The 71287-nt window shown below is 33.8% G+C and overlaps 7 protein-coding genes across 8 annotated transcripts; 4 read left to right on the forward strand and 3 right to left on the reverse strand.

Annotated features, from left to right (window-relative positions):
• Window positions 1-5377: 5377 nt before the first annotated feature.
• LOC120090111 (mitotic checkpoint protein BUB3.2) lies at window positions 5378-9182 on the forward strand. Its single transcript, XM_039047623.2, has 9 exons — window positions 5378-5773; window positions 5853-5983; window positions 6080-6162; window positions 7002-7268; window positions 7632-7707; window positions 7913-7993; window positions 8346-8424; window positions 8516-8616; window positions 8708-9182. The coding sequence occupies exons 1-9, from the start codon at window positions 5654-5656 to the stop codon at window positions 8793-8795; spliced, it is 1026 nt and encodes a 341-aa protein (XP_038903551.1). The 5' UTR covers window positions 5378-5653; the 3' UTR covers window positions 8796-9182.
• A 10953-nt stretch (window positions 9183-20135) lies between these two features.
• Window positions 20136-26240, forward strand: NPY2 (Phototropic-responsive NPH3 family protein). Of its 2 annotated transcripts, XM_039050434.2 has the most exons (5): window positions 20280-21498; window positions 22816-23023; window positions 23429-23498; window positions 23953-25131; window positions 25284-26240. In XM_039050434.2, the coding sequence occupies exons 4-5, from the start codon at window positions 24091-24093 to the stop codon at window positions 25851-25853; spliced, it is 1611 nt and encodes a 536-aa protein (XP_038906362.2). In that variant the 5' UTR covers window positions 20280-21498; window positions 22816-23023; window positions 23429-23498; window positions 23953-24090; the 3' UTR covers window positions 25854-26240. The 2 variants fall into 2 exon arrangements, with proteins under 2 accessions (XP_038906360.2, XP_038906362.2); XM_039050432.2 differs by lacking the exon at window positions 22816-23023 and having other exon boundaries at window positions 20136-21498.
• Window positions 26241-27317: 1077 nt separating this feature from the next.
• Window positions 27318-28966, reverse strand: LOC120091376 (small ribosomal subunit protein uS14z/uS14y/uS14x). The gene is made up of 3 exons (XM_039049378.2): window positions 28856-28966; window positions 27598-27697; window positions 27318-27503 (listed from the first exon to the last, which is right to left on the reverse strand). Exons 1-3 carry the CDS (start codon window positions 28915-28917, stop codon window positions 27495-27497), a joined length of 171 nt encoding a protein of 56 aa, XP_038905306.1. The 5' UTR covers window positions 28918-28966; the 3' UTR covers window positions 27318-27494.
• Window positions 28967-40631: 11665 nt separating this feature from the next.
• LOC120091161 (histone deacetylase-like protein) lies at window positions 40632-43422 on the forward strand. Its single transcript, XM_039049051.2, has 4 exons — window positions 40632-40767; window positions 40896-41041; window positions 42792-42917; window positions 43026-43422. The coding sequence occupies exons 1-4, from the start codon at window positions 40729-40731 to the stop codon at window positions 43147-43149; spliced, it is 435 nt and encodes a 144-aa protein (XP_038904979.2). The 5' UTR covers window positions 40632-40728; the 3' UTR covers window positions 43150-43422.
• Window positions 43423-43688: 266 nt separating this feature from the next.
• Window positions 43689-47347, reverse strand: ERV1 (Erv1/Alr family protein). The gene is made up of 6 exons (XM_039049048.2): window positions 47039-47347; window positions 46331-46402; window positions 45003-45050; window positions 44753-44817; window positions 44237-44314; window positions 43689-43954 (listed from the first exon to the last, which is right to left on the reverse strand). Exons 1-6 carry the CDS (start codon window positions 47243-47245, stop codon window positions 43831-43833), a joined length of 594 nt encoding a protein of 197 aa, XP_038904976.2. The 5' UTR covers window positions 47246-47347; the 3' UTR covers window positions 43689-43830.
• A 1197-nt stretch (window positions 47348-48544) lies between these two features.
• On the forward strand, window positions 48545-50529 carry LOC120089765 (transcriptional regulator of RNA polII, SAGA, subunit). Its single transcript, XM_039047154.2, has 2 exons — window positions 48545-48752; window positions 49111-50529. Exon 2 carries the CDS (start codon window positions 49192-49194, stop codon window positions 50260-50262), a length of 1071 nt encoding a protein of 356 aa, XP_038903082.2. The 5' UTR covers window positions 48545-48752; window positions 49111-49191; the 3' UTR covers window positions 50263-50529.
• A 759-nt stretch (window positions 50530-51288) lies between these two features.
• Window positions 51289-53020, reverse strand: LOC120090095 (uncharacterized). Its single transcript, XM_039047586.2, has 4 exons — window positions 52574-53020; window positions 51875-52103; window positions 51666-51790; window positions 51289-51567 (listed from the first exon to the last, which is right to left on the reverse strand). Exons 1-4 carry the CDS (start codon window positions 52907-52909, stop codon window positions 51487-51489), a joined length of 771 nt encoding a protein of 256 aa, XP_038903514.2. The 5' UTR covers window positions 52910-53020; the 3' UTR covers window positions 51289-51486.
• Window positions 53021-71287: the final 18267 nt, after the last annotated feature.

Genomic DNA, 71287 nt, shown 5'->3' on the forward strand with positions numbered 1-71287 from the left:
GAATATGATTTAAATGCATGTTTAATTAAGTATGTGATATTTAATTAAGTTTATAATTATTTAATGAGATCAATTAATTATTTCATTTATTATCTAATTATATAATTGATTAATTAGATTAATTATTTATATTTAATTCAAATTAAGTTTTTTAATTTAATTTTAATTAAATTAAATAATATTAAAAACTTAACTCTCATATAGTTGTAAGGGAGCAGTTGTTGAAGTGAGGGGGAGTTATCCCCTCACGTTATACTCTCTCAAATGGGTGTAGTTCTATGATTAAAAAATGTAACATAAAACACAAAACAAAAAGTATCTCTTAGTGAAAAAAAAATTCTCTCTGCCTTCCCTTCCCTATCCTGAAACTCAAGAGGATCCTACAATTCTTCATTCCTTGACAGAGAATAGCTAGGAAGTTCTTTTGATGGTGTCCACTGTTTGTGATCGATGGTGCTCATGGGAAGTTTTGCAGTACGTTGAGTTCGAAAGGGAGTTGTTCGTGATTTGGAGAGGAAATGCCGAGAAGATAGTATTCTTAAAAAGTTCCCTATTGATCTCTTCTCTATCTTAATAGCAGGTTTATTTAGAATTGTTTATTCTATATTTTGTCTCTGTGCTTCTCTGTATTTTGTGTTTTTCGACAGTGAAATTTATTTGCACGGCGTTCACACACTTCCGCGGGGAATTCAATTCCTTCAGGAACAACCCATCTACTTATCCTAAATGAGGAAATGAGTGACTTGTTATGCTATGTTCCCAGTTCCCCACTTGGTATCATCCTCAAGATGGTAGACTTATCAAGTGGGAAACTAGGGTCACTCTCACCCATACAAATCAAAAGATGACCGTCATGAGTAAGAATTCATAACTCAATCAGAATTCAGAGTGAGTTCCATGGTAATCATTTGAAATATTAATCTCTTTAGTTAATAGTGTTATGACGAGAGACTATATATTTCACGTCTGGTTTTATACAATCTCATTGCATAGGATACCCTCACTCATATGTTTGTACATAAATGATTTGAATCAACGAACAATTACAAAGTGGGTCGTATCCATAGTGTTACCAAGATAAGATACCCAACTTTATCTATATACTATAGACCTTTTAGGTTATTACTTGAACATAATTCCCTTGTGTGTCAACTACATATTGTTCAAGTTACATGAAAATAACCTCAGATCTTAGTTTATTGGATTTGAGTTATGCAAATTAAATAAATAATGATTATTTATTAAAGATAAATAATATTTTATTTATATAAAAAAAATTGTTTATAAATTTACAGACTACGAGTTTAGGAGATAAATCCTAACAATCTTCCACTTGTCCTAAAACTAGTGGGATGTACAAAACATGAAAGTAAAATACAATAAACTAGGGCATACACTATACCCTATACATCTCCCACTTGTCCTAGACAAGGTGATGCATGTCCCATAGACCCAAACACTCTAGATAACCCTCGAACACTTTAGTCGTAAGAACCTTTGTAAACAGATCAACAATCTTGTGCTCTAAAGCTATCTTTGTGACAATCATGTCTCCTTGTTGCACAATTTCTCTTATCAGGTGATACTTTCTTTTTATATGCTTTTCATGCTTATGGCTACGAGGTTCATTTGATTTACCACAACACCAGGTGATGTGCAAGGATATATTTGGAACAACTTTCAAATCAGTCAAGAACTTCCTCAACCATACAGCCTCTTTAGCAGCTTTACAAGCAATTACATACTCTGTCTCCATGGTGGAGTCAACAATGCCTATTTGTTTAATGCTTCGCCAAACTACTTCTCCAATAAAAGTGAACACTGATCTTGATGTGAATTGTTTAGAATCTTTATCAATATGGAAATCAGAGTCAGTGTATCCTGTAAAGATCAAATCCTTAGCACAATACACAAGCATATTATCCCTCGTTTTCCTAAGATACTTGAGGATTGTTTTAACTGTTGTCTAGTGATCAAATCTTGAATTAGATTGATACCCATTGACAATTTCAACTGTATAGAAAATGTTAGCCCTTGTACATAGCATGGTATATATGAGACTACCCATAGCTGATGTATAGGGAATACGTCTCATTTCCTCAACCTCTTGAAAAGTCTTAAGACACTGTTCCTTAAACAACGCAATTCAATGCTTGAAAGGTAAATTGCCATTTTTATAATTTTTCATCGAGTACTTGACAAGCATTTTGTCAATATAAGATGATTGAGACAAGACTAGCATTCTGTTCTTGCGATTTTGAACAATTCAAATTCAAAAAACATATTGCGCTTCTCTCAAATCTTTCATTTGGAATTGTGCAGGTAGCCAATTCTGAATTTCAGTAAGCAATCCTACATCATTTTCAATGAGCATAATGTCATCTACGTGTAATACAAGAAAAGCAACAGTTTCTTTGATTGATTTTCTTGTAAACACAAGACTTATCAATGCTTTGATTAAAGCCATAAGATTTGATTGCGGTGTCAATCCTTATATTCCAAGATCTTAATGCCTACTTAAATCCATAGATGGATCATTTCAGCTTGCAAACCTGCTCCTAATCTTGTTTTATGAATACCTTTAGTTGATTCATGTAGATGCTTTCATCAAGATTATCATTCAGAAAGGTAGGCTTGACGTTCATTTCCCATATTTCATAGTCATAATATGTGGCAATGGACAAGTGAATTTAGATAAACTTTAACATGGCAACAAGAGAGAAGGTTTCTTTATAGTCAACCCTCTCAACTTGAGTGTAACCCTTTGTCATCAATCTAGCCTTAAAGATCTGTATCTTTCCATCTACACATTTTTTCCTCTTGTAGATCCCAATTGCAACCTATAGGTTTTACCCCATCTAGTTAGTGTACTCAGATGAATTCCCAAAATGGTAGGCATATTGAGTCGGTGAATATCTTCTGGGTTTTTTACATCTTTTGGTCCGCCTAACCAACCCATCTGCCACTCTCACATAGGCAAGAGTTCACAACTCACTCAGGATTAAGGTCAAGTTATCCATGGTCATCCTAGTGAAATGTAAGTCTCTTTAAGTAACGATATTAGAAAGAGAGACTAATCATTTCGTGGTCTGGTCTTATACAAACTCTTTATATAGGATACCTTCACTCACATATCTCTACATGAACGATCAAGATTATATCATTTGTAAAACTTTACAACAATTATAAGAATTACAAAATGGGTCGTATCCGCCACCAGGATAAGGTACCCAGCCTTATCCATCTACTACAGACCATTCAATTATTACTTAAACACGATCCACTTGTATGTCACCATATACATGTTTAAGCGACACTTAATAATCTAAGATCTTAGTTTATTGGTTTTGGGTTAATGCAAACTAAATATTAAATAAAATAACATTTTATTTTATTAAATAAATCATTCGTTGTACAAATAATTTACAAACTACGGAACGGGCACAATCCCAACAATGTTCTCATAAGCAGAGACCATGCTCTCGTGTTTCTTGGTCAATACTTCAGACAAGCTTTCCAAGATGTAGAGTTTGCCTTATCATTGGCCTTAATCCATCTGTCATAGGCATTATGAAAAATGTGTGTTGCATTTAGTCCAGATTGTTGAGGACATTCCTCAACAAGGAAAAAACATAAATCATCAATAATTAGCACAGTATTGATTATGTTTTTCCAAGTAACATAGTTTTTACCGGTTAATTTATCAATAGAGAGTATCGTCATGACAACGTTAGACATATTTAATTGCTGAAATAAAAAAAAATAAACTAATTAGAAAAATGCATAACTCTTTGAAAAAAATCAGTCAAATTTAGCAATTGAAATAATAAAACCCCTTACATTCATTAATAATTGCAATGGGCTTCAGTGATTTAGAACTAAAACCATCGAAAGGTAGTCAGTTATTCTTTCACTGAATTGAGACGTTATCAACCAAACAATACACCAGAATAACTCTTATTCCTATAGTGTTTAGTTATCATTATTTTGGTCAAGAAAACATTAACTTACTTAATGATTCCTATAAGTATAACCCTTTATTTTAGATCCCAGAGTTTCGTCCTAATAAGCCTGCCAAAGGGAAGGATAATATTAGTGCAAAACTAAGGTCATCCTATTCATTTCTGGAGTTTGCCTTCATATTAATTCCATACAAACACCTTCCGAATGGAGGGTGCACCCAGGGCATTATGAGGTCGAGTATGAAATCTCATGATGCAAACTAATAAAAGAGACTGTAGGGTATGTTGACACATATCCTTCTCACATTTACTATAAATACTTTCTCCATTCATCTTGATATTGACCCATACAAACATCTTCCGAAGGGAGGATGCACCCAGAACACCACAAGACCAAGTATGAATCTCATAGTGTGAATTTTACAGAGAACATGAAAATAAATGTATATTAAATATACTTTTGATCCCATTAAGTATTTTACAAATTAGGGTTCATTACTTAGTTAAACTTAGGCCAAGTTGTTTATCTAAGTGATGATTATTTGTCCCAATAAAATATTTATATTCGATATTTTAACAAAAATAATTAATATTCATTAAATATTTTAAAAATATATTTATTTGTTACATGCTTATAAAATGTTGACTAATTTACTTTCCAGGTCAGTTCCCAGATAGTGGTGTTCAAAATTTAAAGGGCTTCAAAAGTTCAAAAGTATAGAAAGAAGAATCTTAGTAGTCTATGAAACGCACCTAAAATGTGCACTATTTTCCTCTTATTGTGTTTACTAGTGTTTTACAGAGAATTATCATGAAAATAGAATTTGAAGTCAAAAGAACCAAAAATCGAGTTAAAACCCTCAAGAAAAAGTAAAAAACCTAAAAACAGGACAACATAATGGCGGTGCCCTGGGCGCTTCAAACCCGAAAGCTCAATATTTTGGCATTCAGCATAGCCCAAGTGCTCTATTAAAGCGTCATTACACTAGGAGGGTGCCACTGCACTCAGTCGGAGCACAGCGCTATGCTACGACAGAAGGACGTGCGTGAGTGGAGAAATCAAAAGAGCGTTGCAACGCCAGACTTTCCAAGATTGAAAATTTCTTAATTTTGGTAAGTTCTTGGTAGCCAAGTTTCAATCCTTTATATATTTGGAAGCTCTTTAGTAGTCTAGACATAAACTTTAGCACGAAATTTAGACCTAAAAGAGTGATTTTAGCCCTAGATAGTTAGAGAGTATGAAGTGTTATTTTGGAGGCCGTGCGAGATCCCGAAGTGCTGACTGAGAGAATGTTTGCAACAATCTAATTAAAATTCGCAATGATCTAATTCAAAACAAGATAGCAGAAAAATAGTGTTGGATAAAAATGTGCAACAATCGAATTAAATTAAAAGAAAATGTCAAATAAAATGATATCCTCGTTGAGCATGAATGAGATGGCAAATTCATAGTTCCTTAATAAATGAAAGAAAGTCGCATTTTGAAATTTAAATCTAAAACCCTTTTGGGATCACTTCTCTTCTCTCGGCTCTCCCTCGTCTTTTTCCCACAGAGAGACATCAAATTCAAAAATTCATATTTTGAAATCTTCTTCCCTCTTCCTCTCTCTCTCTCGAACTTTATTCAGAGACCCACACAGGAAAAACCCTAATTCTTCATCTCGTTTGGCACTTCCAGATCAATTTCCGCCATGACCGCCGTTCCTCCTCCGGTTGCTGGCCGGGAGCTTTCAAATCCTCCCTCCGACGGCATTTCCAATCTCCGCTTCTCCAACCACAGTGATCACTTACTTGTTTCCTCTTGGGACAAGGTAAAACTTACTCTCTACTCTTTCTCTGTTACCTCTTCTTTTCATTTCCAACCTCATCTTTACTGTTCTTCCTTCCCAGACTGTGCGCTTGTACGACGCCAGCGCCAACGTCCTCCGTGGTGAGTTCGTACACGGTGGTCCTGTCCTCGACTGTTGTTTCCACGACGATTCTTCTGGATTCAGTGTCAGTGTCGACAACACCGTCAGGAGGTGAGGGCTTTTTCTGTAGTTTACAAAATCTTGCGGATTTCACTTTGCTGATTTTTTTTTTTTCAAACAAGCTTCATTCTGTTTTCGTTCTTTCAGGCTTGTTTTCAACCATAATAAAGAGGACATATTAGGAAGGCATGATGCACCTGTGCGGTGCGTTGAGTATTCTTACGCCGCAGGTACATCTTTGTTGAGGGTTTGGTTTTTAGTTGAGTGTTCTCGGTTTCTACTTTCTGAAGGAAGATACGAATTCTGCTTAATTAGTCAATTGGGAAGTTTACATGAGAGTCGTGTTGGTTGATTTGGTAGGGTTCCAAAATAGTAAGTGAGGGTCAATTTTTATAACTTGTCACGAATAAGAACTAAGCAGCATTAGAAGCACCGATTTAGTTGAAGAATCCTTTCTTGTACGTAAGCCCACAGAAGATTTCATAAAAGCAACAGTTTATGTTAGTTGAGTTGATGAATCATTTTCTATCTTATTCAAATGGGAGTGAATGGAAAGGTCGACTTGTTGTATCAATGGAAAATCTAGTGATATTTTTACCTTACTACACTGGTTCTAATTCACCTTTTAGATGGATGAAATTCATGGAGGAAACCATAGAGCATAGTTTCTTTTCTTCTTCCTTCGTGAAATGTGGTTTTTGTTAAAATATCGTGCATACTAGCATCTCAAAAAATGTGTGTTCAGTTGAAAATGCAAGAGGAAAGGGATTTCTGATGTCAATTATTGTTTCTGGATGATAGAGTTGCCTACTCTTAGAGTCTACAATTTGAATTTAATTGCCTGTGCAAAATATGAATTGAACTATTGTTTATGGGTTCTTTTTTCCTCTCTATTTGAACTTAGTGAATTAAAAAAGAGAAATGGCGAACAATTCTCTCACATTTGCTGGGCTGTGGTGCCAAACTTCTTTTCAAGGAAATATGCCCTACACTGCATTTTAGATATCAACTATGTATTATTGTTATCTTAATGCTGGAAATTTGACAACGTAGGTCAATGGTTTTCCAGGGCAATTAATTACTGGCAGTTGGGATAAAACACTGAAGTGTTGGGATCCTAGAGGAGCAAGTGGGCAGGAACATACTCTCGTTGGAACATATCCTCAGCCTGAACGTGTTTACTCACTTTCTCTTGTGGGGAACCGTTTGGTTGTAGCAACTGCTGGAAGGCATGTTAATGTATATGACTTGAGAAATATGTCTCAACCCGAGCAAAGGAGGGAATCCTCGTTGAAATATCAGACTCGATGTGTGCGTTGTTATCCAAATGGCACAGGTATTTACCTAACCTTTGAAATTAAATTGTTGATTAATGAACCATCTTTCTTCTTGATAAATGACCATGTCATTCTCTGTGTTGTTCATATGTATGGAATTTTGGTTGAACCCTGCCATTATATTCTCTGTTCCCTTACTGCCTAGTGCCTACTGAAACAGGTTTTCTAGTTGCATTTGTTTAAATTTTGAGGGTAGCACCTAGGATCTATTTTTAAGTATGGAAATGCTACATTCATAAGGCCTCGTTCTACTATGATTTCTATAAACTAAATTAAATTAAAACCAAACTCTAAGTAATCAGTATCATGGCTCTGGTTCTGCAATTATGTATGGATTTATAAAATCTCTTTTCTGAATGCAGGCTATGCTCTTAGTTCAGTTGAAGGACGAGTTGCTATGGAATTTTTTGATCCCTCAGAGGCTAGTCAAGCCAAAAAGTAGGTGTTGTTAGTTAACAATAACAAGAATAGTTTAAAATTGATGTGCTCTCTGTAATATGTTGAATTTCTTATGTCTTCTATATGCTTGAGCGGAATGAATATTCAGAGATGCAGAGCTTTTGATATATTTTTTTCAGCTATTTTTTCTTTATTGATAGTCTTTGAGCTGTAATTCTCTGTATGTGATTTTGTCTTTTTACAGGTATGCATTCAAATGTCACAGAAAATCAGAGGCTGGAAGGGACATAGTCTATCCGGTCAATGCTATTGCATTCCATCCCATGTGAGTTTATGGTCTATTTTGAGTGATTGATTTGGCTTGAGTGAGAGCATAGGACACTACATTGCACTTTCCCAAAATTTTGGGGGGGAGGAGGATCTATTTTATGAGAGGACCTTTTAAACTTAATCGATCGGTTTTAAACAATGAGTAGGTTACCATCGTGTCCTAGTTAAAAGTTTAGACAATGGAAATCTTTATGGAAGTAGAGAACAAAATCTAATTGCACACACTGTCACATCACCCATAGGTGTTGAGGTCTTCACTCCCATAATAAGTTTTAACGTGAAAAGCCTTTACCTTGCTACGATATTGATCAATGATCTGTTTGGCTTCTGTTATTTCCATGCTGCAGCTATGGTACTTTTGCGACTGGAGGTTGTGATGGGTACGTGAATGTTTGGGACGGGAACAACAAGAAGAGGCTTTATCAGGCAAGATTTTTCCACCATGAGCTAAAATTTTTGTTTCTGTCCACAACCAGTACGTTTCTTAAAATTCTCTTTTGATTACTCCATCTTTCAGTATTCAAAATATCCGACAAGTATTGCAGCACTCTCATTTAGTAGAGATGGGCGGCTGTTAGCTGTAGCTTCAAGTTACACATTTGAAGAGGGAGATAAACCGTATGTTCCCTGTCTCTCTTTGACACTGTCACACACTGATGCATTGACAACTTTCTCATCGCTCTTTGCATTTTTTTTTTAAATTTTGTAGCCACGAGCCAGATGCCATATATGTGCGCAGTGTAAATGAAATAGAAGTTAAGCCAAAGCCTAAAGTATACCCCAATCCTCCTACATGATTAACATCACAGTAATCTCCCCACCCTGTGATCCATGGTTTGTCGTTCCGTAGCCCTCCACTGGTTTTCATGCTAAGAGTTACTTGATGGTGGTTTGGAGCCAAGGTCCGGAGTGATGTGCAGATTGCGCCCTTAGCATCATACAAAAGAGTCCACGAGACAGGCTTTTTAAATTTTATATTTTTCTTTCTTTCAAAACTTCTGTTTTGTGTTCTTGGCGAGATGAGAGAGACAGCTTTGGATTTTGGGATGTACCCATCAGTAGTATGTTTAATGTGTACAGATGCTGTGCTTCTATAAACTTTCCTCAATTGTTGTTAAGGATATGGATAACACTTATATTTTTCGTATATTTTTGCCCTTTCCATAACAAGTTCTGTTGATTTACCCTGACGTGTTAGTTAAACTTCGGTCCACAGAGAACATAAAAATAAAAGCAAATTTTCATGGTGGGTTAAATGATGGTTCGATCTTATTCCTTGAAAATGAATTAGATAATATTTCAAACCTTTGGTTCTTAATCCATCATATTAATTTTTTTGGTTTTTCTATTTTGGTAGTTCGATGCTAAAGTTTGTCTTAGTTTTTATCTTTTATATAATCGTTTAGGATAGGTAGGGCAATAAATTTTGGTGTAATTGGAATTGGCTTGCATTGATGGATCAATGGAAATAGATTTCAATTGTTATGGTTATTTGATTGCAATTGATTGCGTTTACTTATGCATTCTACAAAGGTAATCTAATACTTATTTAGGATGTTTATTTATGAGTTGTAATTGAATGGATAAAGCAAGATTACGAAAATACCTTTCATTTTAAATTAAATTTTCAAATAACTAATGGAACTCTCATTTGCTCAAACATTTTGAAGACATTTGGAACTCGACTGTCTTTTTCTACTTCTTGCTCCATCATCCAACTGAAACATTAGGGATTACTAACTAGGTGTTCGATCATTAGTAAGTACATTATTTTTTGTTATTATGCATTCATTAGCAATTCATTGCACACACTGAACATGTCCTATGTTCATAATTTTTCAACTAGGGTTTATAAAAGTCGCGATCTATTTTCCGATTTGCATGACCCGTGTACACGGAGTTTGAGAAACTCAAAATTTATTTGACCATGGACACTGTAGTTGCATTGAAACGACTGCATTGCATATTATCTTTGTTCTACTGAAGTGTTCTGAAGTTATCATTTGTTGTATAGATATGGTCAAATCTTTGCAGTTCATTGTTTGTTCTGATTTCGTTTTGTTATAAGTTACCATTTTCGTTTCCTTTTTCGTTATGGTTAGGGTTACCATTTGCAATTGCAATACGTGTATGATTAGTAAACACATGAATGAAGTTGTGACCTTGATCTCGAACGGAAGCAGTAAATATGTACCGCTAACGATAACAGTAACTCAACAATATGACTTAAAATTAATTTGTATACGTTTCTTACTTAAAAATTATTACAGAATTGACATGGTACAAATTCTGTACAAGATTCCTGAGGCCGAGTGGTATCCTGCTTAGTACATCAGTAGGTCTCATATCAAGCATGCCAACTAAAAGGAGTAGGTGACTACCTGCAGCGGAAGGATCATGTCCCAATTTTAATTTTACAGAACATTGATTACATAGAGTCCAGAAACTACGAATAAACAATCCTAATTAAGCATGCTTTTCTAACAAAAAATAAAAAGGAAGAAAGGGATTTATTGATCTTACCTTTGGAGACCAAAAATCTTCACAAATCCTCTCCGATCACGAACAAATCGAACTCTCCCTGGAACTCACAAACACACGATCACAGGAACGACAATGGACACCACTAAGAGCTTTTCCTCGTTATTCTCAAGGATGAGGATCGCCGAGAGGTGTGGGCTTTAGTGATCAATTTTAGAAGAAATGGAGAAGGGAGAAATTTTTTTGAGAGAGAACACTATTTCTGTAGATAGCCTTCCTGGAGACGAATGTATAGTAAAAAGTCGATAAAAAAATCTCAGTCCCTCAATGTTAACGTGAAAAAAAAAAAGTTGAGAAATTAAATGGGAGTAGGTTGTTATTTAAAAATAATAATAATAATAACTCCCTCCCGTTTATTATTTTTAAAAAAATCAAAATTCATAATTTTGATATTCAAATAATAACCACCTTAATTATTAACATCCAACCATATGTTATATCATATATAACATATAACCTATAGTTTATATTATATCACATATAATATAACTTATGGTTTGTCAATCTCTCAATTAAACTATAGTAAAAATATGAATCATGTTCATATTAATTTTAACCTATAGTTTTTATATGAATCACATTTATATAAATAATATTTGAATCATATTCAAATATTTATTTCTCTCAAACAAAACTTTATATTATAATGTATCACATACATTACTTTAATTATATCTCATATAATTAGTTCTGTTTAATTAATTTGAATTATTCAAATTAATCCAAAATTACTTTGATCCTCACTAATCTTTATTGAGCTAACGAGGGGGCCTTATAGACCTATAGATTGAAGCTCCAATGCTACTTGATTAATTAATTAAACCCTTTACTTAAATTAATCAACTTCCATTAACTTCTGGTCATTCCACTAAAGACCAGCAGTTGCACTCTTCGAACTATAGATATATTTCTGTATCCACTAGATATGACCAATCAATAGTGCGTTGACCTTTCACCAATTGCTCGTAAGTACAGTTGGACCAAAATTACCATTTTGCCCCTATAGTTATATCTAACTCCTTAAGTACCATTGAACAATATGTTATAGTCCAACTGCAATCAAACCTCTCTCAGGTCAGGAGAGGGTGCGGCACCACATTGTTCAAGCCCCGAAATCAGCTCTTAAGGCAGTAATTTCTCTACTTACCCTAACACTAGGGAAGGAAAGAGTGAATTTTTTCTTGTGTAGCTGTGTTCCTAACTCCCCAATCAAATGAATCCCTAAAATTTTAGACATATTGAGTCGACGAAATTGGCCACTCTCACCCATGCAAATCAAATGACTGCTTTCATAGGCAGGAGTTCACAACTCACTCAGGATTCAGGTTAAGTCACCTATGGTTATTCTAGTGAAATGTAACCCTCTTCTAGCAATGATGTAGAGAGACTATTTATTTCGTGATCCAGTCTTTAAAAATTCTTTGTATAGAATAACTTCGTTCACATGTCTCCACGTGAATGATCGAGATCAAATCACTTGTCGCACTTTACAACAAAAGTAACAACTACAAAGCTGGTCGTATTCGTAATGTCACTAGGATAAGGTATCCAACCTTATCCAGCTACTATAGATCATTTAGGTTATCACTTAAACATGATTCACCTATATGTCTCCACATACATGTTTAAGTTATAGCTTACCTTGGATCTTAGTTTATTGATTTTTGGTTAATGTAACTAAATATCGACTAAAATACCTCTTATTTTATCAGATAAATAAATTGTTTGTACAAACACAATTACAAACTACAAGATCACGAGATTTAAGGTATCAACCCCAACACCAACATTGTTATCAAGAGAAAGTTGGAAGTTGGGTCTTGCACAATTGGATATATTTAGAAGAACAATTTTTTGTCGCTTTTTTTATCGGAATATAATATTCGGTAGTGGTGTAATTTATGAGGCCTTACTAAGGGAGATTATGGATGACAAAGAAGACTGTATGTCATTCATATCATTCAAAGAACAATTGCATAACAAAATCCAAGAGGTTAAGATAGCTTCTTCACTGATTGACCAACGTATGGACCATTTGTAGAACGAACTCCAATAAGTGAAGAAGTTCTTGTCGATCTTAGTAACGAGACAAGGACTATCTTTCAATTCATTGAATCAATCTCACTGGTTAGTACATTCAATGGTAGTTACATTAACTTTATTGTACATTGCATAATACTTGTACAGTTGTAGCGTTCGCATAGGTTGATGAATTTTTCCGCGAGAGCCAGCCTCCTCAATAGAATTCTCAATATCTTAAGGCAACATCCTGTGCTCCCTTTCTTGTTAATATTCAGTCGCTTATCGATGTACAAGAGTGACTTTCAAGCCCTTTACAATCTGATCATTCAAAAACTATTGATCCTCAAAACTATGTGGCATCCATACTTATTGCCCCTCAACGTCCACCCCCTCACGAAATAGATTCCCCACATTGTGTACAAACTCTTGCACACTCCAAAGTCCAAACACATGTTGACCCTCAAAACACATCCAATTCTTTTAACAAGAATATTGAAATCCCACCCAAAGTTGAATCATAATCTGAATTCCATATATCCCCCACCCCCGAGGTTAGATCGACACATGACATAGAGCCCTCACTATCAATGCCACCACTATCACCATCAAAAGTCCTATTTATTGTGGACATTTAGCTCTGTTCTGATTTAGAAAAGCACCCCGGTAGCCCAACAAACACCTAGAAGATGGATCCACCCCGTTAACCTCAATACACACCTAGAAGAATGATCCTACCCCATTAGCGTCAACCCACCATTGACAATAACATTACAAGCAGAACCCTCAACTCAAGCAGGAGATGATGTTGTGTCACTCGTTCAGGTTGCACCAAAACCTATACTTGCGCTCCCACGATAGACTGCATGGGTGATAACCAACATGTTAACTGCACATGCTACAAGTATTTCTCGAAGCATGATAACCAACATTTTGATAACAATATACACTCTTCTCCTTTCAATAGTAAGCCAAGACATATTTACAAACACATACGATTAATAAATCTACATATAAATTGATGCATACATTAAAAAAAAATTACATTCTCACAACGAAAATAGGAAGTATAAACATATTGAGAAATGAAAAAAAAATCGCCAAAAGAACTCATATGTGTATAAAACAAAACAAAATGCAGTTGAGCACATAACACATAACACATAAGATTAACAAACAATCCAAAAATCGAAAAAAAATCATGATAGACATGTAAATAAAATGTGAATTTACGTACTGGTTTACGTGAAGAATGATCTGATTTCGAATAACTCAGACTGCATGAGACAAACAATCAAGTGTGAACCCTAATCGGTGCAAGAAAATTAATTAAACATTTGTTTAATAAATATCGTTTCCATTTGGGTTTGCATTTTACTGTTTGAGCTTGAGTTATTGATACTGAATGGCATCCCGTTATGGCACCATGATGCGCACATACAAACTCCTTGCAATGGTATATAGATATTGTTTCCGTTGCTGTTTGCGTTATCGATTCCGATATAGCTCATTCATAAACTGATCTTTTCATTGATTGACATCTTTTAATCATTTCCCGCTAACGCACATTGAGAACCATAATGCCATCGATCCACAAATTAAATAGACGCGTAATTAGGTGAGTAATCACCGAATAGTAACTACTGCATTACATGGCTGCATATGAACGTCACATGTACTTACTTATTTGGATTCAGTCCAGTTTTAACCCAAACACAATTGAAAATGGTAAATATATAGCTTTATGTGATCAGCGAATCACCAGCTATCCATCCATCTTCCTCACTCATACCATGCACCTCTTGAACTATTATTATATATGTACAACTACCATTCTATTAAAAAAAAAAAAAAAAAAAAAAATCAAACCTATCTTCAAAGAAAAAAATGTGGTATGATACAGATAATAGTTTTGACTCATATGAGTATCCATCGACTCCTTAATAGACAAGTTCAAAACCAGAGAGGCTACCAAATTTTGCAACCATATAGGAGTCCTCCATGGATGACTCTCCGTATACAGCTGCACACGAGGGGACTGGAACTTCGGACATGGAGTCCCCCCTATCTATCATTCACTTTTTCTCCAAAAGATGGGAAGCTGCATTCACAGCCAAGTGTGAACAAGTCTTCCCCTCAAGAGGCATCCCAGTGGACAAAAAGAAGAAGACCAAGTCTCGGACAACATTAGTGATCCTCTCCAATGATTCGAAGTAGGGTGTAATTGTCTTCTTCTTTTTTGTTTGTTTTGGAGAACAACCACCCCCGGTGGGAAAAAAATTTTTGAAGAAAAAAAATTGTAAACCTATTTATTTTGAAATGTTAATATATTTTTGTTTGGGCTCCATCAATCTCACTAAGTTCATCAACAAATGAATATGTCAAGTAGTAGTAGTGAACAAATGCATAGAAAATAAGAAGACATTCATCACAAGCATAATAAAATATAACTTTATTGATATAGTTTTCGATTATATAAAACAATAAATCGAAACCCCTAAAGATTTGATCAACGATATCAATCATCTAGAACAATAATCGTTACCGATAAACCTGACCAGTGCAACAATAACTGCTGATGCGTGAGGGAAAAATTTGGAAACTTGGACAAAATTATTAGAAAAAAGGGTGTGGGTCTCATGCAATATTCAAACACAATTCAATTGATCACCCCCTCGTCTTCATTCAAATTACATTACTTTATTACAGTTTTCTAACTATGACCCACTTGTCAGGAAGAATGCACAACGCCGGTACATACTATCAAATGTAATAAAATGGGTCCCACTTTCCAAATTACATTTCATATATTGTGATTCACCTTTCGTAAATATGCCCTTAACGTAGATCTGGCTTGACATGTCATTTATTTGTTCCATAATTGATGGATTTTTGTGTAGACATATGGTTGAAAGTTTATGTCCAAAAGAAAACATTGCTTTTGTTTATTTTTGAATTATTAAGAACTTTAGAAGTTTAAAGTTTAAAGATTAAAATATTATATGCATCAAAGTTGTATAACCAAAATAATATTTGAACTTTTTTTCAAGACATTTGTATGGAATATATTTGATTCTTATTTCAATTCCATAATGAAAATTTTGTATACAATGTTGTAATTAACTTACCTTCTTTTAGTATTGCTTCAAGGTTGAAATTCTATCCCACTGAATTGAAAGAGAATATTACAAAGAAAGTTTAGGGTACCCATGAATGATTCAGCTTTGTAGTGTTTAGTCTTGCTATCATTATTTGCTTTTTTTCTTATAGATAGAGAGAGAGAAAGTGGAAGGTGTGAGTTGGGTGAAGATCCAAGCAGGAATGGGGCCAAGAAGCTTTTCAAGCATGCAAAGATATCATACCATTTGCAATAATTGGGCAACATATCCAAAAGGTCAGCTTAGATTTTTTTTGCATGGTGTCTCATATCTCCTCATTTCTATGGTTTAAGCATTCTGACACATACAAAGTGACATCTTTTAGTTGCCGATTAGGATGTTTGGTGACCTATAATGGGATGAGAATATAATGTATTGTAATCCAAAATCAATGTTTGAATTGAACGTTTTAGGTCCAATTTATAATACAAAACTCATTTTGTGTCGACAGTTTTCAATCTAACCCTCTTTCTCATCGTTTTCATGTTTCACAATCTCATTTCCGTTCTGTCTTAAATTACTCACGTTTTCCAACATTCTTCTGATTTCCAGTAATCCTGATTACATTCCAATCCTCCAAACACTCCTCAACCCCACTTTGTTATTACAAGTTTCCCTTTCCCTACCTTAAAAAGCAAACAAACAAAACAATATAATCACTTTCCTTTTCTCCTTTATCTTGTCCCAAATTTGCCTTATCCCACTCCCCAAAGATACTTCATTCAAACAAACATACATCTGTTGCCAACAAGTTCCCTCCTTTCCTTTCCTTTCCTTTCCTTCCTTTGCCCTTTCACTTTCCCAAGAAACAAACAAACTCATGAGACAATCTGATTCAATTTCATAATGATCAAAGGTTTTTTCTTGCATCATAGAATCCTTGAAATCTTCCCCATCCACTTTGAAGATGAAACTTATCACCATCATTCTTGGTGCAAATGAATTTAAGTTGAGCTCAAGCTATCCATAATTTGATTGATTATAGATTTAGATCACTAATTATTTGGAATCTCAAAAACTTGCTGTTTTGATTTAATCAGTGATGGGATTTAAGTTATTTTTTCCCCCTTGTATAGTACATAATACAATAAGTAAATGAATCCAGAGTACAGCCATTGAATGGTATATGCCTTTAATATTATTGATTAGCTCATGTGATTGTTCTGGATTATGTAGTGAACATACCACACGCCCAATGGCTGTCATGATTCATTAAAGTTGTGGGTTCAGAAATTTGTGTTTAATATGTAAGCAAAATGCATTATTAGAAGTACTATAAATGTCAATTTTGTTGCAGCCTTATGAACTAGTAGCCATGTGCTTTTTGTTATGAAATCGAAGTTGTAAATATATATTTATAATGTATGAAAAGAGTACTGATTTTGATGAAAATTAAAGAAGAATATTTTGGGTTTAAGGCTCCCAATTGATCTGAGATTATTGTTACCTTGTCTCCCATGAATTTGCCTCATTTTCACTGATTTTGCAGTGCCAGACAATGAGCAATTAGTACTATTAGTAGATGTGATTCCCCTTGAAATATGGGATTCAATTAATTTCAGCACTACATGGAGGAGTTACATACCCAACTTTTTTCATAAATTCTGATCTTTTGTGATATCAATTATTCATGTTAATATATAGCAATCAAAATGGACATGCCATTCTTTTGATATGCATTTACAAGTTTAGAATTAAGTAAACAAGGGTAACAACCTATTGAATCATGTTTTGGAAGAACATAAATTTAGGCTATATGTTTACCGATTCGTAATGAAAATTGGTATAATTGTAATGGAATTCTATTGATAAATCAATTGTAAATGGCTACAATCACAAACGTAATTGGATTGCTTTTGACCACATTTAGTTATAATTATGAATTTGTCACATTTACTGTTACCATTTACTGTCAAACAGTAACGGTAATAGTAAACATGATAGTAAATATAACAAATTCATAATTTTCATTTTGTAACAGGTAATAATACGTTATCAACATATTATTTAAATACAATTGTATTAAACACCTTATGCTCGTCAATCAATTTGTGTTTTTATTACAAATTTGGAAGTGGACTCCAAATGTGAATACGGGTACGAAACATAAGTAAACAACACCAAACGTAATCAAATAGAGTCCATTTTTCATATTATCATTGATTTATTACATTTTTCCTAGGATAAACGTGACCGAAGTCCATGAATGATGGTTTATTATTTTGATATAAGATTTGTTGTAGTAGCTTGGAAGGAAGTCTCCCAGATATCTAAGTCAGAGATCTATGTTTTATGACAGTTGAACTATACGGTCACATGTAGCTTATTAGGATATATGAGATTATAATATTGAGATATTCTCAAGAATATCCCAAGGGTTGATATAATACACATGATATGTCCTTTTTTGTTTTGGTAACCCTAATTAAGCCGTTGACTCTCTTAAAAGCAAAGAAGTTGAAACAAAATCTCATCTTTCTTTTTTTTTTTTTCAGTTTGAAGAGCAAGAGAGAGAAAGAGGCTGAACAGTAGAGGAATCTTTTAATTTAGAGTTCAATATATATATAATATATATAATATATATATTATATAGATAACAATGTTAATGTTGGCACAGTCAGCACCATGTGCTTAACCTTTAAAGTCTTTTGGGCTCCTCAATCACTTACCTATATTACTAACTGACGTCTTTCCTTTCAATTCCCTTTCTTTTTTTAATTTTATATTTGAATAAAATACTCTCTTTCTCAGAGATGATTAACAAGTAAAAGTTATTAAAAAAGATTAGACACTTGTTTTAGTTTTTTTCTTTTTCTTTTACAAGATACAAGTTTTTTTCGTTCTGTGACAATATGTGAAGTGGGAAAATTGAATATATGACTTTAAAATTGATAGTCTATGTACTATTTCAATTAAACTATGCTTAGTTTGACTTTAAAAATATGATTTTAGAGAATGAATTCAACAAACTCACTGATACAATAGTAACTATATGAACGGAGGTAGAAGTAGCTATCATTAAATGAATGTTACATCATGTGTGAGTGGAAATAGTTGATTTAGATCGAGACATATATCCAATTATTAGACGTGATTGAGTAAAAATTATATATTTGAAGAGTTTAAGTCTTGTTTGATAATCATTTGGTTGTTGGTTTTTAGTTTTAGAAAATTGTCTATAAATATTTCTTCCACCTTTAAATTTAAAACTAGAAAAGAAAAGTAATTTTTAGAAGCATAAGTTTGTTTTTAGAATTTGTTAAGAAATTCAACTCATTTATTTGTGAAAAATGAAAATCATTGTAGAAAAATTGTGAAGATATGGATTTAATTTTCAAAAACCAAATAGTTACCAATCAGGATCTTAATAATCTCACTCTTCTCTCTCTATTTACATAAGGTTACCGTTTGAGTGTGATGCACAACCACATAGTACGCTGTTTAAAGTTCTAAATGAATGGTTATGCATTGCAAATTAAATCAAAATGAAAGTTAACATGAAACAAATATATCAATATTGTGTCTGCTCCAAAGAGAAAAGATAATCTTTAACATAAATTTTGCATGTTGCACCAAGTTATAGTTTTTACTTTTTATTTTTTAATATAACAAATATGAGAATATGAAAATTTGAATCTCTTTTAACTTGAGAAATAGTATATATCAATTATTAAACGCTGATTTATCCTCATATGATATTTGTAAATACATATAACTCTCCTAATTACTAAACTATTCATAGACTAAACAATATCACATTAAACAACTCAGCATTAGATAATTAAACATATAAACTATGATGATGTGGATGAAGAATGAGAATCACCATATTTGGTTAAATTCAAGAAAATAGTCATCTTCTTACTTATGTCTGCCATGTGTTGCATTATCATATTGCACAATGTGGCTTCAAATTTTCCTTTTCCTTTTCTTTTCTTGGGAAAGATAACAAACAAGAACAATTGAGAATGTGCACAAATCTTCACCCCCCCCAAAAAAAAAACAAATTCTCAATCATTTTTCCAACTCTTTTCACTATATAGAGAGGGGAAAAGGAAATAAAGAGAAAGAAAGGATTTTGTTGCAAAAAGACAATGAATTAAGCAACCCCAAGCTAAAGGGAAAAGAAATGAAAGATTGTTGAAATGCCTCAATATTAGTATTACCTCAAAAACTAAATAATGCATATAACAAGATGTGTACTGGCAGCATATATTTTATTACCACAGCTTAGTTGAAACAATATTGATGTCCTTTCCTTTGTTCTCTATTGGTTTCTAAAATTGAAATTTTTTTCCTTTTTTAACCACTCTCTGCTCTCCAGTCTTCAACAATTTCTTAACAAGTTAAATACCCTTCCTTGGAAAAATGGTCATTTTAGGAGAGATCTTGTTTGTTTTCTTATGGGTTTTGAGTTTTTATTGCTTGGCTTCTCTTGAAAGTTATCATCTTTTTCAAAAGAGCTTTTGGTTTTGTGGCTAAGAAAAAAGCACTGTTTACATTGGCATTTGTAAATCACAAATTGCCATTTTAGTAGCTTTGGTTTACTTTATATTGGGTTCTGTTGTGATTTACACGGAGAGTGGCTTATGGGGTGGTTGTCTTCTTGTTTCCCATTTGATTAGGAACCAATTTTTTCATGTGGGTTTATTGAGTTACAGACTATACATAATTAAAAATTTGATCTTTGATGATTCTTGACCAAATATTTTAAGCTAGATTTTTCCATATGATATATATAATCTGGTAGATTCCTTGGATTTTCAGCGCAATTTTTATACAGATTTGGTTGTTGGGTAGTTGATGTTTGATTCATCGATACTGTTAAATCACATCTCTTTTTATGATCTTGCTCATATTCTTTTCTCTCATACTTTTAGCAAAATAAAAAAGAGAAGATACTTGTTGTCTACCGTTTTGGTGGTTTAATTTAACTGATACCAAGATGCTGTTTTATGGGTTGTAGTAGTATAGTAGTACCTTTCAAACTTGAAAGTTGAAAGAAACCCCATTAGAACAATATATATATATATTATTAGATCATTTGAAGTAATAGCATAGAACAGCATATGTTGGGTTTTGCAAATTGAAAGCTTTTAAAAAAGGGGGAAGGGGATTTAAAAAGAGGAGAAAGCACAGAGACAGAGCAATCAGAAAATGAAATGAAAAAGAAGAGAGGGGTATTGTGTGATGTAGAATCAGATTTGCCAAATTTTTTAAGTGTTTTGAAGTCTGTTGGCTATGTCTCCAGAGCTGACTTGCTGACCCGGGCTCCGTGGGCTTTGCCGCCGACCAAGGAAACAGCCATTTTCTTAAACCCTCTTCCCATTTAAAACAATCCTTTTTCTTCTTAAAAAATTTCACAAACCCCATCTCTCATTTCCCTTTCTTTCTCTTTTAATCTCTCTCTATCACTAAGCTTTTGCCTTTTGCCTTGGTTTTTGTTAAGATTCCATCACACCCCACAACCATATATTCATCCCCTTCTTTCAAATCCTCTTTTTTCTCTTCAGAAATTTGGTTAAATTCAGAGATTTGGTCCCCCACTCTGTCTTTTTCTTTTGTGGTTTTCTGCATGGTTCTTCATTGGGGGTCTTGCTGCTTGTTTGTTGACGTTTTGAGCTCATTTTTGGTGTAATTTGTTGTTTGAGTATTGAGGAAGAGCTCATTTTTTTGGGGGGTGATTGAGGAAACTTGAAGCTTATTTCTTGGTTGTCAAGATGAAGTTCATGAAACTTGGATCAAAACCTGATTGTTTTCAGAGTGATGGGACCAATGTTAGGTGAGAGATCTCTTCTGCCTTCTTCATTTACTTTTCTATATCTGATTCTCATTTTTGTCATATTTTGTTTTTCTTTTTTGGCTTCTTGCATTTCAAGTTATGGCACTTTTTTTGCAATGATATTTCACTTTGCTTCCATTTTACTGTTTTACACTGTGAACTACTCCCACTTCTAAGGTTTTTGCACTCTTCCACCCCCCCCCCCCCCGCCGGAAACCGCCGCTGACCGGCGGTGAGTTGGGGGATCATCAACTTAACAATCTTCTTTGTTCAACTAACTATATTGCTGTTTTTCAAAGAAATGGTCAAGTGGGGGAAAGGGGTCAATATTGAAGCTTTGGTTATCATTCACTTTATTTTCTTTCTCAGAATAACTGGCAAAAGTTTTTTCAAGTTCATTTCCTTTTACTCCTTTCTATGATGATTAATTGGTTAAAATTTTCACTTTGGCTCTCCCACTGACTTGGTTCATGATTTGGGGCTCCTGGTTCTTTTTTTTTTTTTTTTTTTTTTTTTTTTTTTTTTTTTTTTTTTTTTTTTTGAATAGATGGATTTGAGTTCTCCTTTGCTTTGATTGTGTGACAAGCCTAAGTGCTTCTTGCTTTTCTAATGTGTCACTGTCATCAAATCCAAATTAATATATGTATCTCTGCTTTCCCTTTCCCTTGCTCTCACTGGCTTTCATTTAGATGTAAACCTTTTCTTGATTCATCAGGAAGGTTCAGAAGATATGGAAGTTATTTAATATTTCTTTTCCCATTTATTTCAAACTAAATTAAAATAATATAATAAAAAGTAACCATCACAGGAGCAAGTATGGAGGCAATATGAGCATGAGAATGATTATTCTATGTAACATGGTTCAATGTTGCAGAGTTAAGTATCGATTCGTAGGGTCTTCAGAAAGATATGAATATCTTAGGAAAACGAACACTGCAAATAAGCTAAAATCTTTGATGTTTGTTAGGATAAAGCTAATATATTAAACATAGCCAAATGATCAAATACTAACTTTTTTCTGACTTAAATAAGAAATACTATTATGAGAATGTAACAACTCTCTGATCATTCTCATGTAAAAGTGATAAGCTCTAGAGCAGTTATCTCTTTCGGAACCCGGTTAAAACTGTTCATGGATTATAGTGATGCTTTTCGACTGCTCCATTGGATTATACATGCACTGGAAAGAGAACATGGAGAATTGAGATTACAGCTTATGTTGAAACTGAGAGAGCTACATATCTCATCAATGCTCAAACGTTATTACATGTACAAGTTTTGAAGTAGAATTAGAAATTTTCTTACACAACTATGCAGCTATTGCCTACGATTCTTTGGGGAAGGGATCGCATCATATGTGATGGAATTAAGTTCGCAAAATTTTGAATTCGCTCAAACGACCAGACATTAGAGAGATGCTTTGAAAAAGAACCATGAGCAAAATAGCATATATCTTTTCTGTGCTTCGGAAGAGTTCGAGAACATGAATATAGCAGTATTGAGATTCCACATTTTCACAAAGATGGTACTGAATGATCTTTTAATTTAAGAATCGCCTTTTTATCTCTGTCTGTTATGGGAACAATAAGAATCTTGTCACAATGGAATGCTGAATAATGGTTGTGCATGTTCTTTGGTACAATTGTCCAGATACAGCTCTCACTTCTTTTTAAAGCCTTAATGCATGAGAATTTTCTGTAGTTGATGTTCACTCTGATGTATAGTAGTTACTTCTTTCGGATGAAATTTACTGCAACTGTTATTAGTAAGTATTTAGAGCTTAAACAAAATGCGCCTGCTGTACTAAGAATTTAGAATTACCATTTGCATCTTATATTGTAGAAATGAGAGTTAATAGGGAAGTGAGATTCAAAGGAAACAATCAGACAACTTTCTCATTATTTTAAAAGAATTCACATTTATGTTGCAGGTATGTTGTAAGTGAATTGGCAACAGACATCACTGTTATCGTTGGGGATGTCAAGTTTTACCTCCACAAGGTCTGTCGATCGTTAACCTTCTTCATTCTTATTGTGTGGAATTTTATGTTGGAATTCAGTATAAATATAAATATAGTTCTGACTTGTATGTGCTACTGAAAGAAGTGCTTGAAGCAAGATCTTGGAATCAAATAATCTTTCTCGTTGCATTGACAGCTTAATTGGATCACTCCTATACGAAAGCAAACACCCAAAAGTTTGGCAGGCTAACATCTTATATGACAAATTATAATGATAATGATTATCTTTATGTGCAAACCAAAACTGGTATATGCGAAATGTTCAGTGCTAGTCCAGTAACAGAAACGAGGCACAATAATCTTTACTTAGTTTAACTACATTCTCTTTTGAAAGCTGGCTGCTTTTATGCATCTTGACATCTATGATACTGCATAGTTATTCCTTGCATATGGTTGGTTGTACTGATAAATTGGTAGTACCTGCTTTTTTGCAGTTTCCCCTTCTGTCAAAGAGCGCTCACTTGCAGAAGTTGGTCACTACTGCCTCTGGGGAGCAGAATGATGAAATATACATACCAGAGATCCCAGGTGGTTCTGCGGCATTTGAGATATGTGCCAAATTCTGTTACGGCATGACCGTTACTCTTAATGCCTATAATGTAGTTGCAGCCCGTTGTGCTGCTGAATACCTAGGAATGCATGAGACAATTGAAAAGGGAAACCTCACCTACAAAATCGACGTTTTCCTTAGTTCAAGCATCTTTCGTAGCTGGAAGGATTCAATCATCGTTCTTCAGTCTACAAAGGCATTAATGCCATTATCTGAGGAACTGAAATTAGTAAGCAATTGCTTAGAATCTATTGCTGTGAAGGCCTCTGCTGATATTTCTAAAGTGGACTGGTCTTACACATATAACCGTAAGAAACTACCTGAGGAAAACGGGAACAATCCCAACTGGAATGGCGTCAGGAATCGTAGTGTGCCGAAAGACTGGTGGGTTGAGGATCTTTGTGAGCTAGAAATTGATGTATATAAGCGTGTTATAGTGAGTATAAAAAACAAAGGAATAGTCCCGAATGACGTGATTGGAGAAGCCTTGAAGGCTTATGCTTACCGTTATCTTCCAGGCTTTAGCAAAGGTGTGCTTCAATGTGGGGATCCACTGAAGTATCAGTCAGCAGTGTCGACAATTGTCTGGCTGTTACCTGCCGAGAAAGGCAGTGTTTCTAGTAGTTTCTTGTCCAAATTGCTGAAGGCTTCCATTTTCCTAGCTTCTGGAGACGAGACCAAAGAAGAGCTCGTTCGACGAATGGGACAGCAGCTAGAGGAGGCTACAGTGATCGATCTTTTGCTGCGAGCACCGGAAGGTGAAGCTACAACTTATGATGTTCATGCTGTACAGAAAATGGTGGAGGTGTTTCTGTTGCAAGATCATAATAGTGAAATCGAGTCACTTGAAGAGGGAAATGAGCTTCAGGAGCCAAGAGGGCCAGGGATTTTATCAGATGCGACTAAGTTGATGGTGGCAAAATTGATCGATGGTTATCTTGCTGAAATTGCAAAGGATCCCAACCTACCATCAGTAAAGTTCATTGATCTTGCAGAAATGGTATCTGGCATCGCTCGGCCTTCACATGACGGGCTCTATCGAGCCATAGACATGTATCTGAAGGTACCAGTTCCTTAACTGAGCCTGAAATTGTTCGTAGTTTTCACCGTTATAGTCGTAGGCACATGATAAGTTATGTTTATTTTTCCAACCTACTTGTCTTTCCCTCTCGCTCAAACCATATATCAATTAGCATTGTTGGACTTGATTTGCAGGAACATCCAGGGATCGGCAAGAGTGATAAGAAGAGAATCTGCAAACTGATAGACTGCAAGAGACTATCTGCCGATGCGTGCATTCATGCTGTACAAAATGAACGGCTCCCTCTACGTATGGTTGTGCAGGTATTATTTTTCGAGCAAGTCAGGGCCTCGGCATCATCAGGCAGCAGCACTCCCGACCTACCTAAAGGCATCAAGGATCTAACAAGTGGGTCTCACAGCAGCTCAAGATCAGCCACAACGAACCCCGAGGAAGATTGGGATGCCGTCGCCATGGCAGAGGAGCTCAAGGCTCTCAAAGGGGAGCTAGCTTCCTTGAGGCTTGCTAATGGTAGAGGAAGTAGTGAGAGGAATGGAGATGGTAAAAATGGAATTGACAAAGCAGCTCTTAGTAAAATGAAAGGAATGCTCAAGTCAAAGAAGCTTTTCACAAAGCTATGGTCAAGCAAAGGAGGAGGATATGGTGAAAACAGCGGCTCGGATTCATCGGAGAGCCTTGGTTCTGCTAATCAGGAGGAAGCTAAGTCAACACCTTCCAGAAACAGAAGGCATTCGGTTTCTTAGAGGTTTCCATTTTGGTGGTTAAGATGAAAAGAGTGTTTTGAGATGGGTAACCCAAGAGTGGCTAAAATGAGCAAGAATGAAGTATATATAGGTTAAGAGTCTGTAGTGTATATCAGTTATTGCAAACATTACTATTTAAGGGCAGTCCCCCACCAAACAAAAACAAAAGCAAAAACAAAAACAAAAACAAAACAAAAAAAGAAAAAAGAAAAAAGAAAAAATATATTTAAAAGATGAAACCTTTTTTCTTGTATGGGGGTTATTTAAGTGAACAGAGATTTGTTTACATGGTGAAATCCCATCAAAGATGGATGAGAATCATTCTGTAACATTGTTCAGGTGGAATCAAATAAAGATTGTCTTTGCTTTTGAGAGCATTTTGAATTAGCCTATTGCCCATCTTGTCTCCCAAAAATGGTCATAGGTTAGGTTTATTGGGTGCAAAGAATTTATTCATAATTCTAAGCTTTTGTTCATTGCTGTTAAACGAAAAGGAAAAGAAAGTCTTTGATTGGAAGAATCAGAAAAATGTCCATTGAGATGCTAAGTTTTTGTCCATGCTATATAAACTTTTCGTCCAACAATTGTAAAGATGAAAATTGAATCATCAATATTTAAAATGATAAGTGATTTTATCCATAAGTTATGTTCAAATTAACTTGTTAAATAATGGATAAAGTGGAATGACAAAAATAGAAATACGTCTATGAAATTTATTATTTGTGAATGTTAGGCCTATTATTATTTACATGAATGTCTTATAGATAGTAAAGTAGTTCCAAAGAGCCTTTGCAAATTCATCTCTTTCACACATTGTTAATGTTTCTCACATAAGTCTTGTTTTAGCCAAGTCAATACAATGTCAATCATGATTCCTCCATCTATTTCTTTACTTCAACCCTTTGAAATTCATTGAAATTCTTTAAAATAGTAAAAAAAAAAAAAAATCTAGTTTCTCTAATATAATATCTGTTCTTAGCCACGATAATAATTCAATATAACCCCAAACCCAGAAACCAAAATGACACTTTTAGCTATTAAAATAATAATAGGATAATTACAAACTACATCTTATATTTAGTTTAATTAAGAAATCACATTTAATTAACTAAACTCGCAATCACCCTATGATCTCAAAATTTACAAATCACATCCTTTTGTACCTAAAATAAGCCCCATTCCAAATATAGTTGATAAATAAATTTTAATAGAATGTTTACAAAATGTATAGAGAAGCGTTTGAAACCATTTTAAAAACACATGACTAACAAAATAGGTAAATCAAAAGGATGAAAATTCGCAACCATTGAAAGGGAAACAAATACCTTATAACTTAAACCCAATTACTTCATAAATTTCTAAATTCTAAACTGCTAAACAATATGGATCAAAATTCAAATATGCACCCATATGAGGCATCAAATATCAAACATACTTAAGAACTGAAAAACAATAGAAGGAATATATGCCAAAACAATCTCAATAAGCTCAATTAAGAAACCTTAAATATGGTAGTTCAGAACGAAGTGTCAAAATCGTCTTCTAACAATCATTTCATAGTCCATACTGAGTAAACAAGAGAAAAAACTAGGAAAATCTTCTTCAATATAAATTCAACTCCATCCAGAGATAATTAGCTTCTCAGCGGTACTGCACAAATGGGAAAAAGTTTCAAAGTTTAGGGAATGCAGAAGATAAATGTGTGTCACATCAAATAATCATAGATATCGCACAATTAACTTGCCTTAATGAAACCAATTTCCTTGGCGTTGCTACGGAAGCATTGTCTGCAACACATAAGTCCATACTTCCTGATCAACCCATGGGGATTTCCGCACACACGACTGAGAAAGAGGATTGAAAGAAAGAAATTATTCAAATTCAGCTTTCTCAAAAGTCATTGACACTATAGAAAACATTAACCGCTAATGTCCGTTTGATAACTACTTCAGTTTTGGTTTTTGGTTCTTGAAAATTAAGTCTATTTCCTCCTCGTTTTCTATCTTTCTTAATTAGGATGGTTGAATTCTTAGCCAAATTCCAAAAACAAAAACAAATTTTTAAAAGACTTTTTTTGTTTCAAAAATTGGCTTGATTTTTTAAATCATTTGTAAAATGCAGATAACAAACAAAGGAAGAAATTAAGAAATAGAAGTAGTGTCTATAGGCTTTATTTAAAAAAACAAAAAACCAAAAATCAAATAATTATCAAACGGGGCCTAAGATATCTATTAAGGATAATTATGTGTTCCGTCACTCATGACTAGACTAGTTAACTCCTGGGTAATTGACAAAAATTGATCTAAACTTAATGGAGTTATAGCCCTTAAGGTTTCATCCCACACACCTATAACAAAAGTTCTTTTTTCCTGTATATATACATTAATTTTACTAATACTACAAGCATTAAGGAAACGGTTCATCCATAGACTTAGGAATCCAAATAACTCAACCAAGCAAAGAACAATCATTTGGATTAAAGAAGGATAGGATGATAAAATACGTATAAAGAAGTATAAAATCGTAGAAAACAAGATCTCATACATCAAAGAATATCAGTTATAACTTTTCGCCCGAAAACTATACTTTAAACAAATCTATGACATGATCACTACGTAAATCCCGGTTCAAATTAAAATTCTTCTGCAATTATAATGACATTTGCAACGCGGTGACAGAAACCCCATAAATCAACAGAAATTTTAAGCATCACAAGATCTCATCCAAGTTGGGAAAACGTTTAGGACGACAGCCGAAACTTAAAGCCATGTTGAAGTATATAAAATAGAGCTGAATCTTAGGCATCTGATTATCTATCCAAACAAGAAAAGTAACACATAATAAACACATCCTCAATCGCACATTATTCTTCAGGTTCCATTACATTACAAACCACACAAGGAAACATAATTAAATATTAGATACTCATTAGATGAACTCCCAACTCGTTCAAACAGAAAACGGAACTAGGGTTCCGAAGGAATGAGAAGATATTTGCTTACCAAGTGCGAGAACCAGGGCCATAGTTCTTAGGATGAGAGTTCCAGACGTTGGAGTGCCCCATGATTGTGAGGTATTGAGATGCTTCGGAATCACAATGGTGAAGCAGAAAATTTTGCGAGGAAGAAGAAGACGGCAGAAAGGATTGATTTTATATGAGAGATAAACCCTAATGGTTTGTGGTGATTTTACGACTTTAGCCACTTTATAAACTCACCCGACCCGGTTGGGGAGGGGGTTTGATGGTCCGGTCCATTTTATTTTTCACTCCCTCCAAAAATAATTAGGAAAAATATACATTTTCCGTCAATAAACATAAACATTTTATTTAGTTTTTAAATTTCAAAATATTAATTATTTAGTAAAAATATTTATTTTTATTTTTCCGACCTCCAAAGAGTCTATTGAAACTTGTCGTAAAGGATCTATATTTAAAAGTGGAATTGAGAGAGCGAAGAGAAACTTTTCACAATAAAATTGTCTCTCTTTTTTTTTATTATATGCTCAAATTATTGTTATCATCCCCTATGAATAATCCCCATGAAATTATAGGGTGAGTTTTGTGGGTACTAAAAATAAATAGAATGTAGGAATATTTCTTCCTAATTTTTACCCATAATTTCTTAATTTAACTTTCCTTTAGTTTCTAGGTTTCAAAGTTTAATTTCTACTTGGTTTATACGTTTTAAAATGTTGCTTTTTTACGGTTGAGTTTTGAGTTTGTTTTCATCTACTTCCTAAACTTCAATATATTACATTTTAACTCCAAATTTTCACAAACACTTATTTTGAAGGGAAAATTTTAAAATTACATTGGAGAAGAGGTGAGATACCAGTTACTAGTCTACTGTACATATCAGTTTAAATTCCATGTCCCTCTGTTTTGATTTACTTCCCTCTCTCGTACATATCAATTACTAGTCTACCGCTTTCAAAATTACATTGGAGAAGAGGTGAGATACTTCGTTCGACAAAGACATGTACGAGTCTATTTGAAATGACTTTTTAAGGACGCTTAACGTACTAAGTTTAGGTATTAAATATCAAGTTGTTTAGTTTAGGAAGTTAACTAATCTAGAGTGCATAGTTGTTTAGACTAAAGTTATTTGTATGTTGGCTTTTTCTTTTCATTTTTCTTTATTTTTATTTTTATTTTTATTTTATTCTATCTTTTTATAAATGCTATACAATTAGAGCTATATTCAATCAATTTTTTCTAAAATAACAAAATTGATTATGATTTTTTCTACTTTATTTGTTGTACCTTTTGATTTTTAATTTCACTCAAAGTTGATTTGGAATTGAATATGAATATAACCAATTTTCTTAATTGAGCTGACAAGATAAATAGCAAATTTTAAGATTTCGTTTGAAAAAATTAAAAAAAAAAATAATCGTAAAAATAGCAAAACAATTTTTAAAATAAAAAAATACTAATTAGAAAATATCCAAACTAACCTTACACACTAAAATTGATAAAATTAAACATTACAAACTAAAACAAAATAATATTAATACTCACCTAAATACTGCTGGTCAATTACTCTTACAACCACACAACAACAATGGTATATAGTAAATAGCAGCGAAAAAGATATCAAGAAAAAAGAGAAAGTGAGAAGAAGATCCATGACACTTATCTATACTGCCTTCCACCATAGAGGCGGTATCAACATAAACGACAGTGTGAGGCCATGGATGAGTGTGGCAAAATGGCTCGTGGTAGAATGCAGTTGAGTGGAATGGCACAAACGGTGGCGTTGGTCTTCGCGCGTGAAGAAGCTCACGAAGGAAGAGAAATTTCCTTTTTTAAAAGTTATTTTGAATTACAAAATCTTAATTATATTTAATTAAATATATATATATATATATATATATATTTATTTATTTATTTATTGGGGCTGTAACCTAAAACTTAAGGTTTTTTTTAATGTTATTTTAAGGGAAATTCTTATGAATAGAAAAATCCCAAAAATATTTACATCTTATAGCAAAAAATTCCAAAAATGTTTGTTTGTACTTTTGAAATTTTTTGTTATAAAGCGCAAATATTTTTAAGTATTTTTATATTTAAAAAGATCCCTTATTTTGACTCAACTTATATATTTTTGCGTGACTCTCCACTTATACATGTATTTATATCTTGGTTATTAATAAAGCTCTACACTTACAAAGTATTTAATATTCTAGACATACCAACAAACTCAGAGCAAATCAAGTCTTATCAAAATGTCAGCTAAAATAGTTACTAAATATGAAATATGTACAATTGAATATAATAACATATACAAAACAATTTAAGTCTTCAAAAATAATATATATATATATATAGTTAATTTAGAATATGTATAAAATAATGGAAAACAAATTCAAACATTTGAATAAATTTTAAATTTGATTACCAAAATATCAAACCATGAACAAAGAAAGGCACGATTGGTTAGACTTGACTGAAACTCATTCAAAAACAATACCCCGCTCCTTTTGTCTCGTATTATGTGCAAATAGCATTTGGGATCGGATGCCAGAATATTGGGTTATATGTCATAAAACTCGCAGTTGATAGAATTAAACATTTTCTATTATCAATAAAAAATTTATTCAACATTTCTTCAATAAAGTTGTTATTGAATTTGTAAATTGCACTTCTAAAGACTAAATCCAATAAACTAAGATCCATGGCTATTATATGAATACTTGAACTTTATGTGGAGACATAAAAATGGATCAAGTTCGAGTAAATAGCCAACATGATCTATAGTATATGAATAAGGTTAGGTATCTTATTATGGTAACACTATCGGATATGGCTCACTCTGTAGTTATTACAATTTGTTGTAAGGTGCTACAAAAAAAGTGATTCTGATTCGTTCATGTATTGACATGGGGAATGGGAGCGTTCTATGCAATGAGTTTGCATAAGATCGGACCAAGGAATAAGTTACACTTACTTTATAACGTTGTTTACTGTTTAAGACTGACTATTTCGCTCAGATGACCTAGGTAACTTGATCTCAATCTTAAGCTAACTATGAACTTCTGATTATTTGGGATTATCCTTAGATTTTCATAGGTGAGGGTTGGCTCAACAACGTCGGCTCAATAAGCCTCCCATTTCAGGGATATGACTGGGTAGATTTTCATAAGTGAGTGTTGAATCCAAGTCTTGAACAAGAGGCCCCACCCTTTCATTAGCCCAAGAGGGATCCGGTTTAGTGATTGAATCACAAACCAATTGTTCTTTAGATGATCAGTTGAACTTAAGAAGCAAGACGTAATTTCGGGGATAAAACAACATTTGACCGAACCGTTATTACGAACAACCCGTGAAGGGTCAACTTACTGATTATAGTTAAATCAGTGAGGAGAGTGAAACTATCACGCTATAGTGATGCGATTCGATAGTTGATGAATATTGATTAATTCGGTCTAAAGAGTTTTAGCCAATTAATCCCAAATCATTGGAGCTCATGATCTGTAGGTCCATAAGGTCTCTCTACTAGCTCGTAAAACATGAACACCTTGAATTAGTAAATTGAATGAATTTGGAACGATATCAATTCGAAGTGTTCAAATTGAATTTCAATATGAAATGTTCAAATTGATTTTAGGGCTTGAATTTAAATAGTTTAAATTCAAATTAGGGTTGTATAATTATATTTGATATACTTAATTAACATTTAGTTTATCAAAATTAAACGAAATTTGAGAGTTTATAATATTTAAATATTGATTTAAATATTAATTACATGAATAGGATTCATATTTAACATTAGGTGTGTGATTAATTTAATATTTGATGTTAATTATTATTTAATTAATTAATTAAAATCAAATTATTTTTCAAATTTAATTCAATTGGAGAAATTGAATTTTGAAATTTTAATTTAAATTAATTTTGAATTAATTCAAATTCAAATTCAAATTGAATTTGAGAAATGGAATTTCATGTTAGGGGAAAAATCCAAAAAATCATTAAAAAAAAAAAAAAAAAGGTATTTCTTCACTATTAAACCACCTATTCCACTTCATGTTGTCCAATTGAGGCGACATTAGCAATCTCCAGTAATGGTTGCATGAAGAAGTATGATAAAACTCTAAATTTGATCAAAGAAGAGGTGAGAGAGAACTAGAATTTTGTTTTGTTTTGTTGTTCTCCTTCACCTGAAAACTTATCTCTTTCTCTTCACAAATTCAGCTCAATTATGAGTTCCACCACTCAAATTCAAGGTTGAGAATAGTATAGAAGATCTCTTGATGGTTCATTGAAGTTTTAGAGTTGAGAAATAGTGAGGAGCAGCTTGGATTTGAGGAATTCTTCAAAGGCATGTATTAAAACCTTCTTAATACCTTATGAACATGCTTGTTTTGATGTCAAAATTAAGGAATTAGAATGCTTAATGATCTCGTTTTCTTCCACTATATGTTTCTATATTCCAACACAGAATTCATTAGACAAAACTAAATTGTCTTGCAAACCCATTGAAAGGCATCATTTGCGCATAACTAAGCAAAATTAAAATGAAAATTGATGATATATGGATATTTAAAATATAAATTTGATAGAAAAATCTGGATATTTAATTTAAGTAGGATTAATTCAAAAAGTGGTTAAATATAATTTAAATTAATAATAAAATGTACATTGAAATGTTAATTATGTGATAAAAATCAGGAAGAACGGTTATTTTGAGGAAAGCGGTTATTTCTAATTTTTCAAATGAATGAAATTGGAGAACCAAGGCCCTGTTTAATAATTTTTTGTTTTTGTTTTTATATTTTGGAAATTAAGTATATTTCATCAACATTTCTTACAATGATATGCATCTTTCTTAAATACAATGGTTGAATTCTTTTCTTAACCAAATTCCAAAACAAAATCAACTTTTTGAAAGCTATTTTTTTTAGTTCTCAAAATTTGGCCTGGTTTTTTTAAATCATTGGTGAAAAGTAGATAATAAAGAAAGAAATTTAGAGATAGAAGTAGTGTCCATAACCTTAATTTTCAAAAATAAAATGGTTACCATACGAGGCTCAAGACATCAACAATTGCTCTATATAACCTCATCATTATTTAAGACTCTACAATTACCATAGATTTGTAGTTCATCAATAACAAAAGCTACGAACTAGACAGGAGTAAAATAAGGATTTGAAAATTCGCAACCATGTGCATGTCATGTGAGTTGTCCTAAATCTTATAATTTATCAGTTTTGCCATTTTTCGAAACCAGACTCTAAAATATGTTATACTCTCCAATTTTTTTTCTTAATTTGAGATTGTCGAGAGTTGTCCAAAATAAGACCTAAAACGTATAGATCACCCAAATCCATAAAATACGTGAAGGAGACATAGAAGAACACATGAATCAAAAGAAAAGTTTAAATTAAGGAAATCTTTAGAAGGACATGATGAAAGGACAACAATTTAAATCTTGGATTTTTGATTGTGCAAGAATTCTCATTATTTCTCCAATGCTCCCATTTATTAACTATTGAAGTTTGCTAGAAAACTTCATCATCTTCTCTAGCTCTTCCAGTATTTCCAATATATATGTTTTTTTATTATGAAAGAAAAATGGCCGTTAAATACTAATTGTTGTCTTCAAATAAAGAAAAATGAGTCAACTTATTTATAAATATAGCAAAATTTCACTATTTATCAGTGATAGACCGTGATAGACATCTATCAATGTCAATGATAGATGTTTAACACGGTCTATCATTGATAGACAATGACATTTTACTATATTTAAAAATATTTGTAATAGTTTTATCATTTAAAACAATTACCCAAAAATAATAAGTTATTGTAATTTTGAGAAAATATATTTTTTTTAGCTTAACAATATTCAAACCTTATTTTGGTCCCTAAAATTTGAGTTTTGTTTTATCTTGGTCCCTAAACTTTTAAAACGTCTATTTTAGTCCATAAATTTTTAAAATGTGTCCAAATTCCATGTTAATTAGTTAACAAATTGGTAATATAGCATATAGTTTTATATATATATATATATATCCACGTGGATGATCTGTTGCCAAGAAAGATATGAGTTTTATTTAGGTGATTTTCTTTGGTTCTCTTCATATGGTAGAAAAAAGGGTTTTTGCAATACTCAATTGTCTATACGAAGGGAATAGTCCTAATTTCTTCATCTCTCCATCAATATTATGTAAAATTCTCTCATAATTTCTCCATCCACCACATTTCTTGACAAAGAAACTAGAGAGAGAGCACACGTTTGTGTTTCTGTAAATTTTTAGATAAGTTTTTTTTTTTTTTTTTTTTTTTTTGGTGAAACTTCACAGGGAGAGTAATTTGTATTTCAGTAACTTATTATAAGATAAAATATAGAGGGGAGAGGAGCTTGGGGGTGTTTTCTTCAACTTTTGTGACTCTTCTTCGTAGCTTTTTTGAAAGAGAAGGAGCGAAGCTTACGCTTTAGCAACTTCTCTTAGAAATGTTTTTAAATTTGAAACCTTTTTTAAAGAAAAGGAATGGAAGCTTAAAGCTTATATTTTAGCACATTTTGAGATATAAGAAGAAATGTTTCGATTTTTTGGTAACTTTTTGGAGATAGAAATGAAAGGAGAAAACCATAAAAAAAAATCATAAAAAAAAATGATTGAGAAGAAGAGATGAGAATGAAGAAGTAAAGAAAATAGGTCGATGGAGAGAGTCCATAGAATGATTCTAAGATTTAGACACTAGGTTTAAGAGAAGTATAGCTTTGAAAAAGAGTAATGTTAAAGGAGAAAATAAATAAACCCTTTTTTAAAAAAAAATCGATATCACATCACCAATCGTTAACTAATTAAGAAAGAATTAACAACAGAACACATTTTAAAAATTTAAGAAATAAACTAGATGTTTTAAAAATTCAAGACCAAAATAGATTTAAACCTTAAATTTATTATTGATGTTTGAAATGTTTTTATTTTTTGTTTTAAACTTCCATAAAACCTTTCCACTTCTTTAAATAATCTCGTGAATGACAAAACAATCTAAATTTTATCTTAATTTAAAGGATGAAGTTACAAAGTATTTTTTTCAAATTATTAACAAAAATGGGGTATATGAGAAAGTATTTTTAAAAATAGGTGAGTATTGAAACTAAGGGTAGTGAAATCGTGTACGGGATACACGATTATTATGTGACAAAATCGTGTACGTGGTACACGATTAACGTTTAATCCCGTCAGCACCACGTCAACTGACTTGGTTAACCGATCGAATGGAGACTCATGAACCCGGTCCACGATTGTCATAATCGTAGACCCGGTCCATGATTTTTTTTTAAAAAAAAATAGATTGACTAATTATTATTTTTTAATTGGAGATGTACAACAATATTAAGATTTTAGGAATTGGTCCACGAATTCCTTCATTATTAGACTTAATTATATATTTAATCTACAATGAAAATATAATTACTCAGCACTCATATTAAAAAAAAAAGTCATGATATTAAAGAAGATTTACAATTAGTTCTTTAATTTGAAAATAAAAGTTTACGTGAAATTTAAAAACGATCCCTTGGCCCTTACCCTCATAGGGTTGTCTTCGTGTCCCTCTAAATTAGGTTCACCCTGTTGTCGTTGTCGTCTACGATGAATACGTCTTCGATCGGTGTTAGCAACATTGAGTCGTCTTGTTTGTTGAATAATACATTCTATGTTGACCAATGTTTGCTAACACATTGAACCCAACTTTGGTAAGTTGTGTTGCACTGAATATTGTTGTACATCTCTAATAAAATTATTCTGTACAATGAAAAAAATGAATATTAAACAATATTCATATCATATATATGGAAAATGTCTGATTTTAAATCTCTTACCATGCAGTAATAGTAAGCGTCATCAAGTGTGATAAATCGCCTCGTGATTGAATCGTACCAGGAAAAGTAGTCATCTGATACAGCTGACCCATTTGTTAATTCTTCCTGTGCACAACGATCATGTCATCCATGCCAGTAGGATATATATTCCGCATGGATTCGATGCCAGTCTTGGTCGTGCTTACCTCTCAAATTAATCTGGCAAAAAAAAAAAAAGATAAGTATACATCCAAAATGTTTTAAATTTTTATTTATATATACATTTCTTATCTGATTATGCATCAGTCTGTCAAATATTTTTCGGGAGGTAATTATGGAATCTGGGACGCCAACCAGGGGACTCAATCTTGAGCCTTTCAGATCATACGCCTAAGAGCTTTTCATGAACTTCTTCCAATCATATTGTAGTGAACCTGTCAATGGTTGTCCATCCACTCGTAACCCAAATTGTATGGCAACATCCTGCAGTGTCGTACATTCCCCACAAGGCAGGTGAAATGTGTGGGTTTTTGGTCTCCAACATTCAACTAGAGCAGTAATAAGGTGCCAACCAAGCTGGATAAATCCAATTTGTGCAACCCCAAGAAAATCTGCCGGATCAACATAGGGAATAATGCGGTGATCAAATGGGATAGTATGTTGTGCAGAAGCCTCCGTTCTCCGACAACTTAAAACTATTGTAGAAGAACTATCTCATAACCATTGTGAACGATGCGTATTTTGTTGATATATTGTACAGGATTAAAAGAACCAGGCTCCATTACCTAAGAAGTTCAAATTACATTATATAATAAAATCCATCACATAAAAGATGCATAAAAAGATGCAATTACGTGAAAAATAAATTCATTATATAAAAAGTACAATTAAATAAAAAATATAAGTACATAAAAGATACAATTACATGAAAAATACAAGTACATAAAATATACAATTACATAAATAATATAAGTACATAAAATATACAATTACATGAAAAAAACAAGTATATAAAATATACAATTACATAAAAAATATAAGTACATCAAAGATACACCTAATGACGTGAAGACGAAATACCTAATGTACGTTGTGGACAAATACTTCTGTTATGTCCTTCTCTCTTGCAAATTGTACATCGAACTTTTTGGCTTGCCTCTCTCCAATCCATTTCATTATGAATGTGCGTACTTTTTGGCTGACCATGTTCTCTTAGTAAGTCCGCATTCATACGATCTTCTATAAATGATAATTCTGGTCAATAATCTGGGTGTTCTATTGGATGGAAACGACCTTCATAACATCGCTTGAAATTGGACAATTTGTAGCATTCATTAATAAGTAGCATTCATTAATAAGTGGTATGTATGTCAAACGCATGTAATTACAAACTGCAATTATATGAGAGCATGGAATCTTAAATGACTGCCACTTATTACAAGAACATGTTCCTTCTTTCAAACTAAAACTTGTGTGTTATCCTTTATAGGGAGAAATCATACTTATGCCAATTTGTACTTCAAAAGTTTGACTTAAACTGTCAATAGATATCACTGTATGCGCAGATGCTCGTTTTTCCCACCTCTTAAGTTTTCTCGGGGCATATTCTGTATACATGTCCCCACGATCGAGTGCTTCACTGATTTCTTGTCTTCGACATTCAAAATATGTGATAAAATGTTAGCCTAACCAAAGAAGTAATTGGTAACATTATAACACCTTTGAAAACACTCATGTGATTGGGTCCATTTTTCCAAGTTAATATCTAAAAAATATTCAAGGCATTCAGGGTTCAATTGTTTCAATTCTTTCATGCACCGAATGAACTTGCGCCTTTGGTGTTGATTTCCTGCCTTAAACACCAAATCTTTTAGTTGCTTTGATTTATATTTCATATTGAAATTACTGGCAACATGGTAAAGACGATATCAATGGTATGCTCTAGGTTCACTCGAACCAATTTTCTCATTATTAATTGCAGCAAGAATGCTCTTATGTCTATTAGAAATCAAGCATAGATAAGGCGATCAATAATTTCCCCTTATACTTTTCGTAGAGATGAGTTCCATCGATTTGGATTAATGGTCTACAATATTTGAACCCTTCCCTTGCGCAGGACCGAAGGACCAAAAAACTCGACCAAAAATAGTCATACCTAGCACATCAGATGGAAGTAAATACCAATCTGTTCGTGTTCTTGGATTGTAATGAACAAAAGCACTCAACCAATAAGGAAGCTCTAAATATGATTTCTCCCAATCACCAATCACCAAACACAACATCAACTCTTTTCTCTTAGCTTGCCATACCCGTCTATAATTAACATTATAGACATATTGTTTTTTAATTGCTTCTTAGAATAAGGTCACAACTACCATAAGATCAGCTCTAACCAAATTTTGGATTTCGATACTCATAAAATTTGAATCAAGCTGTAAATGATCTTGTGTCAATTCTGAAAACCAATCACCAAACACAGCAATCAACGTTTTTCTCTTGGCTTGCCACACCCGTCTATAATTAACATTATAGCCATTTTTTTTTAATTGCTTTCACAGCTACCCTAAGATCAGCTCTAACCAAAATTTGGATTTCGATACTCATAAAATTTGAATCAAGCTATAAATGATCTTGTGTCAATTCTGAAAACAAACATGAGTGTTCCCCTTAAAGTTTGGTGATTTCGAACATCACATGAGTTTTACGCCGATATGCTAGTAACCTCCAATCACAATCATCCTTCCATGATATACATCTGACATACCAAAGATCTTGATTTGATTCCACTACAATAATCTCGTAGTGTTCTGTCACACAATATTTTTTTACAGCAAGCTGTAAATCTTCGTTAGTATTAAACAACATTTCTGTATTAAACTACAATTATCTACACCTATACTACTTTCCTCCAAAGTTGAATTTGTAGTTTCCCAATCTATTTAGGTGAACATATTCGACCAAGATCATATTCCCCACTTTCCAAATAATTCATCAACTTCAACATCAATATCACTATCTTCAAGAATAAATCTTTAGGATGCATTAACATATTTATTATGATTTTTTCAACGGTTATAGTTGACAAAAAAATATGTTAATATGTCAACCTAACAAAATCCAATTTTTAAATTCAACATACAATATCTAAATATTATACATTTAAATCTCCCAAATCTAAGATCCATAAACTATATACATTTAAACCAGTCCAAATCTAAGATTCATAAGCTATACATTTAAATAAGCCCAAATAAAAATAAAATAATATATCATTGAATCATACATTTAATTCAACCTAAATGCAAACAAAATAGTATATATATATATATATATGAAGCAATCTTCATTTTTATAAACATATACATATATTTCTAGGTTCAACCCAACAAATACATAATCATCCAACAAATTAATCATAAAAAAATAGTCCAACAAATAGGCAAACATAATCGAAAAATAGCCACAAAATCAGTCTAACAAAATCTAATTTCTAAGTTCAACATATATCCAAAAATAAATCATGGATCCATAAATTATGCATTAAGTTCAGCCCAAATACAAACAAAATGATATATATATGAAGATTATATATTGGAAAAAATTAAAGAAAAAGTTTTACCTCAGTCAAAGAAAATCGAAGGAAGACAGACGGTTTAATGGAGAATGAGGAAGACGAAGGAAGAAGATTGAAGTTTTCGGACAATGTTTGGATGGACGGTTCGGAGGAAGATCGACGAAGAAGGTTTCAGATGGAGGAAGAAGAAGGACCACACGGCGGTTTAATGGAGAAGGAAGTCGTATACCCGGTACACTACTTAAGGTAATCGTAAAAAAACCTATTTTTGTCAATCTTTTCAACCCTATCCTATTTTTGTTAATATATATTAAAATAACATTATTTTAAAAAAATATATAATTTAAAATTAAAATCAACCCTAACAAAAAATTAATGGTTTTTTTCAATTTCAAATTCCATAAAACTTTTGCATTTCTCTAAATTATAAATAATTTCACATCATCAAATTAGACGCTGCAGAGAATTTCTCTGTTCATCAATGGCGAAAGAAGCCGGCTCGTCTTCTTCCAACCCACTGGTATTCTAATCAAACTCATTTCTTCCAATTCTCTTTTGATTGCCCCAAAAATTCCGAGTTCCTATACTTCTTTATCAGTTTATTGAATCGCTGATTTTCGCTAATGTTGTTTTTTTTCTCTTCTTTAGCCCCTCATACTCGAAGAAGAAGTTGAGGAAGAACTCTTATACGGCGCCGAATCGGGATGGGTCGAAGCTCTAACTTCTTGCGATCATCTCGCTTTGCTATCTCCCGATCTCGCTCACATTCCGCCCCCCGATATTCCATGCAGCGAGTCAGTTTTTCGTTTCCCTAAACTATGTTTTTAGTTCTGGTTTTGTTGATCTTAGGCTTCGAATTTTGGGACCTTTCAATCTCTGCAATTTTCAGTTTGATTCCCATTTCTGTTGAGAGCATTGCTGAAGGAAGATGTGCTAAATTGATGTTTTGATCAGGATTTTTTTTTTCCAATAAGATTTTACTCTATCAATCCTTAATGTTTTGTTTTGGAGTTATTATGGGTTGTGGTCCAGTGGTAAATAAAAGGCTTTGATTTGATAAAAAGTTAAGAGATATTGGATTTAATCTATGGTGGTTACTTACAATGGATTTAATATCGCGATAGCAAAAAAATCCTTAAATGTTTTGGTGGATAATTGGTTTAATTGGTCTAAATCCTATTTTGCTTCTTAAACTTTTAATAGGTCAATTTTAGCCCCTAAACCTTCAAGTTTGTTTCATTTTGGTTATCAACTTTTAAAATGTCTATTTTCGGTCATTGAACTTTGAAAATATATCTCTTTAGTTCCTAAATTTTCAAAAAAATTTAGGGACGAATATAGAACCAACTTAAAAATTTAAAGACAAATTCTAAAATGAGATTAAATCTTAATAATTTGATCATTGACAAACTATAATGAGCATAGTTTGATTGGTTAGATAATAGTAGCTTCTCTTCATTTTGTGCTGTGTTTGAATCTCCTTGCCCCCTTTTGTGGACCTTAGGCGTGTAGGAAGCAAACGTATTGAAATATAAAAGGTAAAGAATTTATAAGATTAACAAGTATTTTAGGGTATTTACCCCTCTTCTCTAGAGATCACTCTCAAGCTTTAATTCTCACCAAAATATTGCGTATTCTCCTTCGCAGGTGAAAGGTATTAAGCCAAATCCATGATCAAACAAGGGAAATCCATCTCTAAAGTTGAGAGAGCACTCTCCATAAAACAAAAGTTCAATATTCAAATGAGATTTTAGAAGTTTCTTATTACAACTCTAAAAAGTGGCTATTTATAACCTTACAACAAAATAAGAAAACTAACTACTTAATTATAAAATGCTAATTAAACACTCAATACTCTAAATTAACAACTAAACAAATACTAACTCAAATATACTAATTATTCTAACCTATTCTCCTATCACCTCCTCCTTTCCCTTCTGTTTATTTATAACCAAACTCCATAACAAGCTTCATATTTCATTACTAACAGCATTCCTATCTGTGAAACATGCGACTACATGAAAATAAACTTGTAATGCCTTTATTGTATCCTGCATTTACCTCTTAGGCTGGCTGAGATCTGTTTGGTTTATCAGAGAATTGCTTCTTACTAAAAATTCATTTTGACAAAACCAATATATCTGGAGGCTCCAGTCTTTGAAATTACGTTCATAGACAGTAAAGATTAAATGGAGGCTTTTAAGCTCTAGATCTTGAAGGATATATTTCAAAATCTCAAGTCTTAACCTCTAAGGCTACCCATTGAAGTTAGTATTCCATTGATGTAATGCAAAAAAGATTGAAGTTCTTCCATTTCAACTGGACATCTTGTTTTGGTGCCTCCGTATGAGTATAATGTAGGTAGACGTTTTTAGCATCATAACATCCAAATCAAAGTCAAGTTATTTCCTTTGTAAATTTTTGTATGAATCGTAAGTGGTGTATTATTGTGTCTATAAGTACTTTCAGACCGATTTTGTGTTCTTTTTGGTTTTAGTTTTCATGATTTGGATAAACACACTTCTATTTGTCTACATATGCAAGATGTCAGAATCCCAAGGAGAACTGGTTGTGCTTATGCTGTAAGGATGTCTTTTGTAGTCGTTTTGTGAATAAGCACATGCTTCAACATTATGAGCAAGTAACTCATTGCCTTGCACTCAGCTACAGGTGAATGTAAAATGGTTCTTTAAATTGTACTCTACTTCCTTTAAAATTTTCTCAAAAATTATGAATATAGGTTTGTGAAGTTCATTAATAATTTGCATTTGGAAACAGTGATTTGTCAGTTTGGTGTTTCTCCTGCGACGCATATTTAGATGCACAAGTGATTCAGGAATTACGACCAGTACACGAAGTTGCCTACATACTGAAATTTGGTGAGGCCCCGCCATTTCGGTAGTATTAATCATCCTGCTGGGGGAACTGAAATATCAGATTATTAGTGTTATAACTTTTATAGTCTCGACATATTAGATATCTTGGTGTCTTGGTTCGTAGAAGTGAGCAAATGTGTTCATTGTAAGTTGTTGACTGTTTACTTTACAGTAGCGAGGGATAGTTTAGAATCTCCCATCTTGTTAAAAAATTATAGGAAGCTTTTACTTGAAGCTGACGAATCTTCTTATTACAAACCTTGATTTACATTAATGAAATTGGTTCCCCATTTTTGTCACTCTTTGTTTTTCTTCAAATGTTGGCCTTGACCTGGAGAAACTTGGCTTCTATTTTGGCTTCAGCTTCACTTATCTTTTCTTTTATTAGAGAAATGAAATTGTTTCATTGATGGGATGAAATTACAAAAGAAAATGGAAAGAACTCCCAAAGGAAAGATTACAAAAGACCTCTCCAGATTGAAAGGATACACTAGCTGTAGTGACACAGCTTCACTCATCACTGAAGGCTTTGATGCTTTGATGAAAAATTAGGAAAAGAAGATGATTATGAAATATAGACATCAATCGTTCTCCATTGATTCATCAAAAGAAAGTAAATGTAATTATGATGTTTAAGTACCACAACTACAAGTCTTTACAACTGTAATTACAATGTAAATGTAGACCTCAACGTGGTATATACGGTATCAGTGTCTACCTTCTTCCCCAAAATTTGGCAAGCTTCCAAGCACGTCGCATGCACGTTGTTTGCACTCCAATTTGCCCCATCTTGCATCAACACGTTCGCACGGGAATATTGGTTTTCCAAGACTGCAGTAGTAACCGTCAAAAGGGGGCTAATCAGATTAATACAATGTGAAACACCCAAGTTTAAGTGGTTCAAACAGAATATAGAATGTGTAAACTTATACTCCATAGCAACAGTAGTACATTAATGGAAAAATAACAGAGAATAATGCAAAGTCTCTTGTAAGTCAACTAAGTGAAAACTAGTAGTTATACAGAAATTATAGGGTCGAAAACAAATGATTTGATATCAAATCATTAAAGTAAATCAAAAGTTATTATTTCATACGGAATTTGTGGCATAACCTTCTGTTGACAACGTTATGTACACGGCATAGCCAACGGGAGAACTCGGCATGAGATCCAACCTCTACGGGGTTTGCTCTGTCATACAATCACCAAACAATGTCACTTGAAGAATTGAACAAAGAAGTGTAACGCTATTTTATATGGCACTTTTTTTCTCAACAGAACCATTTATGTCAATGATACACAAAATGTTCCATAAAAAAGGAGAGTAAAAACAACGTCAACTTAAGCATAATAAATGAGTGTCACATTCACCACGTTGATAGTTTGCATAAAAATGTATTGTTTTTCCCTTTCCATTTTCTTAAGAAATTATAAATGATTATCCATTCTAGTTTTAGCAATTGACAAATGTTAGGGTGTCTAGCTAGTACGAATCGATATGAACATCTGACAAAAATAAGGTCTCCAAGCTTCATAGGATAAATTCACAAGGGCAAGGGCTGGGGCTGCCAAGCTGTATCAACAAACGATTAACCAGCATACTTTGAAAGTAGGGGATAAATGATGTACCTCAGAACTTCTTTAAAGTGGTCCGCACATTCTCCACAAGGGTACATGCGAGATAATATTGCCATCTGCACACAAAACACGACAAGTTATTCTATACAGCCATTGTCCATGCTTTATCATAAGCTCAACTATCTGTTTGTCTCGGTTAAAGACAAATTGATCAAAGCTTTCAAAATAAAAATCTATATCTCTGAAAGGGATTATGGAGTGGGATAAGAGACCTACACATGTTATAAAAAGGGTACCCTACCAATTCTTTCACGTCCTTCTTCTGCTGCCTCGTTGGGTGATCTGGGTACTGAAAAATTGAATGGTCAACAGTTCCATAGATATGAATGAAAGGCATGGAATATTTTATATTGAATTGTTTTCTCTTGATGCTTGAACGGAGTTAAAGTTTGTTTCTTCAAATTCTATGATTTATAGAGAAAAATACACAAAAGGGGGGGGGGGGGGGGGGGGAGGAAGAAGACAGAAAGCCAAGGTGTACATAAACAACTTCAGAGAAAAGCATGAATAAAATGAAGAATTACGGGGTTGTCTTAAAAGACACACCATAAGGAGGCCAAGAATCTCACTAATTTCCAAAACCGCAGTCCTTTTTCTAGGCTATCCTTGACAGTTCTTCAATGTCCTCATAACCAAAATTTCCAAGTCAAAGCCATTGCCATTTGATACGACTTGTCATAACACGTGTGATGCACATGAAATTTATAGTTTTATTATAGTTTTATTTTTTTAAAAGATTATAATTAATATATAATAGTATTTTACATTGTTTGACCTGAATAGTTATTATTTGAAGATAAAAGACAAAATAGGTATTTAAGAAATTTTAAAAGGCAAAAGACGAGATTCGTTCAAACATATCTTCATTGTTAAATCACGATGTTTCATATCTAAGCTCTAAATCACACCCATACATGAAAGGATATACCACTTCATTGTGTATCACCTCGACTCGAATAGTTGTAATGGGACAAAGTACGTGACTATCTGTACAAATATATCTCAATGTTAGATCATGATTTTTCATACCTATAGTTTACATTACACCCATACACCAAAAGATTTACCACTTCATCATGTAATTGCTTTAACTCGAATAGTTATATGAAAATGACATAACTGTTCCTTCAAATATATCACCACTTTTAGATCCTAATGTTTCACATCTATGGTCTAAATCACACTCATACATGAAAGAATACACCACTTCACATGTAAACATCTCGACCCAAATAGTTGTAATGATGGGCAAAACAGGAATTATGACAAATTGTAATGGTAAAATAAAGATGTAAAGATTTTCCCCACATAGCCCCTTTTATATATAATATAGATATAGATATAGATGAGCACAAAGGAGTTGATCCAATAATTTCTCAAAATTCTTTTGGGAAGCACGATTAAATACCAAATTTAAGAGCATCCCATAGTTTTGTTTAAATGCAGAGCAAGATAGTAATACTAGGAACATTGCAAGTTTATATACATATATAAATAAAGAATAGAGAGAGAGATTTAACAGGTAACTGATTGAATACAAAATTAAAAAGATAACATTGTTGAGAAAACCTGAGCAGCAAGGATGTGAAGAAAAGTCCAGGTAGCCCTTCCAAGCGCTTCCTTAGTTACAGGTGCAGCAGGCTTTCCTCAATATAAATTATCAAATCAAGACCAAATCAATGAGAGAATTTCAAATTCAGCTGTACAGCCATTAAACAGAGAAGTCGATGCATTAAACAGAGAATCGATACATGGCCAATCGATCATTGCAACTGAGCGAGTTTGAAAGTATTTCAACAGTGAGTAACAAGTAGAAGCAGCTTGTTTAAGATGGATTTCATTTTGTTTCTTCAATCAGTCTATTTTTATACTCAACATTATTGTATCCGAAGCTCTATTGTTAGATTACATTGCAAAATGGTACCTACATAGCCATGATCGTGGGAAATAAATCACAATCTTTATAATTCGTTCTCTGATTCAGTCCAAGAAACTCAATTCTCAACCTACGACAAATTCTTAAGAAGATACCAAGTAAAACTAAAAACACGTAATCCCAAATGGCCTAAAGGATTTAGACATTACATGGGCATGCTATAAATCATAATAGACAATAACCTGGAAAGGGCATATGAAAATCTAATTGTTCTTTCTTTCAGAACTTTTATCAAACACTTACAGGGCATGATATAAATCAACGAAAGCAACAGCTCTTTGAAATTGAAATCCAATAGCAGAATACAGAAGGGAAATGAATGACAAGAAAATTAAAAATACCTTATGGATTATGTCACTAGATTGCAAATAAGTGGTGTCAGTGTATGAGGGAGTTGCATAGGATGAGGAAAATGGAGAAGAAAGAGGCTTGTGGTTGGGGCGTGAATGATGGGGCGACTGGGAAAGAAGATTTGAGAGATGGGTTTGAATGGAAGTTGAAATCTTTTGAGCAGTTTGAAAGAGAGCTTGCATGGGATTCTCAGACATGTTTGGAATCAGGGCGGGAAAGCACTGTGGAATGTTATCCGATGCTTCCCGATGGATCTCAAAACATAAGAGTGATACTTTAGGAGTAAGTTCCTTTCCAAAATAACGAGGATTTAGGATTTTTTTAAAAAAGAAAATAATAATAAAGTGGTTGAAGAAATAAATTTTAGAAATAAGACTAAATATCAAATTATTGATAAAAATAGGGTTGTTGTGGTGTTGAAGTAAAGATAAGGGACTAACTTGAAAGATGGTAGATTATCTTATTTTTGTCATTCCTTTCATTTCAACCCTATTTTTGTCCATAAATATTAAAATAACATTATTTTTTTAAAAAAAACAAATCCAATACTTAAGTATGACACTATTTTAAATTTGTTATATTATCTACATTTTACAGGGTTGAGTTATTAGAGTTGGTAGGGTTATAATATCATAGTCTACGTTTGAGATACACATTGTTTTATTAGTTAGTTTGGAGTGTGAACTATTTTAGTTTGAGTAGAAAATTGTAAACATTATAATAAATAAGGTTTTGAAATAATAATAATGTAATTAATTGTAGGTTATAATAGTTGAAAACTCCAATTGTTATGTTTGAAATTTATTTTAAAATAAGCTTGAGTCTTTTGTAGTTAAATTACTTAATAAAAAAGTTTGTGTGTATTATGCGTTGTTTATGTAAACAAATTTAAACATATGCAAAAATTAAATTTAGGATTAAAGGTAAAAAAAAATCATAAATATACAAATTAAAAAAGTTTAAGCTGTAAAGTATTATTGTCTTTTTTTTTTATGTGTTCAGATTTGTTTACATAAGCATACATGAAACTTTGATAAGATTTTCAAACTTATTTTAATTTTATTTTCCTTTTTCTTAGATTTCTCTAGGTACCTTTTTAAAAAATAGGTCCATTTAGTTTATTAAATTTTAATTTGACAAAAGTTTAAAAGGTCTATCCTATTTTCTACATTAATTAAGTATTTTTTATTATTTTAAATGAGTATTCAAATTAAAAGCTAAAAATATATATATACATAGAAAAAAGCTTGTTGACCTCATTTGAGCATTGTTTTCTTAGGACAAAATTTCTATAAAAAAAAATTACCTGACATTGGAATTAAATGAAAATCCAAATAATCACTATTCTCCCAAAAAAAAAAATTAAACCAAAGAAGAAAGGAGTAAATAGAAAAACATGTTTAGACTTTAGAGTTGTGATTAATTAATTATTTTTTTTAAAAAAAAAGGTCTGGGACCAAAAAATATAAAATATAAAAGGGAAGGCGCACGTGCGTAATTGAATTTCGAAGCGATTGGCGGAAGACAGACACAATCGCGAGAACTCCCGTCGAAGGTCGCTGTTTTTGCTTTTGGTCTCTCCGATCTCCTAATCACCAAAATCCGATCCAACCATTAACACAATTTACTCAAGTTTTCGATTCTTCATTCAGAAGACGGCGCAATTTCATCCCCAATTTGGTCAAAATTTCCATCAATTCTTTTGTAAGTTTCTGAAATTGATTGCCTCCTAATTAGGGTTTTCAACTTGGAATTCAATTCAATGCTTTACATCCTCCATTTCTTTAGGGTTTTAGTTTTTTATTATTCTTCTTTCCACAATGATTCAAAAACCAAGCCCTTGTCCAGTTACGATTTGGCTGCAATCCATTTTTTGTTTTCAAATCAATTATATGGTTTGTTTCGAGCTGTTCTTCAGTTTGGGGTTTGTTCCCTGTGATTCCCAAACTTCAGCAATTGGTATTCAAATGCTTTAAGTGCGATTTTGGGTTATGTTTTGATTACTTAAGCTGTGAAAATTAGGGTTTCTGGCTTTCTGATCAAAGATTTCTTGCCCTTTCAGTCTTTATCTGTTTTGTTGGTGGAGGATTTCTGAGGGCTTTATCTCAAATTCAGCCGTTTGCTGAAATTTTGACTCTGAAAAATGATTCCAAGGAAAGACGGTTCTCGTATAGACACTTCTGAGCTGAAAGCCATGATTTATCGGAAGCTTGGACATCAAAAGTCGGAGAAATACTTTGATCACCTCAAGAAATTGTTGAGTTTAAAGATTAACAAAAGGGAATTCGACAAGTTTTGCATTCAGATTATTGGGAGGGAGATTATACCTCTTCATAATCGGCTTATCAGAGCAATTCTTCAAAATGCTTGTGGGGCTAAAACTCCCCCTGTTCTTAATAGTACAAGGAAAGTTGGAGGCAATCTCAGTGTAAAGGTTGTGAATGGATATCAGAGGAGTTGTCTTCAATCGCTTCATGGGGATACGTTCCTTTCTTCTCCCCGAAAGTGTAGGTCTCCGGTTAGTAGAGACCGCAAGATTCGAGATCGTCCAAGTCCTTTGGGACCATGTGGGAAGCCACAGAATATGGCACTTGAAGAATTGTCTTTCAAGGCACAAGAACAGCAAAGTGCAACAGAGATGCATTCTCTTGGCAGCCGTCCTCCTGTCGAAATGGCGTCCGTAGAAGACGGAGAAGAGGTTGAGCAGGTGGCCGGAAGTCCAGGAGTTCAGAGCAGAAGCCCAGTTACTGCTCCGCTTGGTATATCCATGAACTTCGTTGGTTCTAGTAAAACTCTCTCTAATGTTCCTGTCAGAAGAAACTACTATGTAACAACTTGTCAAGAAGGTGGCGAGCTACCCGACACCAGGTTGCTAAGAACGCATTTGAGGCAGAAGTTGGAAACAGAGCAGATTGATATATCTGTCGATGGCGTAAACCTTCTTAACAATGCACTGGATGTTTATTTAAAGAGGTTAATCGAGCCATGTTTGAATTTCTCTCGGTCAAGGTGCGAGCGAATGAAATTTACAGGCAATCAACCAATAACTGGCTCAAGAATCGCTTTCCAGGAACAACATCGACATCGAGCTCAACAATTGAATAACGCATCCTTGTTGGACTTCCGTGTCGCAATGCAACTGAATCCTGAAGTACTTGGGAGAGACTGGACGATGCAGCTTGAGAAAATCAGTTTACGAGCTTCTGAAGAGTGAACCGGCCAAGCTGGTCTGACCATGTCGCATCAGAAGAAGTATAGTAGGCTCTGAATTGTCGAAAGGTGATCATATATTGTGAATAATTTGATGGTTCGGTGCCTTTGGAAGTTCGTTGCTAATTTTTGCGATTCTTGTGAGGATAGGTTTTCAGATCCATTTTGAGCCTTAAATCAAGTTGATTAGGTTACATGTAGATAAAGGCTCAAATGATCATTGTCTTGAGTAATATGTTTATGATCTAATAAAAGCATACAACTTCAATCACTCTTTCTGTGACATTGTGTTCTTTAAATCTGGTCCTTTTTCACTTTCTGGAAATAACTACGAAGTGAAAACAAATAAAGTCATGTTTATCAATCCTTAGTTAAAATTAAATGTAATTTGATAGTTTTTTCTTCACATTTATGTAGACATTTCACAAACAAATTATAACTAAGACTTTACTTCACGCTTGTTATTCAATAAATAATGCAGAATAAATAATGTAATTCTACTGCTTAATAAGAGCAACCATAATAATTCTCTTGCTGAAACGATATCTGAACACAAAAAATTGAAAATTTGTTCAAAACTATCTAGAAAACCCTATTGGATCTATCTGAAAAACCCTATTGGATCCATATAACTTTTAAGGGTCGTCCTCAACTTCGTAATCGGATTGCATTTAATTATAATTTTGGATCAAATAGAACCCACTATCACCAATGATGGATTACATTTTGCTTTAGAAATAAAATTCCCCCATACTTTCAATTAGGGGTAATTAGGGGTGTGCAACAGTGGTTGAAGTCGATTTTTCCAATTATAATTGATTTAGTAAATATTCAAACCGACCCCAACCATCGAGGAATGCAAACTAACTGTCGGTCGGTCAATTTAATTCTTTAATTTTAAAATCCAAACCGACACCGACTGAACCTCTCCTCTTCTCCAACCGACCAAACTGAGTTGGTCGGTCTTGATCGGTCCGATTTTTAGTCCATCATGCTTCCCCTACCAAGCAAATGCTAAAACAGAATCCCAGAAGGCAGAAAGGTTCTTCACTTCTACATTTCTTCTCATAAAAATGTTTACAATTATATTAACTATAAAAGAATCTCTCTCTCCCTTCCTAATAAGTTGGCAATTTCTGGTTCCATTTTCACTTTTTTCTTCATCCTGGAAAAGGCACTGTTGCAAGAGTTCTTGTCTGAACATAACCTTTCGGCTATTGGGATCAAATCAAGAAGCAGCTTTCTCAAGGCTCGCCATGTATGTCATGTAAACTGTCCACACGTACGAAAAAGAATTGCTAACCAACGCCTGCACAACAACCAAACAAAGACCAAAACACCAGTCAGAACAAAACCACAGCCAGAGAAGAAGAGATGAGAATCAAATCAAGAGAGAACAGAATATACTTGAAGATGAACAGGGACAAATTTAAACGTAATGAAATCGCAAACTGGCCAGTACATAACACCATTGAGCATGGTAGGAAGCAAATCTCGTTTCAATCGGGCAATAATTTCAGCACCATTTTCACCTATGTTCAATGAAACCAAACCATTCATTCTCAGTCATCTTAAGTTCAAGACATGTGAAGCAGGTTGTGAAAAGTAGTGTGTACCTTGGAGAAATGCATTCATGGAGAAGAAAACGGCTGTCATGGAAGGGCCAAAGAGACCTTGGCCCATGGCCATTTTCTTGAAGGTGGAGAATAGATCTTTCTTGGGGAAGAGTTTTGACATTAAGTTGAACCAGTAATGGAGAGATGGCCCTAGAATCAACATACCATATCCAGCCATGCGTAATGTTCGAATTAAATCATATGGCTCTGAAGATGACAGAGAAATGGTCTGAAAGAAAATTTGATTCCCAAATCAGAGAGACAGTTAAAATGACAATCTCCAATGAGAGAAAATATTTGATAGTAGTAAACAAGAAACAAGAACAAAAATTCCAATTATAAACAAAATCCAAAAATAGAGAAAATAAGACTCTTCAAAGAAAACTTTGCTTTAAAATTGCCCAAATGAGGACCCCCATTAGAGATAAACATCAACAAACCCCTAACGAAGAAAACCAAAAAACAAAGCAGCATTCTTACACAGAAATTTGATTCCCAATTCAAAGCAGTATTCAACTTCAATGAGCGCAACAACAACGAAAAGTTTACCACCATTAAGAACAATCGAATTAAAGAGAAAGGACTCTTCCAAGAAAAATTGCTTCCTAAACTAGCTAAATAGAAACAAAATATCAACAAATCCCTAATAACAAAGATTTCAAACTGAAAACAAGCAGATGCAAGATCCAAAATATTCACCTGAGACGACAAATCAGCAGCCGTGTAAATAAGCGCAGAAGTGACACTCTTGGTAAGAACAGGACGACATTTGACCATCGCCAAATACCATTCAAGAAACTCAACCTTCACAATCGAAAAACCTGATGAAACAGACGATTGCTGCACCGACGGAAAAACACCAACCTCCTTCGTCTTCCTGAAAGAATCCGGCAACCGGAAGTACGGCCGAATGGGCTGACTTTGCTTCCTAACGATCGCAGTAGCTTCAAAAGCTTTAGAACTTTTCAACTGAGAAAAATGGCGGAAATGCAACAACCCAGAAATCCCAGAGCTTCTCCGAAAGGCGCCGATCATCTTTTTAGGGTTTAGGGATGAAAATGGGAAGAGGGTTTTGAAATTTTAAGCAAAACAAAACAAGAACAGAGAAAATTTTGCGCCTTTTCGGTCACATCATCACGGGGGTTTTGATCGATTTTATATTATAGTTGTACCAATAAATAGTTGGATTATTTTTCTTTCTTTTCCTACTTGCTCGAGTATGATTTTAGAGGTACTCGCCATCTTGTTCACAATATATATGGTCCATAAGTGTTGGATTTAGTTTTCATTTAATATTTCAAAATGTTACACATTTAGGTCCATTAACCATTTAATTTTTTTTTTATTTTTAAAATTAATTTCATTTCATTCATATTTTTTTATAATAATTTGCATATTTATTATACAATGATTGAATTCTTAGTCAAATTAAAAAAAAAAAAAAACAACTTTTTTAAAGTTATTTTTTTAATTCTCAAAATTTGGCTTGATTTTTAAAACTATTGATGAAAAATATATTACAAATGAAGAAATTTGGAGTGAAATTAGTGTCCATAAACTTAATTTTTAAAAAAACAAAATGGTTACCAAACCGACCTAAATCTTTCAATTTTGAGTTTGGTTTCAACTTAGTCCCTAAATTTCATAATGTTACAGTTTTACCTTTGAGATTTAAGTTATGTTTTAATTTGGTCCTTAAGTTTCAAAATTTATACTTTTATTTTTTTTATTTTTCATTAGATATTAATTTGAGGCATTTTCAAAGGGAAAATTAAAAGGATATTGTCCTTTTAGAAACTATTTAGGAAAATATTGTTGTTTTCAAACTATTTGTAAAAATATTGTTTTTTTTTTTTAAAAAAATAAGTCAAGGGTTGAAAATTCGACCTACATAGGTCGAATTTTGAACCCTCAACATTCCTTTCACTTGTACGTCGAACTTTGAACCCTCGACCTTGCCCTTCTTAACATTATTATTGAGAAGATCGTATTTCTAAATTTTCATAAGGTTCCCCTGGAATTCCTTCCAAAGCTTGTTGAATAATTTTTACGGATTCTGTCAGAGCTAATGAATCTCCTTCTTTTTGCCACTGAACTTCTCAATCAAATTCGAGAGCGAGATTATGAGAGAGAGCGAGAGAGCGAGAGTTTGAGAGAGTTTGAGCGTGAGCGAGAACGAGAGCGAAATAGCGAGATTTTGATAGAGAGCGAGAATACCGTACAAATTTCCTTTTTTTTCCTTTTTAATTATTACACATTCCACCTTCTTCTTTCTAATTTTTTTTTTAAAATTTTCCATTTTATAAAAACAATTTCTAAAAATATTTTATTATTTTATTTAAACTCTAAAAAGAATAAATAAAAAAATGTAAATTAAATATCTCATTTATATAAAAATAATTACAAAAATCAATGTGTCCTACGAGGTGGACGTCGTCGATTTCGAGCTGGTTGTCGTCGTTGACTTCGAACTTGAGGTTGCTCGGGTTCTTCTTGATGTTGCTCTAGTACCTCTGCAGGCGCTTCATAATATAAATATTCATTATGCTCTCCACGACCCCGACCATGTCCATGCACGTATGAAGACGAAGGACCAGTCTCTGAGTCATAATGTCCTGAACCAAATGTTGGCATCATCATCATTGGACTAACATAATTAGTTTGACTCTGCGTTTGCGTCATAGGGGCAACTCTTCCACATTATGTGCAACCTCATCAAACTCATCCTCTTCCCGAACAGGTCCTCTATGTCTAGGAGCTGGTGGAGGAACAATAGGTATATCGTACATATACTGAATTTCCTCCATATAGCTTTGGTTGTCACTACATATAGCAAGAACCTGGGATCATTTGCAACCTCACGGAGTCTACTGTTGTTCGATCTCTGTGAATTATAAAAAAATTAGACAATATTTAAATTAAAAAAATAGATAATATTCATTCATTTACCAGATGACCCAAGTTGCTCCCGGACGAGTGACGTAGCGCCTTGTGATATTATTATACCAATGAATATATTATGAAGTGACATCTATATCAAACTGTTCAAGAGAAACCCCATTGCAATAAACCTTACACGATAGTGTCATCGCCTACCAAATGTGCAACTTTTTCGGACCAATCTCCAGTCCTTAGGTCAATATCATGCAGTACGGGTTCAATATTATAAGGTGATGGGACATCCTACTGAAAACCAAATTGTTTCACACCCTGTCAGGAAGATGCCATTCACCAATGTGAAAACATATGAGAGGACTCATTGTCCGCCATATGTTTTGACCATTCGTACAAAAATTAGGCAAAGTATGCACAATAATTTTGTACGGCTCCCAAATAACCTGAAACATAAAATATTATATTAGAGAATATTAGAGACAAATACAGTAAAAATGTGAATAAAATAATCGATTAGGTTTAGTGTAATGTACCTGTTCAGGTTGAAGCAGATCAAACATGTATCTATACTGGTTGATTACATGTGTGGCTGTCCTAGTCACACAAAATTTATCTCTCCACCTAAATTTTTAAATTGATAATTTAGAATTTAAATTAACTAGATCAGTGATATAAAAATTAAATTAAATTAAAAAACATACCGAGAACCGTAAGCTCGTCCAACTAACTGAGCGTCATTAACATGATGTAGCTGTGGAGCCATTGTTGGAAATCGCTCCCAAGCCCATAGTTGCAAAAGTATGAGAGGCCCAACTATCTCTCGAACCTCAGGTCTTGTTGCATTGCATAGTTGTCTATACAACCATGCCAAGCATGCTCCACCCCACGAATACCGCGCCGCATCATGGAGGTTAGCTAACAGTGGCAGGAACATTAAGTGAATAAAATGACTTGATTTATCTAAAAATAGACTTCCACCCATTATTTGTAGTATATATGCTTGTGTATATCTTATGACGGTTTCCTTGTCTGCATCATATGTAAGCTCACAAAATTGTGTTCCTAACCATATTAAACTTAACCTCGATCCTTTAATCTTGTCGGCAGGTGGGGTCGCACCGAGGTACAGTTGATAAACTTCTAACCAATCATCGTACATCACTCTGGCGCCTGGCTCACCATCAACAGGTAACGCCAACAACACTTCTATGTCTTGTAGAGTGATAGTGCACTCTCCAACAAACATATGGAATGTATGCGTCTCGGGCCTCCATCTCTCGACCAAGGTTGTGATCAGATGCTAGTCCAACTGAATAAATCCTGCTTTTCGACGTCTGCAATATATTTCTCCAGTAGTACGATCTCGCCATACAATATATGGTCGATGAATGGATTGGTCGTACAAAACATCAGGATCAACAGGTCCTGGGTTTATCTTGACGCTCCAATGCATCCCTTATTCTCTGCTCTTCTTTTCTCGAAATAGTTCACGCATTTGAAGAATGTTATTTGAGCAAAAGCATTTATAGGCAACATTCGAGCTCCTTTGAAGATTCCATTTATGAACTCTGATAGATTTGTCGTCATCCACCCATATCTGAATCCTCCATCATGTGCTTGAGTCAATTTCTCTAAACTAATGTTGTAAAAAAAACTTAGACAGCTCTGATTTATTCCTACTTTGTTGAACTTTTGAATTTGAAACTGACACCCGACACGATAAACATAATTTTTCAATGAATTAAATTTATACTTTTTATTGAAGTTGCTGACGATATGTCGTAAGCAGAAACGATGGTGACATTTCGGTCCCATCCAACCATTTGCCGGGTTGTTCACTGCTGCAATTATACCAGCATGTCGATATGAAATTCACCTCTTCGTGTGTTACAATTTCTCTCAGGTGTTTCATACTTAGTGATCTCAAACAAGCCTTCATACCGAGCGGTACTGTTCATGTAACAAGTGGCAAGCATTCGGCATTCCATGCTTGCATTTTATGGCCGTTTGCTCACATTTTAACATGAACTACAAAGATTTTATTGAGAACTACTACAAATTGTCAACGTATGTTGAATGTTACTCTCCTCAATTTCAACCTGTACCGCATGAAGATTACTGGATCACGCACCCTAATATGCCCGTCTTACATCCTGATCCATCATTGTCGAGAATACCTGGTAGACCGAAAAGTTCACGTTATCACAACGAGATGGATTGGACAGAACCAACCACTCGACAACGATGTAGATTTTGTAACTAGTTAGGACATCGAAGGAAGTGTCCTTCGTTACTAAGACAGGTTCCAGATAGTTAGGGATTGAATAATAAATAATTTTTTATTATTATATATTCATTTTATTGTATATTCAATTATTATTATTATTATTTTTTTGTAATCAATAAAGTTTTACATTATAATAATCTAATATATTCAATTTATAGTATAATAATCTAATATATTCAATTTATTGTCTAATGATTATTCAATTATAGTATAATAATTTAATATATTCAATTTGTTGTCTAATGATTATTTAATTATAGTATAATAATCTAATATATTCAATTATAGTCTAATGATTATTCAATTATAGTATGATTATTAGCTATTTTTTTTTTTATATATATATTTCTATGGAAAGTTCAAATAAAGTGAAGACTCTCGCTCTCTCCTAAGATCTCGCTCTCGCTCTCTCTCAATATCTCGCTCTCTCTGTTATTGTTGTTATTTTTCTATTAATGATTACTAGCTTTCATTTCTTCTGGAACAATCACAAACACTTTTTTGATTATGGATCTACTACCAGAAACTCAATGCGTAATCTTAGCATTCAATGTGTATTCCTGAATAATCTAATTTTTCAATCATTCAACCATTTCATTTTACCAGGTTCAATGTTAGTCAGATTAGTCAATATAAACTAAATCTCGCTCTCTCCTACACTCTCTTTGAATCTCACTCTCTCCTAAAATCTCGCTTTGAATCTCGCTCTCTTTTAAAATCTCGTTCAACATCTCACTCTCTCCTACTATCTCGCTTTGAATCTTGCTCTCTCCTTAATTTGCTTCACCCACTTATCTCCTTAATTGCTTTGAAGTTTCGACATGTGTGTAACCTTCGACAACTTAATATACAAAATTTTGTTCGTAGACAAAGCTAATTCCGAATTGTCTTTCATTCCAAGGCATAACTTGTATCCATGCACTTCATATTTGCCTGGAGTTCGCTCCCAAAAATATAGCCATCCCCACCCCCTCACGTCAATTCCACAAGCTTCCGTCTAATTCGAAATGATAACAAAATGCATAGGTTGTTAGAAGCAGCTCGATTACATAGATACATATAGTATACCATCTCATTACTTTATTTCCTCTACGAGGGAAAAAGAAAAGTAATAAAACTGCAATCTCGAGGGTGGATGTGTGTCGAAACTTCAACATTCGACAACCTAAGCGAGATTCGCGAGATTTCCCTTGTCGAGGGTTAAGTTTCGACCTATGTATTGTTTCCAAGTTTTTCTTTGTTCGTCGAGTTCTCAACGTTCGACCTCCACATTTGTCGAGTTCTCAATGTTCGACCTCAATCCTCGAACTCCCAAAACAACAATATTTCTCTAATAAGTTTTGAAAAGGACAATATTAATATTAAAGGTCCATTTTCAAATATAGAAAATGGACTAAACTATTTACACATATTAATCTTGTTTTTGCTATATGGATAAATAGTTCCATATTTTTTTCATTTATAAAAATTTTTCTATTAATTTTTCGTCTTTAGGATTAATGGTTGTTAATTAATTAAAAATAATTATAACTATTATGATTAATTAAGTTTGCATCACTATTAAAATTAAATTTAAAATTTTACTTCATAATTAATTTATATTAATTAATAGACATTGTCATCGACAATTGAAAGTGAGTATTTAATATATATATAAAAAAATACTACTTTGGTCCCTATATTTTTTATTTTTGTTCATTTTGTTCCCTATGTTTTTAAAATATTCGTTTAGATCTTTATACTTTCAACTTTGGTTTATTTTGGTTCCTATACTTTCAAAATGTGGCCATTTTGATCCCTTATAAATGAAGTAAAAATAGAAATGAATGGAACAAATTAGTCACTTTCTAAAAATACAATAATTAAAATGAACATTTTAAAAGTACACAGCCAAAAACGAACAAAAATTGAAAGTATAGGGACTAAAGCGAACATTTGGAAAGTATAATGATCAAAATGAACAAAAAAATAAAAGTACAATGACAAAAATAGTATTTAAACCTAAAAAATCGAGACTAAAAGTGTAAAATTTTGAAATCTACGAACCAAATGGAAACAAAATTCAATTTTTAATGGTAAAATTGTAATAATTTGAAACTTAAAGACCATATTGAAATCAAACTAAAAACTTAAGGACTAAAGGTATAATATTTTGAAACTTGAGGACTAAATAAAAATTAAACTAAAATTGTGGAACCAAAAAATATTTTTCTTAAAAAATCATTTATTGTTTATTTTTCAGCGTTTGTTATGAATAAAGGCAGAAGAAGAGTGTGAAATTTAATTTGGAAACTGCGAGTGGGTGTGGACTTTGGCAAAGGAAGGGCTTTTTGTCCAGTTAATTTGGGAAGACGTCGGTCTTTGGACACGTCTGTTTCATGGGCCATTGTTTTTGTGCCACGTATTAGAGAAACCGACACGTCGGTTGGAGGGCTTTTTCGACCTGTCGGTTTGTTGTTATGAAATAGAAATTTGGCCACCGCATTTTCTAGCCTTTTCGTTTCTTCTTAAAATTGGAATGGTCGAGTATATAGAAATACTTTGATCACAAGTTTGGTACTAATTCTCACCGAGCTTTCTATTTTACTTTTAATGGTAATTGAAATTGTAGTAATTTTAGAATTAATAATCAAATATTTAACAAAATTTTTTAAAAATTATAATATTGATGTCAAAATTTGGATAGGAAAAAAAAATGTACTTATCCTAATTGTAACTAAATAAAATTTGGAAAAATCTACATACCATTGTGGTACTTGCCACACAGTCTTCGATGATTAAGTCAAAAGATGTAATCGTGTAGAAAGTAGAAAGTTTGAGTATTAGAATTGACTTATTTCTTTTGGCAACTATCTAGATGTATTTATAGGTGTAGCTGACCTAGAATTGACTTACTTCCCTTGGTTTCCAAATTGTTTTAGGCTTCCCCTTTAACTTATTGGGTTCGGGCCTGCAAGGGACGTTTCCCTATTCGACAATTTGGCAGTGTCGACCTCAATCAAGGCCGAGCCTGAGCACCTCACTTTAGTTTATATTTTGGGTCTACAATGGTTAATTGGGTTAGGGCATGCATGAGGCATGTCCTGTTAGGCATCTTGTGAGGCTCGGTCTCAGTCAAGACTCAAGTCAACCTTTTTTCCTAGACTCATTTTGGTCCTAAGTTGTCACATTTGACCCGAATGTTGCTATATTCTTGATTTTTTTGCTCATATTTTCAACAAATGTCGTTTGTGCCCTTTGGTCCAAAATCATCCATAACAATAAATATAGGAAAATCTATAAGCGATAGACTCAATCACAAATAGACTCCTATTAACGATATTGTCTATCATTGATAGACTTCGAAAGCTAGATTTAAATTTTGTAATGTCTGCAAATTCTTTTACATTGTGATATCTCTTCTAATATTTTAGACTTGATTGTTATATTTGCAACTACTTCTATTCTTAAACTTTAATAATGGTCAAATCAATTCTTAAATTTTTAATTTTGTGTCAAAACCATTCAAAAAATTTAAAAAATACATATAACTATGAGCCACAACATTAAAATTTTAAAGTCATATTAAAAATGAAATTCAATTACATATTAATAAACTAGTTAATTTTTGGGCTATTTTTAAATATGTAAAATTGATCCAATTTATTTATAAATATAGTAAAATTTCACTGTCTATTATTGATAAACAATGACATTTTGTAATATTTGAAAATATTTTCAACAGTTTTATCGTTTAAAACAATTACCTTTGTCAAGTAAATATAAGCATAACTATACATTCTTGACCAAGAGGTTGGAAGCTTGAATCTTCCAAATCCAAATTTTCGTATTAAAATAATTATTTTTTAAAATTTTTAAATACATTAAATGCCTATTAAACAAAAATTAAAAAATTAAAAAACATATTAGACTCTTTTAAAGTGAGACCAAATAGAATCAAACGTAAAAAATTTAAAGATTAAATTTGTAATTTAACCCAATCTTTTTATCATCTTAAACAATAATCTATAAATACTTATTTGATGGGTGATACATCAAATTGACTTTATACCAAAATCATCAAACATCCACTCTGGTTGAACTCGAAAAGGAAGGGGAAAAAAGCACTTTTTTATAAAGTATGTGTGTAGATGAAATTAAATCTTTATTAGAGCATATGATTGGTTATTATATTATATGCAAATCAAGCAGTTGGGTCTAAATTATTTTAAAAAATAAACTGTTACATACGAGTAATATATTGGATTAAATTATAAATTTGGAGAAAATTTACTACTAAAAGCTTTTAACTTTCAATTGTGTCAAACAAGTCGGTAAAATTTAAAGGAGTAATACATCTCCAAACTTTCAATTTTGACATTTTCTAAAATCTCACATAGTTGTAAGAAAAAAAAAATTCAAAGTTCAATAGATTTTTTAATTTTAAAAATATCAAATAAGTCAACCAAACATTCAAGAATTAAGGACTCAAGTTCAATGGTAACTCAATTTATACAATAAGTATGAATTAGAGGAAGTCTATCAAAATTAAGGATGAAAATATTCATGGATATATCTATATTCATGAACCGAAGGGTTCAATATCTATACTAAATATCTATGAAAATCTTCAACATCTTCAATAAATGCTCGTAAAATATAAAAAGTATCATCCATGTAGTCAAATATAAATACGACTACTAATAATAATATCCATAACTTAGTTTTGGAGTTAAAAAAAACTTAATTTTTAATTTAAATGAAGTTTATAAATATCGTGACTTACAAAAATATCCGTAGATATTGGTATGTCTATAAAATTGAAATCTTGATATTAATATCTTGGTCAAAACTAAGATTGAAAAGCATCTTGAACAAACCAAAAGCAAAATGAAACTAAATAATCTATTTGAATATCTTGAAAGGTTTACCATTCACAATCTCATAACATTTGAAGGAAAAACAAGTCCAATTATTTGTCACAAAAGAAAGGTCATTGCAGCATGCAGAACTATAGCAAGTCACCAGTGTATCAGATCAGAAGTACAAATTTGATATATTATGTTCTATAAACACCCACCTTGAATAAGAAAAGAACCCATCTCTCATGCAGTTTGAAGTAAAATAGGTGAAAACTCAACCCAAATCCCTTGATGTGTGCCAAAAATGAGTGCTGAGCCCAAGAATATTTCTTACCACTTTGCATCAAAGAGATCTAGTTCATGACCAACATCAAATAGCACTTTTCAGACCAAATCCCACTGAACTTCAAGAAATAATCTCATTAAAACTCAAATTGAGAAAATTACACAACCTGCTGTGGTAAAGAAGGGGAATCAAATTACACAGCCTGATGCTGAAATAATGCATTACAAGCTTCCCTAAATTGATCCTCAGAAAATGGTTCTTCAATAACTGAATCTAAAAGAGAGTGATCTATTTCCTCACTACTTACACGAACATTTGAATCGTCATCTGAATCCGATAAGCAAGACTTCTCAACAACTTGATTGAATTTACCTTGAACGAAGGTGATGTTTGAGCCTGGTATTTTAAATGAAGATTGAGTGACAGACAGATTAGGAATGTAGCTTCTTTGGAGAATTATTAGCAATAGGGATCATTAAACAAACACAATTTTCTTCCAAAAAGTTTGGATTGGCTGCTTGATTAACCAATAGATTAATTGGATTTTTCTTCCGAGCATAATGGAGAGGAAGATGCATTATTAGTGATTTTCTGGGATCCAAAGTCTGAAAAAAAATCAATGCTTGCTTGATTATGAAAATTAGAAGACTTTATCCAATTCCAAATGAGAATGCAAAACTCAAGGAGGAGACTCATAGCCCCCAATCACTAAGGTATATGTGAGAAAACAGGTGAGGAAGGGAAACGAGCTGGCTTGAGGGAATATGTTAGTTATAGGGTGTGGGCCCAGAAGAATAGTGTTAGTTAGGGTTAGAAGAGTGAAGGTGAGAGGACTATATATATATATGAGGATGTAATAGGGGTAAGGCATCGAGAAATTAGTGTATGTAATCGTCTCTTAAAGGCATTAGAGAGGTAGGGAGCTCCCGGATCCCCCTTGTTCTATTGATAAATAAAATTGAAAGGTTGAGACCTATCAATTTTGGTATCAGAGCAGTGAATCTTGGGTATGGTGAGGAAGATGGAAGGAAGAGTATTGGTTGTGGAAGATAAGCTGGTTGAGATCGGCGAGGGACATGAAACGTTAGAAAACAAGGTGAAATTAGGGTTCAACGAGATGGGTGAGAGATTCAACAGCTTACAAAGACAACTCAAGCTGTTGATGTCACGGTTCGACACTATAATGAAGAAAAAATGAGCTACCTCATCATAATGAACAGTGATGGATAAAGGGAAAGGAGTAACAAAAATAACTTCTAAAGAATCAAAAAAGGAGAATGAATCGCAAGTAGGAGTGTATGCACCTGGGGGTAAGGAGGTTTCGTTGTTTGGCATGAAGTTGAGGAAGCTGGAGATACCCATCTTCAAATGGGAGGAGGAAGAGAACCCTGATGGATGGTTGCATCGAGTGGAACGGTACTTTGTGGTTAATCACTTAATAGAGAAAGACAAACTAGATGCAACAATACTCTATTTGGAAGGGGAAGCCCTAGAGTGGCACTAGTGGGAGGAGGACTAGAAACCAATTGGAAGCTGAAGTCGATTCCGCGAGCTGTTTTTCGAGAGGTTTCGATCGATAAATGAGGCAGACCGTTATGCTCGTTTGACGCATTTTCAACAAGAGAAGTCAGTAAGGGAGTATCGGCATCGATTCGAGCAGTATTCGATGGGATTGAAAGACTTGGGAAATAAGGGCTTACAGAGTAAGTTTGTTTGTAGGTTGAAGGAAGAGATCCAAAGCAAAACGAGGAAACTAAACTCATCAAGGATCAAGGCCAAGATGACTATGGCCCAGTTAATTGAGGAGGACCAAATGATCCAACAGAGACGACTAAAGGGAGTTGGGTCACCCGATAGTGTGTGTGTGTGTGTGGTGGGGGGGGGGGGGGGATCAAGTGGGCCAAGCGGGTCATCAAGAGCCAACGATGCTCGAAGGTTTACACTAAGCCCTGATCGTAAAATAAGCGCAAGTTTAGCTTTGGGCATAGATGTAGGAAGAAGCAATTACAATTTTTGTTTGTTCAAGATGGGGAAGATATGTCTTCGTGGGACGAAGGAGGTGATGGGGCACTACAACAACCCGACGACAGTGAGGCCTTAAACCAGGTAACAAACGACAAGGAAGTAGCTCACTTATCCCTTAATTCCATGGCAAGCTTGAATTCCCTTCGCACATTGAAAGTAAAAGGAACTATCAAAGGTCGTGAGGTGGTAGTATTAATCGACGGAGGAGCCACCCATAATTTCATCAACGATAACCTGGTCACCTTACTTCAAATACCATCATTAGTGACAGAGGAATATGGAGTAGTGTTGGGAGCTAGGGGTTCCATTCAAGGAGTGAGAATTTACAAAGATGTGCTACTTACCATTTTCAATTTAACTATCATTCACGATTTTCTTCCTTTGCCCTTGGAAATGCCAACATGATATTAGGAGTGGTTTGGCTGGAGACTCTTAGAAGGGTTACAGTAGATTATCGAACTTCAATTATGGAAGTTAATTTGGGAGAATGGGCAGTGCAAATATAGGGCGATTCGACCCTAGTTAAATCACAGATCTCTCTGAAGTCTATGATGAAATCTCTCATAGTAGAGGATCGAGGCTTGATAATTGAGCTAAATGCATTGACGCCCAAACTCGAGGAAAATAACATCAAGATTACATTGTAGAATGAACAGGGAAATTCAAGATGTCTTAGCACAATACTCACAGGTATTCTCGACCCTTAATTCTCTTCCCCCAATCCGAGAGCATGACTATGCCATTGAGTTAGAGAAAGGAGTGGGGCTCATTAATGTACGATTGTATCGATATCCACAATTTCAAAAAGAAGAGATTGGAAAACTTGTTGAAGAGATGTTGTTAGCTGGGATAATACGACCAAGCCACAACTCATTCTCAAGCTCGGTTCTATTAGTAAAGAAAAAAAATGGGAGTTGGAGGTTTTGCGTGGATTACCGAGCTCTCAATAATGCCACTATTCCAAATAAATATCCAATACCTATAGTTGATGAACTTCTTGATAAGTTATTCGGGACCACCATATTTTCAAAGATTGACTTAAAGTCGGGGTATCACCAAATCCGAGTCAAACTGGCCGACATTCATAAGACTGCCTTGAGGACACACGAAGGGCACTATGAATTCTTAGTAATGCCTTTTGAGCTGTGAAACGCTCCTTCGACTTTTCAAGCTATCATGAATGATATCTTATGTCCATATCTGCATAAATTTGTCCTCGTATTCTTTGATGATATTTTAATTTACAACAAGTTTTTAGAAGAACATGTGAGCCACTTAACAATAGTGATGCAATCTTTGATCGAAAATCAGTTGGTGGCTAATGAGAATAAATGTCATTTTGCAGCTTAACAGATAGAGTATTTAGGACGTAATGTCTCCATTGAAGGCGTGGTAGCTGATCTGACAAAAATTGAAGCCATGGAGAAATGGTCGGTCCCCATAAATGTTAAAGAACTCTTGGACTTCTTGGGATTGATTGATTACTATCGTAAATTTGTCGCTAACTATGACACATTGCATTACCACTGACTTAGCTGCTAAAGAAAGGAAATTTTATGTGGAACTCTAAGGTTGAATAAGCTTTCTGTCACTTAAAATCAACCACGATTGTCATAGAAGTGCTGACTCTATCAAACTTCAAAGAAACATTTGTAGTAGAGATGGATGCTTCAGGTATAGGCGTGGGAGCAGTACTAATGCAACAGAAACGACCCATAGCCTTTTTTGGTCAAGCCTTTCCCCTACGCACTGGTTCAAGACGGTTTATGAACAAGAACTTATGGCCATTGTGTTGGCAGTGAAGAAATTGAGACCCTACCTATTGAGGCGATGATTCACAGTCCGTACTGATCAAAAGAGCCTAAAATTCTTGTTGAAGCAATGGGTAATTGCAGGTGAGTATCAACATTGTATATCTAAGCTAATGGGATATGATTTTACTATAGAATACAAACGAGGAATGGAGAATACAGCGGCAGATGCTCTATCTTGTTTACCACTAGCAATGGAATTTGGTTTACTCAGCCTCGTGAGAGGATTCAACACGACTGTATTTAAGGATCGGATTTCAGAAAATGAGGAATTAAATGACATTCATCAAGCCCTTTTAGCCGAGCAACCAACTACCCCTGGCTATTCCATGAGGGAAGGACTATTGTATTACAAAGGATACCTCGTTTTTCCAGCCAACTCTCCCACCATTCCTCTTTTACTGACAGAATTTCATAACAGCCCTGTTGGGGGTAGTATTTTCAAAGCGCAAGGCGCACCTCAAGGCGACAAGTCCCTCAATCGCCTCCAGGCAAGAGGCGACAAAAAGGCGTCGCCTGAGCGAAGCAAGGCGCAATAAATAAATAAATAAATTATATATGTAGAATATAAGTTTATATGCATAGTCTTAACCTTTAAAGATTAGTAATAATAAATTGTAAATGAATCCAAATGTAAAAGTTTAATTAATAAGAATGAATAAAACACAACAAATAAACGTTTAAAACATCATTTAATGTCAAATTAAAACATCATCTAATATCGTATAACAATTTTAAAATTTTAAAATTTATATAGAAAATTTAAATTTAAAAAATATATAACAAATTTAAATTTACATATTATTATAAATTAAATAATATAAAGTATACTATAGCTTAATAATATAAAGTAACTAAACTTTAAGAAAGATTCTCAATTCACTAAATCAGTAAACCTTAAGTATAATATATATTGTTACTAGAGTAGTATGTAATTGAATAAAAAAAAGGTTATTATTAACCACTAAATCGGATTCAATGTGTTTGAAAAACTAAAAAGTGAAAATAAATAAATAAAACTTATAATAAAACCAACTGACAAATGAAAAGATAAACTGTAAACCCCGAACTTAGTTTCCTAGATAAGCATGTTTAGCCAAAGGGATGTTATATTACATATTTATTAAGTAGAAATTCATGTTATTTATAGGGATTATGAAGGAAGGGAAGGAAATATATTAAATGAAGAAACTTAATCATTAGTCTGGCTGGAGACACTAAGTGTGGGGTGACGTGGCAATCTATTCTTTGAACTCAGGAAGTGGCAGAAAGATTAAAAGGGAAGTGAAACTTCAAAAGTATAGTTTCGGCAATTAACAATAGAAAATTCAGCGAATTCAGTGCTATTTGGAAGCTGAGAGAATCTAGTTTTTAAGGTTGTCCTGCTGGAGAAAGATTACAAGAGGAGAAGAACAAAAGTAGAGAATTTGCAGAAGTGGCAGAACCACGGATTAATTAAGGCCCGAGGTGAAGTTTAGAAGTTCCAAACCAAACTATAAGGAATTCTGGGCTGAAATTTGAAGGTAAGGAAGTTACTCAAATCTAAACAAGTTTGTACAAGGAAATTTCTTGAAAAGAGCTCTGGATTTTGAGTTATGAATTTTTGAAGTTATAATAGGAAATTGGTGCATAAGCAAACAGCTGCTTGTGAAGAACAAGCAAGCAGTTCATCATGGAGAATTATAGCGAAATTTGGACATGAGGATCTCACTTATAAAGAAAATCTCGCTGTTTTTGTAAGAAAGATCTCACTCTAGGGGAAAATCTCGCTAGGAATTAAGGTGAGTATCGCTAAGAATTTCACAGGAAAAGCTTGATCTCGCTCTAGAGGATCTCGCTAGCATCACATATTTCCTGGCTTATATGTGTATTTATACTTCCTCAAGTAAAAAAATGGTTAGAGAATAACTTAATACATGTTTCCCGGCTTGTATGTGTGTAACACAGGCCAAGGTATGTTGTGTAACCATTACAAAAGCTATGTTTCTGATTTGATATATGCTTTCTAGAAGAAGACTATGAGAGAATGAGTTCTTGTGTAAATGAGTGGCAATGGAACAACTCTTGTGTAAATACTAGGCAATTGAACTTAATTTGATGTTACAAAATACATATTTGATATCGAAGGACGTTGAGAAGGTATCTAACCAATTAGGTACCGAAGGACATTTGAGAAGATATCTGGCCAATTTGATACCGAAGGACATATGAGAAGGTATCATAGTAGCTCGATACTGAAGGACAAATTTGAGAAGGCATTTGAGCGGAAGTACCTAAAATATGATGATACTTAGTGTGGCCACGTGCACATAGGTAGTTATGAATGAGAGACCAAAGTATGGGTCTCTTGATCGGTAATAAACGTTTGGGAGCTAAAGCGTTTAGGCTCGTTCTCAACTAGGGAATAATAATGTTTAATGATGTCTGAGAATGGTTTACAACTACATATAGAGACATTTGCTTGAGTTTACTCATTGGTATATTTACATGTTTATAGTAATGCTACGCTTGTTGCTTTACGATTCTATAATGTCCTCGCTGTATGCATGTATTTATGTAATCTTTGTAGAACCTTAAGAGAGGTTAGCTGTTTGTATATATTACTAATGAGATGAATAGGTTGGTATTTAGATTAGAAGGCTTCGGTGGTGAGTGCTGGCAGTAGGGCTAGTAACTACCATGATCATATCCTCTTCCAAAATAAAAAGGTAATCTGGAAGGGAGTGTGACAAGTTGGTATCAGAGCATAAGGTTTTGGGAATGAAAGAGAAGTTTATGCATAAGTCTAAGTCCCTAAGTGTGAGTCCTAACATGTATACATTGTATTAGGTGAAATGCTGAGGCAACGTGGCAGACCGAGTAAGCAGACAGGTGGCAGGAACACTGACTCTACCAATAGGGGCCTGGAGGTTGGGGAGAACTCACCGGGTGGCAAAAAGAAGGTGAATGATCCAGTGGGTCAGGAAACGATGTCCGAGGGAGAGTCTAGTACTCCTCAAGCAAGGGCAGATTCGCAGCTAGAAGATGCAGTGTTTGACAGGATAGTGCGAGGTTAGCAGCCAGTGTGGGCTCTGCACGAGCCGACCCAGAAAAGAAATATGGTATTGAGAGGTTTAAAGCCCTAGGGGCTGTGACATTTGAAGGTACAACAGATCCAACTGAAGCTGAGTTGTGGCTGGATGTAGTTGAAAAATGTTTCAATGTTATGAGTTGTCCAGAGGACAAGAAAGTGGGATTAGCCACCTTTCTACTACAGAAAGAAGTAGAGAAATGGTGGAAAGTGATATATGCCAGACGAGCCAGTACAGATGTGATGTTATGGCCTGAGTTCAGGAAGGCCTTTGAAGATAAGTATTACCCCAGCTCGTTTTGGGATGCAAAAAGGGATAAGTTCCTCAGATTAACATAGGGAACGATGTTGGTGGCAGAATATGAGCAGAAATTTACAGAGTTATCACAGTATCCCTGTCGATTATTGCTGAGGAAAGAGATAGATGCAGGAAATTTGAACAAGGTTCGAGGAAGGAAATCAGAACTTTGGTGACGTCTACGACTAATTGGCTAGATTTTAACCAGTTAGTAGAAACAGCAATACGAGTCGAGTGGAGTTTGACAGATGTTGAGCAGTTGTCAAGAGGCAGTGCGGCCGTAGTAGGGACTAGAGACAGGGGATTTCGATCTCTAGTGGCAACCCAGACTAGTGGAAGCCATTCCAGGGTAACCAGTTGGCAAGGATCCAAGAAAAGGAAAACGAGACCCTCAATCGGTGTAGTTAGCCGATCAGAGATGCCACGAGCTGGTGAGTCGGTAGCCAACACAGACAAGAGATCGACATGCCCTAGTTGTGGCAAGAGGCATTTTGGGGATTTCTATAGTGGCAAAGGTGCATGTTTCCAGTGCAGACAAACAGGGCATTTCAAGAGGGACTGTCCCCAGATGAACAGAGACATTCCAACAGCACAACAGCCGACCTCCCAGACAGTTAACCAACCAAAGAGTGCTGGAAATCGGGGCGAAGGGTCAAATGGTGCCAAATAAAAGAATGTCGTAGGTCAACCCCAGCAGCAGAGGTGAGTGTATGCCGTGACATACTAGGAGGCAGCGGAATCTCCAGATGATGTGACCGGTAATGTTATCTAGCATGTTTTATTTGATCCTGGTATCACACATTCATTTATATATAGCATGTATTCACCTAGTATAGATAGGTTGGTTGAACCAGAGTTATTTATCTCTATCCCTTTGGGAGATGTGATAATAGTAGATAGATGCTATAATCATTGTGAGATACTGATCAATGGTCAGAACTTCTATGCTGATTTACTTCCTTTAGATCTTTTTCTTTTTATTCAAGATTTTATCCAAGAAGCATAGATTTATTTCAATTATTGTTTTCTTTCTATCCTGAATATTGTATCTTTCTACTAAGACGGAGAGCGGTAAAGAAAATTGGAGTTTGATGCTACCTTGGGGATGGATTTTCTAAGTAAGTATAATGCTTCAGTAGATTGTTACAAGAAGAAGATAGTGCTCAGAAAATCAAATGGCCAAGATGCAATGCTGACAGAAAGCAGACGATTAGTCGCGGGGAATTTGATATCGACAGTGAAAGCTCGGAAGCTATTGAACAAGGGATGTAAAGCCTATCTGGCTCATGTGATGGTTGCTCAAGGGAAAGAGTTGAACCCAGAAGATGTCCCAGTGGTAAATGAATTTCGGGATGTATTTCCTAAAGAACTATCGGAATTACCACCTGACAGGGAGGTGAAGTTTACTATTGACTTAGTTCCAGGGAAAACTCCCATATCACAGGTACCGTATAGAATGGTGTCGACTGAGTTGAAAGAATTAAAGGTTCAACTGCAAGAGTTAATTGACAAAGGATACATTCGACCTAGTGTATCGCCTTGGGGAGCTCTGATATTGTTTGTGAGGAATAAAGACGGTACACTTAGATTATGTATCGACTATAGGCAGCTGAATAAAGTAACGATTAAGAATAAATATCTGTTACCATGCATTGATGATTTGTTTGATCAGCTAAGAGAAGCCACGGTTTTTTCGAAGATAGACCTGAGATCGGGTTATCATCAACTGAAAGTGAGAGAAGTCGATATTCCTAAAACCGCATTTAGAACGAGATATAGACATTATGAATTCCTAGTAATGCCTTTCGGATTGACAAATGCCACTGCAGTATTCATGGATCTCATGAACAGAATATTTCATCCCTACTTGGACCAGTTCGTGATAGTATTCATTGATGAT

This window comes from Benincasa hispida, chromosome 11 (assembly GCF_027475165.1).
Source record: "Benincasa hispida cultivar pf3 chromosome 11, pf3_genome.v1.1, whole genome shotgun sequence".
In the NCBI taxonomy this organism is placed as follows: domain Eukaryota; kingdom Viridiplantae; phylum Streptophyta; class Magnoliopsida; order Cucurbitales; family Cucurbitaceae; genus Benincasa; species Benincasa hispida.

What these genes read in the sequence shown, in the direction of transcription:
- NPY2 (XM_039050432.2), top strand. Translation starts at nt 21,437, where the DNA reads ATGAAGTTCATGAAACTTGGATCAAAACCTGATTGTTTTCAGAGTGAT. An exon ending in AGTGATGGGACCAATGTTAG is followed by an intron (nt 21,499 to 23,428) that starts GTGAGAGATCTC and finishes TTTATGTTGCAG; the next exon opens with GTATGTTGTAAGTGAATTGG. An exon ending in CCATAGACATGTATCTGAAG is followed by an intron (nt 25,132 to 25,283) that starts GTACCAGTTCCT and finishes CTTGATTTGCAG; the next exon opens with GAACATCCAGGGATCGGCAA.
- LOC120090111 (XM_039047623.2), top strand. Translation starts at nt 5,654, where the DNA reads ATGACCGCCGTTCCTCCTCCGGTTGCTGGCCGGGAGCTTTCAAATCCT. An exon ending in GAGGCTAGTCAAGCCAAAAA is followed by an intron (nt 7,708 to 7,912) that starts GTAGGTGTTGTT and finishes GTCTTTTTACAG; the next exon opens with GTATGCATTCAAATGTCACA. An exon ending in ACAAGAAGAGGCTTTATCAG is followed by an intron (nt 8,425 to 8,515) that starts GCAAGATTTTTC and finishes TCCATCTTTCAG; the next exon opens with TATTCAAAATATCCGACAAG.
- LOC120091376 (XM_039049378.2), bottom strand. Translation starts at nt 28,917, where the DNA reads ATGGGGCACTCCAACGTCTGGAACTCTCATCCTAAGAACTATGGCCCT. An exon ending in GGCCCTGGTTCTCGCACTTG is followed by an intron (nt 27,698 to 28,855) that starts GTAAGCAAATAT and finishes CCTCTTTCTCAG; the next exon opens with TCGTGTGTGCGGAAATCCCC.
- LOC120090095 (XM_039047586.2), bottom strand. Translation starts at nt 52,909, where the DNA reads ATGATCGGCGCCTTTCGGAGAAGCTCTGGGATTTCTGGGTTGTTGCAT. An exon ending in CTGCTGATTTGTCGTCTCAG is followed by an intron (nt 52,104 to 52,573) that starts GTGAATATTTTG and finishes ATTTTCTTTCAG; the next exon opens with ACCATTTCTCTGTCATCTTC. An exon ending in TTGTCCCTGTTCATCTTCAA is followed by an intron (nt 51,568 to 51,665) that starts GTATATTCTGTT and finishes GTTGTTGTGCAG; the next exon opens with GCGTTGGTTAGCAATTCTTT.
- LOC120089765 (XM_039047154.2), top strand. Translation starts at nt 49,192, where the DNA reads ATGATTCCAAGGAAAGACGGTTCTCGTATAGACACTTCTGAGCTGAAA.
- ERV1 (XM_039049048.2), bottom strand. Translation starts at nt 47,245, where the DNA reads ATGTCTGAGAATCCCATGCAAGCTCTCTTTCAAACTGCTCAAAAGATT. An exon ending in CTAGTGACATAATCCATAAG is followed by an intron (nt 46,403 to 47,038) that starts GTATTTTTAATT and finishes TATTGAGGAAAG; the next exon opens with CCTGCTGCACCTGTAACTAA. An exon ending in CATAACGTTGTCAACAGAAG is followed by an intron (nt 43,955 to 44,236) that starts GTTATGCCACAA and finishes TTACTACTGCAG; the next exon opens with TCTTGGAAAACCAATATTCC.
- LOC120091161 (XM_039049051.2), top strand. Translation starts at nt 40,729, where the DNA reads ATGGCGAAAGAAGCCGGCTCGTCTTCTTCCAACCCACTG. An exon ending in CGTCTTCTTCCAACCCACTG is followed by an intron (nt 40,768 to 40,895) that starts GTATTCTAATCA and finishes TCTCTTCTTTAG; the next exon opens with CCCCTCATACTCGAAGAAGA. An exon ending in TGCCTTGCACTCAGCTACAG is followed by an intron (nt 42,918 to 43,025) that starts GTGAATGTAAAA and finishes ATTTGGAAACAG; the next exon opens with TGATTTGTCAGTTTGGTGTT.